A 72,089-nucleotide genomic window follows, 5' to 3' on the forward strand; every position below is an offset into this window, starting at 1 on the left:
GTATGTTCATGATATATGCGACCAGGTTTTCAATCTTTAAAAATGTGTTTGTACATGTGTATAAATTGCGATAAAATAAAGTAAAGCAGTAAAGATGCGATAATAAAATGAAATACAATAAACCTAAGCTAGATGATACAAGATACATGTTTCATGTTACAAGATGCTGGGGTCAAGGCTGGTTGTGAAAGTTATGCAAAGACGTGGAATGCGGTGGCAAGTCTTATGAACAGAATAGAAAGAGAAAGACAAATAATATACACAACGCAAGTTCTCAATTGCGTTGAAGCTACAAATGTTGTTCCGCTCTTATCTTGCGTACATCTTTCAGTGATCGGCCGCACTCCCACATATCTGTGGTGAAACAAAGACTAATGTAATGAACGCAAGATTGCTTCCATGTCTGGAAGTACTACTTGCTTTAGTTAACACATTCTTCTAACCTTCTCTCGATAGATCAGAATGGCATCTTCACTTCTGCTCTCACAGGTGAAGATGTCATCTAACATGCCTTAGCTAAACGCATTTTATATCTTTAACACATATTAAGTACTTGGTTAATTCATATTGCTTATCAGGGAATTAAGAAGATATCATAAAGAAAGTGATTGATGGGTGAACGGAAATAGACAGAAAATGATAAATGAAAGATATCGAAACATTTAATATCTCTATTAAGCATTTGATACATGGTGTGTGAATGAAAAGAGAATGAGAAAGTGAAATACAATGATGAAAGAGATAGAACAGATACAAACAAGTGCCAATGTCTTGGCACTGATTCGATGGAGATCTGCTTGCTGGGTAGGATGGATTTGATGGTAGGAAGAGCTTCCCTCTCAGGCTTGCTCTACTGATAGTAGGGATCTTTGCACAGAGCTTTCAGTTGGGTGTTTGGCAGATTAGTTCTGAGATTTACCTCTCGGTCTTATCTCGCTTCTTCCCGGATTTCTTCACTTAAGCACTCAGCTCAGCCTTTTCTCTCAACAGTTTTGCAGCATTTACCCCGTATCCCGTAGGCATTCTTTTTCTCTGAAATCTCTATGGTATTTTATAGTGTGCAGATCTTTTTTGACTTCGCGGCCCTTGTGGGTCCCACTATGATTGTCAATGGTTATTTGCTTTTTTTTTTTTTATGACAAGATGGAGGGATGATATATTCCTTCTTTTATGCAATCAGACCGTCAATTCTGCATAACCGTTAGTATGCACACAGTGTCTCAATCCTCTTGCTTTTGCGTTTTGCTCAGACTGCATCTTTCAATCATGGGAATTGCATAGCAGTGTTTTTTTATGGAACCGCATGCGGTTGCACACACAGCTCTTTCGCCTGGATCGAACTGTCGCGTTGCGCCGTCATTGCGGTAATCGTCTCTTCATTGTATGATTGACGGCGCCTAATGTGAAGAGATGCGTTGATCAGTTTCTGCGTGCAGCTTTGAGCGCTAAGCGATGAACTTGGTCTCCTGTACAAACAGAGTAAATGTTCAGCTTGTCTTCCATCTTTATGGTATTAATTGGTGTAAATTGCAAACATTTAGCTAATTATATTACATACTAGGCTGATTTTTCATACAATATGTGCATATTTACTATACTTTAGGTTGCATATATCTAGATAAGGTGGCAATAAATAACTTGTATTTTCAACAAGTTATTTCAAGAGGGATGCGATGGCCTCCATTGTTTGCGTCACTATAATTCTTAATCTTTTGATCGCTTTCCTGCCAAATCCTTGTGATGTTATTTAGAAAATGACGATCAAGTATACCTTTTGACCTCTCCTCATTGTTTTTGTCAAAGAACCCAACTGCTGTCGCATTGGCAGCGTTCTGCGAAGCAGGGTTTCAGACCTTGATAAAAAAATCTCGTCTGCAGCAATTTGGTGAAGCGATTATGTGACAGTCTCTTACTAGCCTCTTGAACCTCGCCCAAGCATCGCTGAGCGATTTCGTTTTGTTCAAAATTTGTTATTAATTTCCTTCTCCTAGTATTCTCGGTTGGTGCGAAAATACTTCTTCATAAACTTTTTCACCATTTGTTCCCACGAAGTTATTTCCCCCGGTTCGAGAGAATACGCCCATTTTCTCGCTTGATCGAATAAGGAAAATGGGAACAAAGTGAGTCGAACTTCCTCGGTGGAGATATTCGGAAACACAAAAGTGTTGCAGATTTTTATGAAGCTCCGGAGGTGGGCGTGCGGGTCCTCGCCACGCCTTCCTCCGAACTGTCCTACAGTCTGGATCATCTGCAGCATCACCAGTTTTATTTCGAATCAGGATCTATCAAGGGCAGGCCTCATGATTTTTGGAGAGAAATCGTAGAGGTTTGGCGATGCATAGTTCCGAATGGGCCTATTGCGATCATTTGCTAGTAGGATTGGATTCGCCATGACGTTGTTTTCGTTTGGTGCTCCGTTTCCAAGCTGCTCATTTATATCATCTTTATCTGGTTGTTGTTGGCGACTGTTTCTTAGTCTCTGTCTGAATGTCCTCTCAATCTCTGGGTTGTAATTCGCCAGAGATTGAGAGCTGAAAAGAAATCAGAAAAATTACCGTTAGCACACTGATTTATGAAGTCCCCAGCAACGACGCCAAAAACTTGATGCGTTATTTTCTGAAGTGAAATTATAGAATGAGATGCGGTGATAGAAATGCGTTGAGCAACAAGTTTTTTCAGCAGAATCCAAATATAAACCCCACTGAGTTTCTTAGTAAGTCCAGGGTCGAACTCAGGGACTAGGGAAAACAGTATGTGGTGATAATTTCTAAGAAGACCTTGCGGCAGCCAAATAATTCAAATAGTTGTTTGTGTTGTTGTTTGCGGTGTAAAAATAAATGTATGCGGCAGATTTGAGAAAAGTTCAATTATGCGGTAGATAAACTGAGTATGCGGAGGAACGGGTTGAGAAGGTCTTTCGCTAGCATTTCCCGGGAATGATCAAACTATGCGATCATGCTACACTCATACGACAACAGATCATTTTCCAATGCAAATGCGGTGCTCCTAATTCTAGGACGCATGTGTTGAATGCAACAATGCCCATAAAGCTTATTCCTAAGTCTCTACTCTTTTTCTATGCGATGATGCAAGATGCACACAACGACAAGGTGACTGCACACAATCATATCCTATCGTTAGGATACATGCGATGCGTTAACAGCAAACAATGCTTATTCCTAAGCTCCTATCTCTTGATTATGCATTCTAATCTGACTCTCCCTAGCCTAGATTCTAACCTAACTTTTTCAAGCCTAGATCCTATCCTTAGACTATCCTCCCGAGTATCTCTAATGGACGAATGAAGTATACATAATACAAGATAATCGCATAGAGTGAATATCCCCAGTTAAGCTAGCTAAGTACTTCTCAACCCATTCGACAGATTTAGCTACTCATGCATATTAAACAGAGAGTGAACAGATATAAAGAAGTAAATTCCATTTCTATAGATAAGATTGAGTACAAAATGATAATGGAAGATAATGATAGAGAGTCTGGTAGCAATCTCTTGCTTCCCAAGGCCTTTACACTGTCAACTCTATTCTATTCAAAACATAATCCTGCTTCCACAGGAGCTGACCCTCTCTCTGATCTCGACACTTCTAGCACTTTTCCAAGCTCACTGGAACGATCTATCGACACAATCTCGCTTCTCTCGCTTCCGTCTTAAAATAAAATAAAATCTAAGAACAAGACTATTCTAATTATGGAGAAAAATTATCTAAGTATCCGAACTATCCGAACTCGCTGAACCCCTTTTTCTGAAGATTGCCTTTGGTATTTATAGAGCTTCGAGGTGAAAGACAGCTTCTCTCTTATGATTGCATAGATGGGATGGCTTTAATTCTCTTACTGATGCGCCGAATATTTGTCACCGAAAAGCTGAATGTACTTGTTATCGTTAGCGACTTGTCAACTTAATTCGGATTCGACCGTCATCAGCTTTCTGTCCCATTGTGATTAATTATGCTTTTCACCCAGATACACCCACCAAGTTGTGTCGGCTCTATGCGGCAATCCTTCTTGAGCAGATATTTACGAGCATAAATCACCGCAAAGCCTTGCGGTAATGCTTCGCTCGACCATTGATTTCTTGTGATCGCGCTTTCTGCCTTATGTCAACGCATATTCTACATAAAAATATAAAATTTAACTATTCTTATGCGATGAACGCATGCGACCACAATGTTATGAACTTAATACTTTTTGGACGCAATCTAACATATTTTATCAACACAAACCTGCATTGTTTAATAACTTAGCACTGTAATAACATTCATTTATGCCCGTTATCAGCCACCCAGACTATCCAAAGCTAAAGGGACCAACCATAGAGGTAAGCAACTTCGCCTGACTGAGAAGGCTACAGTGATCGCATAAAAAGACGTTTCCAAATCGATTGAGGAGGATAGTCATAGTAGTACTGACGATCGTCATTGGAAGTGACCCTCTAAAAAGCACAGGGCATCGAATATCGATTTTCTTGAGAGGGTTCAAAATGATGCAATGGCTTCTAATGCTCTCAACCTACTGGTAGGTCGTCTTTTTTTTTTTAAAAAAAAAAAAGTTCTCTCATCTCATCTTTTTGACTATACAGTTTACATTTAGTCTTAACTTTCTGTAGTCACCCTTGAACCTTTCTCTTCAAGGACTCGAGGCATCGTGAAGTGAATAATCTTTAGTAGGCCCTTTTGTCGCTGACTCAACTGTTGAGGGAGTTGGTACTTCCGAAGCGCTGCCAGTGGATCCCATGCCAAGGTCCTATCAAGTGTGTGCTATCCCTGGTGACATCCCTCATGCCAAGGAGGTGGTGGTCGTTGGGAACATCGAGGCTTCAGATCCTATAACCAAGGAAACTAGTTCCCTCTTGGTGCCTGTAATAGGAAGGGTTCTCCAACTCAGAAAAGCGTATAGGGTCTTGGCAAGTTCAGATGATCATGAGCTCTCGAGGCGAGTAAATAGGGTAGCACCCCTAGCCGTTCTTGAGGTTTTCGAGTTTTGTGCTGCCAATGTGGTTTTCGACATTTGACACCACGTGGCATTAGCCATGTGGGAGACTATACACAAGAAGATCATGCGTACTCCTTTCGAGAAGGTTCTCTATCTAGAGAAAGAAACTCATGAGATATTTCGAGCTATTTCTGAAATTTGAGGCGCCAACCTCCCTCCTCTCAGAAAACTTGTAGATGAGTATTTTTTTAAACATGGAGAAGTATAATTAGTTTTAGCTATCCTTTTCCTCTCAATTAACTCAAACAGGTAAGAAGCAACATTTGGAGGAGGCTAAGTCTAATATGAAGAAAATATCTGTCTCTTATACACATCTAGATGTGTATAAGAGACAGCATCAGGGCCGAACGGGCCGAAATATCGCGGCTGATTTCTGAGAGCGAAGGCCTTTTGACTTGGCATAAGCTTGAGGCCTCGGAGATGCGAGGGGCGATAAACGAGATCGAGACCACCCTAATCCTTTCTGATATATATGTCAAGGCTTTGGATATCCTACGTTAGATGTTAGAAGCCATGCAGTAGGAGTTGAGGAACTATCATTGAGTACCTTGACTTGACGTCGTTTGTCTTATTGGATTAGGCGTACATCAATGGGCAGTGGCCTAGGAGTTTTTTTTCCTTGTATCTTTCTTTTAGTTACTAGATTTATCTATTGTAGTGTTGAAATCCCTTACATGGAAGTTTTTTTTTTATTTTTTTTTTATTTTTTTTATTTCCTCAGTGATGTTCTCTGGTGCCTTGTAGTCTTCTTTAAATTTCTGCTTCTTTTATTTATTTATTTATCTATTTATTTAATTTTTTTTACACTGGACTCATCAATATATATATATACACACACACACACACATATATATTTTTGACCACGTGACTGAACTTAAATTTCTTTAAGCTGCCTATGTACCCCTTAAAATGACGGGGAACAAGTCATAACGTAGTTCATACAAAGATTTTTTTTTCTTTTTTTCTTTTTCTTTACATTTGCTAAGCATTAATTGGGCCGATTCTTAGCCCGTCTTGATTAACTATCTTGTATGCTCTGTTTGTGTAAACTTCTTTGACGACGTAGAACCCATCCCTTTTAGGCATGAACTTATTTCCCATATGTCTTGTCGTGATAATTGGTCTTCTTACGATGAGCACTAGATCACAAACTTAAAAATATTGAGGCTTTGCAGTTTATCAAAGGCTTTAGACATTCGCGCTTGGTAACGTTCCAACGCTTATTGAGCTTCTAATCGTTTTCATCCAGTGCTTTCAACTCTTGGAGATGCAGTTTGGCATTGTCCTCTGTAGTCAACCCATCTTTTCATGCCAATCTCTTTTCGACTTGGAGACAATTTTCTTCACCAGGTTGCACAACGTCTGGTTGAATACCTCTGCCAACCCATTTGTGGCGGCGTTATACATGGACGACTTGTACTGCTTGAATTTGAATTCTTCACACAACCTGTTCATGAAGCTGTTGGAGAATTATCTCTTATTATCCATCATGATTCGATGAGGAATACCATACCAAGAAATGATATGAGTGCGGATAAAGTCCATCACATTTTCTTTCTTAGCTTCCCTTAGAGCGACAACCTCAGCCATCTTGAAAAGTAATCAGTGGCTGCGAGAATATAAGAGTGCCCTACTGATGACTTAGGTGTTATAGGGCCAACCAGATCAAGCCCCCATGCACTGAAAGGCCACGAGGCTATAGTCGGATGCAGAGGCTCTAGTGGTTGATGAATGAAATTCGCGTGATATTGACAAGCTTTGCACTTCTTTGCGTATTCCATTGAGTCTTGGATCATCCCCGGCCAATAGTAACCTATTCCTTTCAGTTGGAATTGTAGCTTTGATCCAGCTTGATGTATGCCGCATACGCCTGAGTGTGCTTCCTCCAAAGCCTTTGCTGACTTCTTTTTACTGAGGCATCGAAGGGAGAGTCCTTCAAGGGATCTATTATATAAGACCTCTTTGTAGTAAATGAAATACACGGCCCTCCTTTGAACCTCGATTTTATTGCAAGGGTCGTCTAGGAGCCTTCCATGCTCAAGGTAATCTATGATGGGCTGCCGTCAATCTTCCTCATCAGTTAGGTAGACTGATATCACATTCATTTTCTCACATGCAGTCCCGACCGGAGGTATAACCTATCTTCGACAAAATGATATATTACAGGGTACATTATCCATGACTGTTAAGGCCGTAGCTAGGTTTGCCAAGGCGTCCACTTTCTTATTTTCTGTCCTTGGGAAATACTTCAATGTCACACTTTCGAATTTTTCCATCAACTGGCGAGTGTAAATGAAGTAAGGTTTCAAGTCGTCATGCATCACATCATACTGACATAAGAGTTGATTGAGTATCAACTTTGAGTCACTAAAAATCTCTATGCAAGCCACCCCAATCTCCAAAGCCACTTAGAGACCAATTATCAAGGCTTGGTATTCAACGACATTGTTCGAGCATAACTCAGCAAGTGAGAAGCTATAGGGCAACATGTGCTTTTCTGTCGAAATGAGGATGATGCATGCCTCCGCACCACTTCTCCATGTCGCACCATCAAAGAACATGACCCACAACCCTGAGGTTTTTGTGAAGAGAACTTCATCGTCGGGCAAATCTTCACTCAACTTTCAGTCTGATGGAACTGGGTGATCTGCCAAGAAGTCGACCAATTCCTGCCCTTTGACTGCCTTTTGCAGTACATAAATGATGTCGTACTGTTGAAGCATGATTACCCACTCGGCTAAACGGCCCGAGATGATTAGCTTGGACAGAACATATTTGATGGGATCGGCTTTCATGATTAAGTGGACTGTGAAGGCTTGTATGTAGTGCCTCAAATTATCTATGGTGAAGAAGAGCACAAAACACGTCTTCTCAATAGAAGAATAGTTGAACTTAGCTCTGTCTAGGGTCCTACTTAAGTAGTAGAGTGCACGTTCTTTTCCCTTCTCTCTTTCTTATGCCAGCAGTGCCCCTAGCGATCTTTCTTGCGCTGCGATGTACAGTATCAATGACTTACGCGTTACTGGGGCTCCTAAGATAGGAGGACTGATAAGGTACCTCTTTATGCTATCGAAGGCATTTTGGCAGGCCTCATCCCATTCGAATTTTTTTCCCTTTCTCATCAGTCTCTAAAAGGGTTGACACTGCCCTGCCAGGTTAAAAAATAAACCTTCAGATGTTGGCCAGATGTCCTTGTAAGCTTCTTAACTCATGTAGATTCCTTGGCCTTGGCATCTTCTGGATGGCATCGATCTTGGATTGATCTATCTCTATCCCTAGGTGTCTCACAATGAAGCCCCGAAATTTTTTTGAAGTTACGCCAAACGTGCACTTGAGGGGGATCATCTTTAATTGGTATTTTCGCAGGCGATCGAACACGGCTCTTAGATCTTTCAAGTAGTCTTATCAGCACTTGGTCTTAACCACAAGGTCCTCCACATAGCATTCCACGTGTTTGTGCAATATATCATCAAACATCTTCAGCGTGGCACGTTAATAAGTAGCGTCGAAGTTCTTCAACCCGAAAGGCATCACCTTGTAGCAATATATCCCTTTTGGGGTTCGAAATGTCGTCATTTCATCGTCTGAAAGGGCCATTCGTATTTGGTTATACCTGGATGATCTGTCCATGTTAGCTATTCACGTTGGGTATTTGACTTCGCAGATGAATTTGACTTCAATCAGCTTATTGACTTCAACCTCAATCTAAAGGATAAGTTCCGGCTAGAAGTGTTGTTGAGCCTGCTTAACGAGTCTACACCTTTGTTTGATCGCGCGATGGTGGACTGCTACCTTTGGATCTAGTCTTAGCATCTCTTTGTATGACCAAGCGAAAACATCCCTATATTTAGTGAGCAAACTCATGTATTCGCCCTTCCCTTTTTGAAAGGGACACACTGATGAAAGTCGGACGCGGCTCCTCTGTTGTGCCCAGATTCACCTCTTTTAGCTAGCCACCGTGGATTGACCACCATCCTCTAGACCTTGTGGAGCGTCCTTCAGTTCCTCCTCGGTCATACCTTCTTCAGATTCTTTAGTGATGGTGATGTGGTGGCACGAAGTTTCGCCTTCCACCCGCTCTAAATTTACATTCTGAGGATTGGTGAAGACAACATCGCACCTCTTTACTTTGATTGAGCCCTCACTTATGTTTCAAGTAACGAAGGTCTTTTTCTTCATGCGTGAGAGGGGGGTACTACAGATTTCTCGATCATTTCTTTCCTCTCCTGATGGCTTCTTGTTCGATGGCCTTTCAGCGTCTTTAAGGTTGAGGCGTCACCAAATTGACGCTCGGGGTATCGGCCCCCTCTCTCTTATAGTCGTTTCAGGGGCGTCACTGCAGGTTTTTTCCTTCCCCTTTGTCTCATTAGAGACATATTCGTCGAGGGGATCTTCAACCCTCTCTGCTTCAAGCGATCAAAAATGGGAGTACGGGGTTTTCCTTCGCTTTCCTTTGGAACTGCACTTAGTCTCTCGAAGGCTGAAGATCGCGCCACCACCGACGACTCACAGATGATTTCCTCATTTCTTTCATTTGGCAAGTCAACCTTCGAAAGACTGAGCATCGAGTAGCTCCAGGAATCGTATGTGGACTTCCTCTCTCATAAACCTTCAAACTCTTGAACTCAATGTGAGTTGTGAAGTAATAACCTACCTTCGCCAACAATTTGTAAGCCTTGGGATTGAATTCGTCTTTAGTTCGCTTCTCGAGCAGATTTAACTATGTCACTTTCGCCTCCAACTTGTGGACTTCCTGCTTTGTTATTGGCGTGAGAGGTGTGACAAAACTCTCCTTTAGAATTTCTATGTCGTCGACCTACAAACCTTTTGAGCATTTCGTAAAAGGTGACCCCCCTTCTTCCATCTCGACAAAGGGACATAGCGTAGAATCGGAGGCTTTGAGGCTTTTTTGTCCATCATCACAGGTGTCTCTCCAACACTGGGGGATGTCCCACTCTCTTTTGGGCCGGAGGCTTGTATCTTGCTACTTGTCCCTTTCTCTGTGTCTATTGGCGACCTTGACCAGAATCCACTATTTTCTTTGTCAATGAGGTCTCTACGAGCATTATTTCACCAGAATTCTTGCTCTTTAGGTAAACTTTCGCAATTGCGAAGTGAGATTCAGCCTTAGAAAACGGATTAGAGTCTGCTTCAACTTTCTTAATCCCATCCTGGTAGAACTTGAAACATTGATGCAATGTTGATGTAATCACACCATTCCCGTGAATCTAAGGGTGCCCCAATAGCATCCTGTAGGTGGTCTTTGAGTCTATCACATGAAACAACGCATCATCCTTCAGATTGCCAATGAGGAGCTCTAAGCGTATCATGCCTACTGCCCTTTTGCTGCCTTGATTGAAACCCTGAATCACTAATTTGCGTTTGATAGCTCTTCCATGAGTATGCCCAGCTATTTCATAGTCGTCTTAGGTATTATATTGACAGCGGATCCGTTGTTGATGAGGATTTGACTCACTCTCTGTTATCGAATGTATCCAGAGACGTACAAAGGCCTATTATGTAATTTGGATCCCAACACCAGATCTTCGTCTGAGAAGCCTATGGATGTACAACATGAGGCATACGCACATGTTGTAGAGGTCGATGCAGATGCGTTGGATTCTAACAATGCCTCAATAAGGGTCGTCTTGGCTTTTTGTGGGAGTGAGAGCAAGTCGTCTATGCTGAATGACGATAAGCCCTTTGACTCTTCTGTCGATTTTAATGGGCTTGGGAGGGTATCTCCTTCTTCCGCGATACTGACAGCATCATATGTAGTAGCCTATGGAGTCTCTTCTGAACCTCAATCGCAGAAGTTCTTCGGGAGGAAATTTGCCAATGTCACCCATCGCCTGGGATGAAAAACGTCCTCGTCTCCCTCGTTAACAACCTTGGGACTCCAGGCCTTCTTTCTACCCTTCCTTTTTTGTGTCTTTCTCCCTCTTCTATAACTTCAATAAGAGTGTGACTCTTTTTGGGTAGAGTTCAATCTTTTCTTCTTACGACGTGTCATAAGGATACAACCTTCGTTATCGTCATTATCGACGCGCTCTCCTCTATTTTGAGGATCTGTGGCTTGGACCTCCCGCTGAAACCGCACAACCATAGGTTTGAAGGTCCCAAACTGGACCAAACTGTCACTTTCTTCATAACATATGATTAGTGCCAACATGCTTGGAGTTACCGTCACTGAGGCATGATTTTTTTGGACCATCTCGTCTAGATCCAGCTCTATTTTTCTCTCACGGGCCAGCTTAAGGATCAACTCCTTCAATACAAAACATTTTTCAACTAGGTGGCTAATGACCCTGTGATACTTATAGTAATTGGGATCGTTCACTTTGCCGGCTTGTTCCAGTCGTTTACATTCTAGTAGCTAGATAAGGTGGTTCTCCAGCAGTTGCTCAAGCATATCCACAACGTCGGAGTCGGGAAATGGATAGACTTTTTCCTGTCGCTTCTTTAGAGTTAGGTGACATCTTTCGCCTCATTCGTCTTTCTTTTCCATCTTCTTCTCTTTCCCTTTCGAAGAAAACTTCAATGGGATCGTATTAACGACCATTGATTCCTTCGTGGTGCCTTTCATAATCTTCTCGGTGCCCTTTGCTTTCTTCTTGTTCTTCGATTCGTGGATCAGGAAATCCTTTGTTCCCCTGTTGGCGATACTTAGCTCCATGTCGTGGGTGCGAGTCACCAATTCTTCAAAGGTATGGGCCTTTATTCCCTGCAGGATATACAAGAGTTCCCAGTGCATACCCTACGTGCATATTTCCACAGCGGATAATTCGGTGAGTCGGTCTTTGCAATCCAGACTCAGAGCCCTCCATCGGTTGACGTAGTCAATAACCGGGTCCCCTTCCCGTTTCTTGGCGTTTATCAGCTCCATCATGCTGACGGTGCGTCTAGTGCTGTAGAAGCGATTCAAGAATTCTCTTAGGTTCTAAGACTGTGTACTAGTCAAAAGCGTTTCCTTTAAGGGTTCCGACGAACTACTTGACTAGTAGATCTTCCCTTATTCCTGCATTCTTGCATGTTTCTACGAAGTGGGCGATGTGTTGCTTTAAGTTGCCTTTTCCGTCGAATTACTAGAACTTTGGGGGTTGATACCCTGTAGACATTCTCAAGTTGTCAATCCTTTGGGTGTATGGTTTGGAATACATGAAGGAAGTCTAAGTCGGGCCTCCATACTGAGCCTTTATAGAGGTCATGATCATGTCTTGTAGTTGTTGGACTGACAGAGAGGTCATCGAAGCTGACTGTTACAGCAGGTTTTCTTGCAGCACGATTTTTCCCTTGTCAATTGCTTTGATCGTGGGTGCTTGGCTTGATTCAGCAGCTTCTCGAGACTGCATCTGTTCTCTTAGGGCAGGAATCTCATGCTCTCGCTTCTCGACAACTTTCATCAGAAAGTTTATCTTCCTTTCCATTCCTGCCATGGCCGCTTCAACCGTTACATCTACCATCATGACATAAATCACTTCTGGCTGCGAACCCCTTTTCGGCTTGCTGGATGCGGAAGTAGAGTTGTCAAACAGGGGGTTCTCCTTGATGACAACCCTGCCTTGTGGGGACTCCATCATTTGCCTCAAGATGTTGTGCGCGATGAGGGAGCTTTGCTCTTGCTCCTACGTAACTTCCCTTGAGGACTGCGGGTGACAAGTCCCGTGTAAAAGTTGTTTATGGAGGAAGCTCTGGATACCATCTTCTTTGGTGCCATTTGTCTTGTTTGGATGTTAAGAGGGAGATGAGAGGTAGAGATCTCCCACTGAGCGTGCCAATTTATTCACACGAGGTTTTCGGAGAAACGTATTTTATGGAGTTGAACTTGAGTTGGTGTTGATGTTGATGTTGATTTGATGCGATGTGGTTCGATCTCTAGTACTTGATCCTCTGATTCTCTCTCGGTTGAGTGGATGTGCTTGACTTGAAGAAGACAGACACCGAACGTTCTTGAAGTAGAAGTCTTGGAAGAGTCTTTGTGTCTTTAAAGGTCTTCTGTCTTCTAGGAGTGCAGCTTCAGAAGTCTTGGGAATCTTCTACTTGTCGATGAATTCTCTTTGGGCTCTCTGAATGTAGAATTACTGCCTATGAAATGAGAAGAACTCCCCTATTTATAGGACTCTTTGAAGGGCTTTATGGGCTTGGGTTGGCTGGCACATGGGTTTAGTTGGCCCATAGATTTGGGCCTGATTGACCCATGGGTTTAGTGGACCCATGGATTTGGGCCCAGCCTTTGGGCCCAATTACTTGGATCTGGGCCTACTTTGGTATTTAGGCCTCATTAAGCCCATTTTTGGGCTTAACTGGACTTTAACCCAGATAATATATTAGATTGGGCTAAATTAATCTTACCCAATTTAATGGTCATGATGACACCATATGACGTCATCGAAATTTGTCTTCAACTTCAATTCGAAACATGTGTCAACTTCTAATTGGTCCTAAATTTAATGATTTGGAATTTCATTATTAATTTAGTAAATGATGTGGCAACTTGTGATTGGTCCAAAATTTCTCATTCAACAGATACAAACATAAAATAATATTAAATGTATTTTCTTTTGAAATTAATTTTCTTTTTAAACCAATCCAAAAATCAAAAGTCCACCATGTGTCACTTCTCCATTGCTCCAAGTGGCATAAATTGGTCTACTTTGATGAGAAAAATTATACCACGACATAAGCTCAGGATTTTTCCATTAAACTTGTTTCAGTCATATCTTATTCGTTTGAGGTTCGATATAGTTGATTCAAATTGTGTTGGGATTGTTGTTCCGAGCTCTACGCAATGACACTTCAAAAATATAAATCATTAATAAATAAAAGTAGGTTTATTATCATCAAAATATTAATTAATTAATTAATTAAAATTAATTAATTTGGGATTAAGGGCCAAAAAACCAACACTTCCGATAACAGATTCCATGACCAAATCGAACAATCACCTTCGTAGGCTCCAACAACTGCACCTACAACTACAAACTTCGACAATAAATCATCTTCAGTGATCACCTTTGAGCGAGCAACTTCGTTGACCAACTCCAGGCTTTAACAACCACCTCTGATAAAAAAACTCTGGCAATTCCTATACCACCTTCATGAAATCAACTTTAGGCTCCAACAACCACTTCTAGCTACAAACTCTGACAAAAATCATCTTCAATGATCAACTTCAACGACCATCTTTTCGTAACCAACTTCGACGATCAACTTTGAGCTCTGAAAACCACCTCCAGCGACCAACTCCAATACCACCTTCATGAGATCAACTTTAGGCTTCGACAACCATCTCCAACTATGAACTCTAGCAAAAATCATCTTTGATAATCACTTCGACTACCACTTTCGATTATTAGAAGACCAATGACTGTTAAAGTTAAAAGGATGAGCGAACATCTGCAACAGAAAGAGATTCCCAACTCAATTATTTTACAGAAACAGAAATTCAAAGGACGGAAATCATATGCATTCTAAAAAATACAGCATGTTATAAGACCAAAGAAGAATTTAGGGTTTAGAAAATATTATCCCTAGAAGTCACTACTCTTCACAGATTCCTCCCTTGGTCACGAACCTCCTTGATCTTTCATTTGGAACATGAACACACCAAAAGCAAGTAACCTAAATCCCAATTGATTGGACACCACTATGATGGAAGCCTCAATATTCTTTAATCTCTACAGAGTTGAGAACCGGAGCAATTTTTGTGGGCTTTTCTTAATTTTGGGAGAGGAAAGAGTAATTTTAATTTTCTTTTTTTTTAGAGGAAACAAAATGTAGAAAAAATGATACCTTGAAGATACAGAGATCTTCTCTATATCAACAATGAAGAAATAGTCATGCGCTAGCTCCCCTTTCCACGATTAAAAAGAGAGAATTAAGGGGAGGAGTTATTTTCGTAACTCCCTCCTTTAATTTAATTCAAAAAATAAATTAAAAACATAACTTTATATATATATAATAACTAACTTACAATAATATATATTATACTATATGTTATATCTAATATAAAACATAACCTATAGTTTATATTATATCAAATATAATATAACATGTAGTTTGACACTCTCTCATTTAACCTATAGTATTGAATATAAATCAAATTCATATTAAATTTAATCTATAGTTTGTGTATGAATCAAATTCATATAATTAATATTTGGATCATATTCAAGTATTTATTTCCTTTCAATAAAACTTTATATTATAATGTATCAAATACATTACATTAATTATACCACATATAATTAATTTATATTAATTATATCACATATAATTAATTCTTTCAATTAATTTGAACAATTCAAATCAATCCAAGATTAATTCGATTCTCAATAATCCTAGTTGAGCTACCAAGGAGACCTTGTGGACCTATAGGTTGAAGCTCCAGTGGTACTTGGTTAATTAAACTCTTTAATTAAATATCCAACTTTGTTCGTCGCTCCATTAAAGACCGACAGTTGCACTCTTCGCACTACAAATATATTTTTGTATCTATTGTATATAACCAATCAATAGCGTGTAGACCCTTCACAAATTACTCGCAAGTATAGTTAGACCAAAATTACCGTTTTGCCCCTATAGTTACATCTAATACAACGAATATGACTTTTTATAACATCTAAGTATAACATTGAGGTTATACATGGTCTCCCGTGACATCTTCCCTAAAAAATTTCACTTCCCTCTCTCTTGCAAGATTAGTTTTAGATTTTCCTTCCAAAATTTCAATTCCGCCACTCTCTCAAAGCTAATATAAGATCTCTCACCCAATTTTTCAGTTCTCTCAACTCTAACAAAATAATCGAAGAATAGCTCTCTCTCGGTGTCCTCGTCTCTGACATCTGCCCAGCCAAACAACCATCGTTGCAGCGTCATCGTCTTCGCCACAACGTGCCTAAGTTCGTTGCTTGTGAGTTCTTGGTCTTTTCTCGTTTCATTTCTCTGTTCATCTCTCTCTTTTAATCGATTCTCTCTGTTTTAGACGATTCGCCCTTACTTTATCTATTTCTTTTGCGCACAGGTTGCTGACTGTCGCACAGAATCTTAGGCTTCATTGGACGATGCTATAGTGGTCAGGTCTTCTTCCTTCATTCGATAATTTTCCTTGTCTAGCATGTGTTTCATTTGAAATTTTGAGTTTTTCCTATTTATTTTGGTTATATGGTGACCTTGATGATCTTGACAAGGGTCATACCTCTAAATATTTGTTTGTTTAATAGTCCTTTGAACCTTTCTTGATAGTATTTGGTCTATATCTGCTCTATCCGAAACCAAAAGAAGATTATTATCAATTAGGAAGGTTGTACCATATGAGGGTAGTCTCCCTACTTTTATTTATTTCACATCTGCAGGGCTCGTGCTTATAGAACTTAGAACCATACTTCGTTTGATTCTTTTATGTCTACAAGTGCACGTACGTCCTCTAATTGCTCCTTCATTCCAACCAAAGTTTTGTCAGAAACTTTAAACTTAGAATGAATACTTGACTGAGATATCTGTTTTCCCATGATGACATTAATATTATCTACTCCTTCAAGGCTGCATCCTCAAATTAAAGTGTGTTAATGTTAGTTCTAATTATTGGAACATGTAGAAGTTATGGAAAGAAAAGTAATCTATCTGTATCTATCCATAATATGATTCACCTATTCTCTCTCTTTTTTTTTTTTTTCTTTTTTTTTTTTTTTTTTTTAACATCAGAGACACTTTTAACTTCTGTGACAATCAGAGGATTTGATGGTGAAGATGTTGATTTGCTTAAATCTGAAAAATAAAATGGAACAAAAATTGAAAGTATGATTATTTTGCCTTTATGATCTTATACTTTTAAGTTTCAAGACAAAATTTATTGACCAAAATAATAATAATAAAGTAAAGATACAATTTTAGTCCTTGTACTTTGGATTTTGTTCAATTTTCGTCTCTCCACTTTCAAGTATCCTGTTTTAATTAGTATCATACATTTAATAAATTTTAGTTTCATCTCCCTTGCTAGTTAATTATTGATTTTTCAAAATAAAAAAATTAATATCTACTAACATTTACACTATAGTTATTATCAGTATTTAATAAATTTCGATCAAAATTCTTTGAGGGACTAAGTTTAAGATTTATTGAAAAACTAAGTAGACTCTAACCTGTAAGGACCAAAATGAAATTTTAATTTTTAACCGAATAAAAAGAACATTATATATTTACCTTGAACATTTTGTGAAATATGGTGCCGGGTCTTTTGTACTCTCACACATTGTAAACTGGTAGGAAACTTTGGTAATAGTTGTGGTTGAAGGTGAATGTAGTCATCCAAGTACAATACTTTTAAGTTAATAGGCTGAGTGAGACTATCTTTGAGCCTTACAAAAGAATTCTTGCTGAGATCAAGAATTTCCAATAAGGACAGACAATTAAGATCATCAGGAATATCTTCATCCTCAAGATTGCAATCACTTAGATTCAAATCTTTGAGAGGAAGAACATCATTCCCACATAAAGCAGTAAAAGAGTGCCAAATATTTCTAGATGATATCCTTTCACAATTTAACATTTCAAGATTCCTTAAAGAAATGATAGCATATGGTAGTTGGTCTATAAATGTTCCCCCAATATCAAGCATGGTAGGAGATTGTATTGTCTCCACTACAACAAATATGACTTTTTATAGCATCTAATTATAACATTGCGATTGCATGAATTTGCTTGTTTGCCGAGGTGTTCTTACTTTTGTTGGATTCAACCAAATGGTGTTCTCACTTCTTGCATGAATTTGCTTGTCTGCCGACATCAATGCCAAAGAGAAATGTATAACCTTATAAGCGAACACACATTACTCGTAGTTCTCACGAACCCTTTAAAGGTTTTATTTACATTCCTCTCCCATAGATCTCACAAAACATTTGAACATTTGAAATCTCTGGTAATTTTATAATTAGTGTATGAATTAAGGTTGGTAAGAATTTGTCTTATGGAAAGGAAAATGTCAATTATGTCTAGTATTGTTTACCAAAGTTTCAATTATTGTAGGACCTAATAACATTTCCTTTCCTATCTTGGTGCACATTTGGAGAAAGATTATTATCCAAATTGGAAATTTCTCATTGCATTCTTAATAACTGCACATTTTTTTGTTCTTGACTAACTACTCCATATAAGTAATTTGATGAAGTCTTTGTCTTGCAGATGATGGAGCTTTGTATTTCGAGAAAAAAGTTGTTGATGCATACAAACATCATGGACCTCTTGCAACCACATCTTTAGTCGTTCGAGGGTTGATAGAATTTGCTAGTGTTACTTCTGGAAGCTTAAATGTGCATGGAGACATAAATTTACATTTTGGTTCCTTAATTTATTAAATATGAATTTGGTTTTCATTTGTAGCTTACTGGCGATACAATGTTTGGTCTAACAAAATTCTTCCTTGGCATTAGAATTCCTGGTGATGCGAAAGACTTATTTCAACCAAATAGATTCCTTGGCTTGCTTGGAGACAAATAGACAAGTATTTTATTGTTAGTGATAGTGACAGTTGGACTTGGTTGGTCATATGATGATAATCTTTTATCACGAACTTAAGACTTGGAGTTCTTTATGGAACATTCTTTTTTAATAATTTTTGCTATTCTTGAATCATATTGTTGCTCTGAGGGCCGATTGCACTATTGGGCAAATGTTTGGTGTAACCTTTAGTTGGTTAGACTTGGGGATTTGGTTGTCTTCTAGAGTTTTCAGGAAATGCTAGGACTTTGAAGACCTATTAGTTTACTCCAAGATAAAATTCATTTTAGCTATTCTTTTTTGTCTATCGTTTTTAAGTGGCACACATTTGAATATTTGTTTCAATGTAAAATGGGCAAATTATTGCCTTGTAATTTCTATAACTTGATTACTTTTATCAAAGACTTATTTCTTTTTTGTAGTAAAAGCCTCTAATGAAATTCAATAAAAAAAAATAGCCAAAATGATCTTTTACAATAGGGTTGGGTTTCTTGTTTCGCCATTTGATGTATACTGTCTTCTTTGCATGATAAAATATAATGTTTCACATACCATCCTGGCTTGGATTTCTCATTTCAATTCTCTTTTCTTGCCACATGGTTTATATTCTATTGATTTTATCTCTTCCAGCAATTTTTCTTTCCTTGACAAGGAAGACCAACTGAAGGTTTTTTCTTTTACCAAATTGTCTTTCATTACCAGAGTATCTTCTAGAAGCATTTTTATAATTACTTGTTTGCTTTATTTGTTTTTTGAGCATTACTCAATTAGTATGAGAAAAATAGCTAATATCTCATTATCCCAACTCTTAATATATGTTTGATGGTTATTACTTTGTTGATGTATACCTTGTGCTAGTATTCTCGATTTCACTTTGGGTTGAGTTGGTAAGCTACAAAAATGCATAACTTTTAGTTTAATAACACATACTTTTGTTTGGCCTTTTAATCTTTGATTGTGTATCCTCATCCAACAATTACATTTGGCATTCTTGTAGCAATAATTTGAAGAAGAATGTTTGAAAAAGATTATCTTCATTTGAATAGGTAAGAGAATGTCAAATTAATATGGAATTAATTCCAGGTTAATATAGTTAGTTATATTAATTGGGAACTTGGATTTTTTTAATAGAGAAACCAATTAATATATGAGGGGAGCATGGAACTTCGTCAAACAAGTAGAGAACATGTTGGGTAGGATAGACAAAATTTTGTGTCCATGCAAGGCATGTAGGAACATGAATCATCAAACCTTTGATGTTGTCTATGAACATTTGGTTATCAAGGGTATGGATCCAACTTAAAGGATTTGGTACCATCATGGTGAAGAAGTACCTATAGAATGTATGTTTTGATGGTCAACCCTTTTGTAGTACTTCTTTCATGAGCGAAGAAAAAGTTGATGAACCATTTGTAAATAGTGATGTCAATCAAAAGGTTGTAGATGCGGACACTTCTTTGTGTCCTCACTGTACACAAAAATATTAGTTGCAGTATCCTTATATAAGATAAAGGTTACTAATGATGAACTGATAAAAGTTCCACAAGTCTTTTAGAGCTATTGCACGATATGCTACCCCCTGACAACGTTATCCCAAAATCTACTCATGAAGTAAAGAAGTTCTTACAAGTATTTGATTTAGGATATGAAAAGATCCATGCTTGTGCAAATGATTATTGCTTGTTTACGAAAGAGAATAAAGATTTAGAGAGTTGTCCAATTTGTGAGCATTCTCAATGGAAGGTAGATAAGCGTAACAAACGAATGAAACGGGGTGTTTCAACAAAAGTGTTGAGATATTTTCCATTGATTCCAAGATTGAAACGAATGTTCCAAATGCATGATGTAGTTGAATTATTAACATGGCATATGAACCACAAAAGTAGTGATGGGAAGATGCGTCATCCAGTCGATTGCGTTTCATGGGACTCAATTGATGCAAAGTGGTCAGACTTTTCAAATGATCCACGAAACTTAAGATTTGGTCTTGCAACTAATAGTTTCAACCCATTTTCTAACCTTAGTAGTAGGTATAGTTGTTGGTCAGTTATGCTTGTGACATACAACCTATCTCCTTGGTTATGCATGTCGAAAGAAAATATAATGCTAACATTACTGATTCTTGGTCCTAAACAGCCTAACAATTATATTGACATTTATTTGCAACCATTAATTGATGATCTGAAATTGTTATGTAATGGAGTGGAAGTTTATGATGTAGTAAGTAAATCAAACTTCAATTTGAGAGTTGTGTTTATGTGGACGATCAATGACTTTCCTGCTTATGGAAATCTTGCTAGTTGTACAACAAAGGACAAGATGACAAATCCAATTTGTGGGGAGCACACACATTCCTAATGGTCGTACCATAGTAAGAAATTAGTGTATATAGGTCATAAAGGTTTTTTGCCTTCATCTCATGTATATAAAAGAAAGAAGTCATGGTTTGATGACAAAGTTGAACAATGACAAGCTCTAAGATTGCAAATGGAAATGTAGTTGATACCCACCTGAAAGATTTCCAAAATTGTTTTGGAAAAATTGAGAAGAAAAAACGAAAGAGACAAAAAGAGTTGAATGGAATGTGGAAAAAACGATCAATCTTATTTGACTTACCATATTGAAAGGTACATACATCTTTTTCATGAATGTCGTTTAGTTGCTAGGCTTTGATGTATATTATGTTATGTACCGACAAGTTTTTACTCTATTGTAGGAACTTGTATTATACCACAACTTGAACATCATGCATGCTGAGAAAAATGTATGCGAGAGCATAATAGGCACATTGTTGGATATTAATGGAAAATCAAAAGATGGATACAATATTTGAAAAGATTTGTAAGATATGAATATACGACATGACTTACACCCAGAAGAACGTGGGAGTCGAGTATACCTTCCTTCAACTCTACATACTTTGTCCAAATCAGAGAAACAATTTTTTTGCAAGAGATTACATGAGTTGAAATTACTTGATGGTTATAGTTCAAATATTTCGAACTGTGTTTCAGTGGAGGAATGCAAGGTAATGGGATTAAAGTCTCCCGATATTACATGTTAATGCGACAACTTCTACTTGTTGTCATTAAAGAAATGCTTCCGAATGGTCCAAGACATTCAATAACACGAATTTGTGCATTTTTTAATAAAATTTGCCAACGTGTAATTGATCGAGAAAGTATGTTGGAAACTGAAAAATGAGGTAATTGATACGTTGTGCCTTTTTTAGAGGTATTTTTCTCATTCCTTCTTTGACATCACGACTCATTTGGTGATTCATTTGGGGCGTGAAGTTCGTTTATGTGGACTAGTTCAATTTCGCTAGATGTATCCATTTGAAAGATATCTTAGTATCATATCATATATTATGGTAGCAATTAGTTGAATATAATAAGTATCTTATAATTGTTATGAGATTATCCTTAGATACATAAAGACCTTAAAAGGGTATGTTAGGAATCAATCATGTCCAGAAGGGTGTATTATAGAGCATTATTTAGCTGAGGAATGTATTCTTTTTTTTTTTTTCTTATAAGAATTGTGTTAAAGATTCAACTAGACTTGATGTCAAACAACATCGGAATGAAGAATTTAATAATGGTATCATACTCGAAATTCGTTCTATATGTACTGGAATGGAATTACATTATCTGATGACATGCTCAACCTAGCACATCAATATGTCTTGTTTAACACAACTGCAGTGGAACCATATATAAAGTGAGTAATGTATCAATTGGACACTATTCATTTTATTTTGAAGATGGTATTAGAATTTTAATTAGTGATTTATCAAATATTTTAGAATGCATAGGAAGAAATTGATAATATCGAATAAAATACTTGAAAATGATGATTGTCTCCTAATGAAGGTTCATTTAGAACAATTTCCACTTTGATTGAAAGAGAAAGTAATGTTTTACTCACTTATGATAATGATTACAATCATGAATTCATCTAACATTACAGTTTTTTTTTTTTTTTTTTTTTTTTAAATGGAACAGATTTCATTAGATGCTAGTAACACAAAAGACTCAGATATATTGAAATAGCTTACAAATGGACCTCGCAAGATTGTATTGTCATATTCAGGATACATTATAAACGGTCAGCAATTCCATATAAAAAGCGTAGAATGGTCCAATTAAAATAGTGATGTTTTAATTGATGTAAGTATAGTATGTAGATCAAGTACTGAAGATGGATCTCCAAAAATTGATGTGATTACATATTATAGAGTCTTACTGAAATAATTTTATTAGATTACCATGTCCATCGACTTCCATTGTTTAAGTGTGATTGGGCTAAAATCCAAAATGGTAGTTGATGACGAATTTACACTTGTTCATTTGTATCAAAACTAAAGTCAATTCAAATGTGAGCCATACATTCTTGCATCACAAGCTAAATAGGTTTTTTATGCAAGAGAAAATGACAATTCTCCTTGGTATGTTTTATTGAAAGCACTCCCTAGAGGATTTCACGAATTAGACAAATATAATGAGAATGTGATACAAACTTTGTGGGTCCTTCGTAGCACTTGACTGATGGAATAAACAAGCATAAAGAGAAAGCAAACAAAATCTTTAAGCACTTTAACTACACTTAATTTGAGTTATATGCTTAAAACAGTTTTTATAAAAAGGAGGATTTCATATGTGTATACCTTTGTAGAAATACTCTTGATCCTAGCTGAACTCCATGAAATTGATCTGCAAATTTCCAGTAGACCACCAAGAGGAACTTTTCTATTAATCTTATCCTTGGATTGAGTGGTGAAAACTCTTAGAGGAATTCAATTGGGTTTTTTAGAGCTAGAGAGTAAGAAAATTTTTTTTCCAGAAATTTCATAAATTTCAGATTGCATGAGCTTCAAAATTCTAGAAAATGAAGTATTTAGCAAGTTGTAGCATGCAAGTACTCATACATTTAGCTAATTGACACCTCAATTAGCACTAAATGAGTGGACAATGTGTTAAAAAGTAGAAAAATCCACTAACATACTCAATTGTAAGATTTTTCCACTCAATTTCATTATTTTAATTTGATTCAATTCTTCCAATTTAATTAAATTTATGAAATTAAATTTCCTAAAATGAAATTGATTTAGTTTAAATAATTAATTAAACAAATTTAACTAATTAATTAAATAATAATTTAATATCAAATATTAAAATAATAAAACACATAATTTAGACATTTAATTATATCGAATATAATTATCCAAACCTTAAATTGAATTTGAAAATTTCAAATTCAAACCATATTTCGAATTTAAACATTTCAAATACGCTTAATATTCTAATCCTAGGTGTAATGTTTTACGAGCTAGTAGAGGGACCTTATGGATCTATAGATCATGAGCTCCAACAACTTGAGATTAATCAGTTAAATTCTTTAACCCAAGTCAATCATTATTCATTAACCACCGAGACATACCACTATAGTTCGATGATTGCACTCTCCCCACTATAGATATATTTCTATTCACTTGATTTAACAATAATCAGTAAGTCAATCCTTCATAGGTCGTTCGTATTTACAGCTACGTCAAAATTACCGTTTTACCCCTGTATATATCTTGCTCCTTAAGCTCCCACTGATCCTCTATTAAACAACTGATTTATAGTTCAACTAATAAACTATGTCCCTCTCGGCCATGAAAGGGCGGGGCCCCATTGTTCAAGATTAGGAATCAATACTTTAGAGAACAACCTATCTGTTAACCCTAAAATGGGTAAGAGTGAATTTCATTGTGCAGGACTATGTCTCCAGCTATCTATCCGGTCTTATCCCCAAAATGGGAGGCTTGTTGAGCAGTGTTGTTGAACTACTCTCATCTATGCAGATCAAAGGATAATCCCGAATAAACAGGAGTTCATAGTTAGCTCAGGATTAAGATCGAGTTATTCTAGGTCATTGAATTAAAATAGTCAGTTTTAACAGTAAATGGTTGTTATAAAGAAAAAGTGACTATTTCGTGGTCCAATCTTATGCAAAACTCTTTTTCATACGATGCCCCTACTCGCATATCTCCACATGAATGATTCCAACATCACGTCATTTGTATCATTATACAAAGTAGATCACATCTATAATGTCCCAGGACGAGTAACCTAATCTCATCCATATATTTATAGAACTTTTTGGCTATATACTATAACTTGATCCTCTTTTATGTCCCTACATAAAGTTATAGTATTCATATTATAGCCATGGATTGATTTATTAGATTTTTATAACATAATGCTATTTCAATAACACTTTTATTGAATAAATGCTTCAACAATATTTTTATTGATAAATAGAATATGTTTCCACGATTACGAACTGCGAGTTTTAGGACATTCTCAGCATTGACGATAGTGATGAAGAGTTTAAATGTCATAACAATGGACAAGACAATTGTGAAGGCATCTTATTATGATAATTTAGAACTTACGGTCATTTTGTGAATTTGCATTAACATAACTTGTGGCCATTTTGTAAATGGACACTAACACAGAATTAGTGACCATTTTGCACTCATAGTGCATACCTAGGGACAGTTAATATAATATTAGTTGGTCTTTTGTGAATATAATGATAGATGGTCACTTTGTAAATATGCACAATATATTGCCAGGTTATATGCATTGTGAACCATTTCAATTTGTTTTACATGTATATTCAATATATAAATATAAATATTCTCTTTATTCTCACTCTAACTATTGCTATGCAACTTAGTGTTCTTTTTTTCAGGTTGTGTGCATTGTGAACCATTTGGATCTAAGACCAACATTAGAATACAATGAAGTCAAATGTACATGTAGGTTGTCTTTAAATGTTTATTTAGATAGAAAAATATTATATATATAATATCATCTCAATGTTTTATGTCCTAGGATTTGGCTAAGCAAAAGATTGGACCAATCGTTGGTAAGAAATAAAAAAAAACCTCGTACTGCAACACAAACATTAAGCGACAACAATATGATCGCACCTTGTTGAAAATATCATGAAGATTTGCAAAGTCATTCAACATGGACTTAACTCAACCGGGTAGCAAGGCCGAGGAGGCCGAGAAAAAAGATCCTCATTCAACAAAGAGTGTAAGAAGAAAGATTATAGATGTTGGGCCTGCACACTTGAATTTCTTGAATAAAAGCCCAAATGATGAAGCTAGCCTTTAGCTAATCCAAACCTTGATCAAGCCTTGTTAATTTGCCCCAAATATTTTGGTAGGTAGATAACTTGGTCCTGGTTGCTCCACGATCTTCCAGCTGATGTGCAACACGTGGATAGATCCACTTACTTCTGCCTGATGAAAGTGATACCACTCTGCTCTGATGGGAAAAGAATTTTGCAAACAATTATTTTTCTTTCTTTCTCTCGTTCTCTCCTCTGTTTGCAGAAAACTCTTTCTAACCCTTTTTCTTTCTGATTGTTTGCGTGAGTTTGCTGTGTGAATGAAGAAGAAGAAAAAGAACATGCAATATGATAAAGAGAAAGAAGAGAAGAAGATCTGCACAGAGATATACGTGGTTCGGCAATACAGTACCTACATCCACGGGAAGGAGAAAAACCTTTATTTCAAGAGCTAAGTCACACTTTTCTTTACAGATCTGGTAGCTTTCTTGTAAGCTTATGAAAGATTGTACTACAAATTGTAAATGATGCATATTTAAACTTTCTTATATATCAATACGTGAATGTTTTTATTCTTTAGGCACAATATAATATTGATGAAGAATGACAGAAAAAATATTTATTTCAAAATATGGGTGAGATGTGGAGAGAAAATAAATCTTGCCTAGTGAGTAAAATTGGACAAACTTCAAATGAGGATGAACTAAATAAACTGAAGCCAGAAAATATTTCTTCAATATATGATTGGAATGACTTTATCAAAGACAAAACAAGTGCAAAATTTAGGGTATGTGATATAATTATTGAGTATATTTATTTATTTGATTCAAGGTATGAAAACAGGTTTAGTCTTTATACCTTTGTTGAATACTTTGTTTGAGTATGATTTTAGGCAAAAAGCAAGAAATTTAAGGAGATGGAAAAAAAAAAAAGCAACTTCTACACACGTGTAGTCGTGGAGGCTATGCTCGACTAGCCAAAGATTTGGTATAAATTTACTTAATACTAATAGCATTATTAGAATTAGCACTAGAGATATTATATAACTAAATATTTTATGTAGAAAAAATCTTCTTCTTCAACTCCAATTACCTGAGTAGATGTTTGGACAAAGGCACATGTGAAGAAAGATGGAAAACCCATTAACTCGTAAGTGGGCAAAACTCTGGTTAGATTATTTTTTGTATTTATTATTATTATTTTTTTTTATAGTTCTTGAGTTGTATAAATCTCTATTGTGGGCTTGCTGGTATTTGCTGGAGATTGAGTTATACGTGTAGTTTGTTTTAATCTTAGCACTTGTTGTGAATTTACATTGGTCATAAGGCATCATTCCCCTCACCCTCCTTTCTTAAATATATATATTTTTTTATATGTTCAATACTTTATTGGGTTGGTTTTATTTAAGTGATATGTCGCGGGCTTGTTGGCATTTGAATAGTGATTTAGTTGAAGTAAGAGCTTCTAAATGTTATGAATTTGTGTTAGTTATAAGGCAAAAAAACAATTGCTGATCTCTTGTTAGGTTGTTGGCATTTGAGTAGTGATTTAATTGAAGTAGGAGTTTTTAAATGTTGTGAATTCACATCGGTCATAAGGCATCCCCCTCCCTTATCCCTTCTCTCTCTTAAATGATCTTTTTTTTTAATGCTCAATATTTTATTGGGTTGATTTTATTTAAGTGATCTTTTGTTGGCTTGTTGACATTTGAGTAGTAATTTAGTTTAAGTAGAAGTTTGTAAATGTTGTGAATTCACATAGGTCATAAGGCATCCCCCTCCCCCCTCTCTTAAATGTTTTTTTTTTTTTTTATATGTAATGCTTTATTGGGTTGATTTTATTTAAGTGATATCTTGTTGGTTGGTTTTATTTAAGTGATCTCTTGTTGGCTTGTTGGCATTTGAATAGTGATTTATTTGAAATAGGAGTTTCTAAATGTCATGAATTCACATTGGTCAAAAGGCATCCCCCCTTCTCTCTTAAAGGATATATATATTCTATGTTCAATACTTTATTGCTTTGGTTTATTTAAGTGATCTCTTGTTGATATATTGGCATTTTAGTGGTGATTTAGTTCAAGTAGGAGTTTTTAAATGTTGTGAATTCACATTGGTCATAAGGCATTCCTCTCCACCCTTCTCCTATCTCTCTTAAATGATTTTTTTTAATTATTTTTATGTTTAATGCTTTATTGGGTTGGTTTTATTTAAGTGATCTTTTTTGGCTTGTTGACATTTGAGTAGTGATTTAGTTGAAGTAAGGGTTTCTAAATGTTGTGAATTTGTGTTGGTTATAAGCCACCCTCCCCCTTCCCACCCTCCCCAAAATGACTTATTGGCTTATTGGCATTTGAATGATTTTATGCATTCTTTTTTGTTAGAAGCGTATTGAAAAAAATCGTATGGGAACGTCTTGTACGAGTAGTATAATTGACGATGCAATTACTAGAGTTTTCGGTCTCGATCATAGCCATGTACGAGGATTAGAGTTTGGTTTGACTAGATCAAAGTTGTCAACATCAACTCAAAAAGATAAGACTATTGCATCTCTTGAAAGAAAATGCAACAACCTAACATCAGATGTAGATGAACTAAAAAGAGTGATAGCTTCCTTAATAAAAGACAAGGTAAATTTGTCCTGACTCTCCTTATCTATTTAAATTGTGTTTTATATAACTTTTTGAATATGTTGTTTCTATAGGAAAAATTGAGCGAAAGAAATTCTAATAATGCTGTTAGAGTATCAACATCGGCAGATATTCCAACTCCAATCCTAAATTCCCCACCGGTAAATTGATTTATAACTTTTTCTATTCATTTACTATTCAAAATATTATTGTTTGAACATTTTCTAACCATATTATTGGTGAAAAAGAGTGTTACTACCAACACTCCTTATAAGTGTTTGTTGCTAGATTGGGTCGGTTCAGGAGAAGTTGTTGTTGAAGATAGATGGTCTTTCAATGATCCATCAATCCTTGTCCATCATATACCTTTTGGCCCGAATTCAGTTTTTGTGTGGGTTGTTATGGTAAAAATATCAAATTCCTTCTTATGGAGACCTACATCTAACATTGTTATTATTGACGATGCTGTGGACATTACTGTTGCATGGCCAATGGATAAAGTCAAACTATGTAAGAAAATTTATTAGGACTTTGTGAATTAAGTATTTATTTAGTTCATTAGCTAATCAACTGTTAGAGTTAGATCATGATGATTTATGAAAGCTATTTTGTTTTATTTTTTGTTAGGTAATTGATATGAGGACAAACATCGGAGCTACATATTTTTTGTGGGAGAATTTTTGTATCGCTATAATCTAAACATCTCTGATTGTATCAACCTTTTGGGATTATATATGTAGTCATTTTATTTGGATTAAGATTTACAACTTGTTTTATTAGGTAAGAACTTTGTTGGAATATACTTTTGATGACTATATCAAACCTTTTAGATGGTTATAGTGTTTTATTTCTTTTGTGTGCTATAAATTTGAAGATTTTTGTTATAATTATGATTGTAGATTTAGATGAAATGTGAATTACATATTTCTTCATCTAGACAATAATATGGTCAAACGAATTTTATAAATATATGCCTATAATTAATTCTACAATAATATTTGCGAAACAAATTGTAAAATCTAAAAAAATGTTACTAACAAGGGATATTAAAGACCAATTATAGCATTGCTTTTAGTACTGCAAAATGCTATAGAATGTTCATTAACATTAAAATTCATGCTTGAAGATGGGGTAGTTATAGCTTTGTTTTTCCATTACGATGAAAAAATACTAATAAAAATAAGGGACTTTCAATAGTGTGTCTAAAATCGCTATAAAACGTCTTTTATAACATTTTTTTTATTGGTATGAAAATTTTGATGATATTTTTTTTTCAATAAAGGAAATGTTTCCATAACATTGATTAAAGCTATCATATGTCAACTTTCTAAAGCGATATTAATAGCTGTACAAAAACACTATGGAAAGTCGAAGATTTTTAATAACATTGACTACAACAACATTTATAAAACGTTATGAAAACTCTTTTATGGCATTCTTACAATGTTATTAAAACACTGTCGAAACATTTTTTATAGCGTTTTTATAGCATTCGGAAAGCGCTATCAAAACATTTCAATAACATTTTTTTCAGCGTTGAACAAGTGCTATTGAAATGTTTTGATGGCGTTTTTCTAATGCTATAAAAAATGATATAAAACATTTCAATAACGATTTTTTTACGCTATAAAAGTTTTTACAGCATCAAATATGCGCTTTCAAAACACACTTTTTATGCGTGTTTTATAGCATTGAAAAAATGCTATGAAAAGTCGTGGACTTTCAATAATATGAGCTACGACAGCATTTCAAAAACACTATGGAAAGTCTACGATAACGTTTTTTTATGCTATTGTTAGTGATATTTCTTGTAGTGATCTAACTCCTTAAGTACCACTTATCCTTCTTATGAACAATAAGTCATAGTCTAACTATGACCAAACCCCTCTCAAGCCAAGAGAGGGTGTGACGCTACATTGTTCAAGCCCTAGAATCAGCCCTTAATGGATAAATTTCTCTACTTACTCTAACTATAGAGAATGAGTGAATTCCTTATCGTGTAGTTGTGTTCCTAGCTCCCCAATCAGGTGAATCCCTAAAATGGTAGGCATATTAAGTCAACAGTACTGGCCACTCTCACCCATTTAGATCAAATTACCGTCTTCATAGACAGGAGTTTACAACTCACTCAGAATTCAGGTCGAGTCACCTATGGTTATCCTGGTGAAAGTCTCTTCTATCAATAATGTTATATAGTGAGACTATTCATTTCTTGGTCAGATTTTATACAAACTCTTTTATAGAATACTCTCACTCACATGTCTCTACATGAATGATCGGGATTAGATCATTTATAGCACTTTATAATAATTGTAAAAACTACAAAGCGAGTCGTGTTCGTAGTGTCACCAGGATAAGGTACCCAGACTTATCCATCTATTACAGACCGTTTAGGTTGTCACTTAAATAAAATTTGTCTGTATGTCTCCACATACATGTTTAAGTTATAGAAAATAACATTGGATCTTAATTGATTGGTTTTATGGGTTAATGCTACTAAATGTCAAATAAAATGCCTCATATTTTATTAGATAAATAAATTGTTTATACATTGCAATTACAAACTACAAGACCCATGGGATCTAGGGCATCAACCCCAACAAAAGTATATTGTAGGGTTGTTGATTATATAAATAATAGTATTTTGTCTACATTAAATGCAATATTTATACGAAAATTTGTAAAATGTATTTTTATTTAATTGAATTTACATATCAAATAAATGTTAATAATATTTGGAAAAGTATATATGTAGTTGAATAGTATGCAACTCATAATAGAAAAAGAACCATAAAATAGATATTTTTTCAAAACATTTTATGACAAGGAATAGTGAAAAATTAAGATTCGCTCTCTGATGATCCTCCAAATTTAGAGGAATTGAAAGTGAAATTGTTGAAGAAATGGGGTGGCCATCGACTGCTAAGATGATGTGAGGGATTCAATTAAAAAAAAATTCATGACAGAGTTAAAATACTGAGCAAAATAGGAAGAAGAAAAAGAAGAGATGGTGAAGAAACTCATGGAGAAAAATTAGGAATCAAAAGCTTTGATGTCTCTTTGATTTATCATTTTATTTAACTATATTTATGCAAGAAATGCAATGAGTTAATTGTTGTTTATTACCCAAGGAAAAAAGAAAAGAAAGAAAGAAAAACTTTAAAAATTAAAGAAAAAATTACAATCCGTATTTTATTCAAACACAAAGATAGGTAGAATTATTGAATAAAAAAATTTCATCATAAAAGTAGATTATTTAAGCCCCGTTTGGTTACAATTTGGGCCCCATCTGGTAAACCATTTAATCTTTTGTTTTTTTTTTTTTTTCTTTTTTTTTATTATTTTTTTTTTTTAATCAATGGTTTAAAAAACAAACAAAAATTTGGAAACTAAAAAAGTAGTTCCCATTTGGTAACCATTTTGTTTTTTATTTCTAGTTTTTAAAATTAAGCCTATAGATACTATTTCCACTTTCAAAATTCTTTCTTTGTTATCTATTTTTACCAATGGTTTAAAAAACCAAGCCAAATTTGGAGAACTAAAAAAAATATCTTTTGAAAAGGCGTTTTTGTTTTTTAAATTTGACTAAGAATTCAACCATTGTACTTAAGAAAGATGCAAATCATTGTAAGAAATATGGATGAAATAGTCTTAATTTTCAAAAATAAAAAATAAAAAACCAAATGGTCACCAAACAAGGCAGTAACTTTAAAAATTTTGTTTTTATTTTTAGAATTTGGCTAAGAATTCAACTATTGTACTTAAGAAAGATGCAAATCACCGTAAGAAATGTAGATGAAATAGACTTAACTTTAAAAAACAAAAACAAAAAAACCAAATGGTTACCAAACGGGGTTGTTGAAATGCTTTGAATCTGTTTGTTGGCGCTCGAACAACCAAGTATGAGGATCTTGATGTAATTTTTGAAAACGTTCTCTCAAATAATATTGTTCCCCTCTGCCCGTGGACGTAGCTAACACACTGTTAGTGAACCACGTATATCTGTGTGTCGATCTTCTCTATCTTTACATTTCTTTTTTGTGTTCTTTAATTTTTGTTTTCGTAACAAACTGGTATCAGAGCCTTGTTAGGGATTTTTCGAAATTTCGCATTTGTTTAACAATTGAAGATGTTTTGCGTGAACGTAAAGATCAACAATTTTACCAGGAGGAATAGTTTTGGTTTATGGCAGATCAAGATGCGATCCCTGCTAAAGCAGTGGAGTTGTGGGCACCGCTGACGGGTAAGTCAAAGAAGGCTATCGTGGATGACGAAGAGTGGCAGACTCTTGAGGAGAAGACTCATTCAACGATCATGCTATGTTTGGCTGATGATGTCATCATCGAGGTCGCAGATAAGAAACTGCCCCTGGTCTTTGTTTGAAGTTGGAAAGTCTTTACATGACCAAATCTTTAACCAAGAAGTTGTTTCTGAAGAAACGTCTGTATCATCTACGTATGCAGGAAGGTACGTCTCTTTGAGACCATCTTGATCAATTATATAAAATTATATTAGATCTACGTAATGTAGAGGTTAAGGTTGATGATGAGGATTTTGCCCTAATTCTGTTGATATTTTTGCCACTATCGTATAAGACTTTCGTTGACTCGTGTATTGGAGGGAAAGAAACTCTGAACTTAAAAGATACAAAGTCCACGTTGCTTATGAGAGAGGGTCGTCAGAATGTAAGAAGTTCAGTTACAGAAAATCAGGCATCTTGGTTAGCTGCTACAGGGAGTAAGGGACATAGGAATTCTAGTAAGTAGAAATCGAATCAGAATAAAAGGTTTTCGAAGTCAAAGGGTTCTAGGTCAGATGATATTTGTAACTACTGTAAAGAAAAGGGGCATTGGAAAACCGAATGTCCTAAGATAAAAAGGAATCAGGAAACGAAGGAAAAGAGTGACAAAAGGGAATCATCTACCTCTGTTGCACAAGTTGAGATTGATTCTGAAGAAGTCGAGATCAATTCTGAAGGAGATCTAGCTTTAGTTGTGACTGAACATTCACATTCTGATGATGTGTGAGTTCTTGATTCTGGGGCATCTTATCATATGTGCTCAAATAGAGAGTGGTTCTCAACCTATCAGCAAATAGATGGAGAGAATGTTAGCATGGCTAATGGTGTGTGTGCAAGATAGTTGGAATCGGCTCAGTCAAGATACGAATACATAATGGTGCCTTTTACACTTTAAAAGAGGTTAGGCATGTTCCACTAATGAAGAAGAGTTTGATATCCTTTAGTGTACTCGATAGCAAGGGTTACAGTTTTGAAGGTAAAGGTAGAGCAATGTATGTCTATAAGGATTCTGAGGTAGTTCTAAAAGGCATAAAGCGTGGAACACTGTATTTTCTATTAGTTTCCACAATAACAGGTTATGTTGTTGTTGCATCGTTGGTCATTCACAAGGATGATATGACTAAGTTATGGCATATGAGACTTGGTCATATAAGTGAAAAAGGGATGCAAATTCTATCAAAAAGAAATCTTCTTTGTAGGTATAAGGTGCAGGATTTTGAATTTTGTGAATATTGTGTATTTGGGAAGCTTCATCGAAGCAAGTTTCCAAGAGGTGTTCATCGTACAAAAGAGACACTTGATTATATTTATTCAGACTGTTAGAAATCTTCCAAAGTTGAATCTATTGGAGACAGTAGGTATTTTTTGTCTATAATTGATGATTACTCAAGAATGACTTGGGTTTTATGATGAAACATAAAAGTGAAGCCTTCAAGAATTTCAAGCAGTGGAAGATATTGATTGAAAATCAAATTGGGAAGAAGATCAAAAGGTTGCGAACTGATAATGGTCTGGAATTCTGTGGATTTGAATTTAATGAGTTCTGTAAAGCTGAGGGGATTGTTCGCCATCACACTATTAGGAATACTCCACAGCAAAATGGGGTTGCAGAATGCATGAATCAGACGTTGTTGGAGAGAGCAAGATACATGCTCTCTAATGCAGGGTTGGCTAGAAGGTTTTGGGCAGAAGCAGTAAATACATCATGTTATCTGATCAATCATGGACCTCACACAGCTATTGATTGTAAAACACCTTGCGAGGTGTGGTATGGTAAGCCTATAGATTATTCTTTATTAAAAGCTTTTGGTTGTACTGTCTACTATCATGTTAATGAGGGTAAATTAGAACCGAGACCTAAAAAGGGTATATTTGTGGGTTTTGGGGATAGAGTTAAGGGATATAGAGTCTGGTCACCTTCTGAGAATAGAGTCATACTTAGTAGGACTGTGATATTTGATGAAAATTCCATGCTTAACTCAACTGTAAAGTCTTTTGTGACGTCTACTGATGTGAGAGAAAGTAATAGTGCTGATAAACAGGTGAAGATGCAACTCACTTCAGCTGTGAATGAATTACAACATCAAGGTGGAGAAGATCAACACGTTACTACAGAAACTAATGTGCAACCAGAAATTAATGTGCCTAGAACGTCAGAAGTTACTTTGCCTGAGAATTCTAGATCACAAGTAGATCAATCGAGCATAGCTCGTGATAGAGCTAGAAGAGTTGATGTTGGACCTCCTGTGAGGTATGGTTTTGAAGATATGTTTACTTTTGTGTTACAAGTTGCTGAAGAGGTAGATCCTCATGAGCCATCCACCTATAAAGAAGCTGTGTCATGTGGTGAGTCTGCTAAATGGCTTGCTGCTATGGGGGATGAGATGGAATCTCTTGAGAAAAATTAGACTTGGGAATTAGTTAAACAACCTAAGGAGAGAGAAATTGTCACTCGTAAATGGGTCTTCAAGAAAAATGAGGGAATATTACCTTCAGAGGGCATTAAATATAAAGCTCGAGTTGTTGCTAGAGAATTCACACAAAGGGAATGAGTTGATTATAATGAGATCTTCTCACGAGTATTCAGACATACTTTTATCAGAGTGAAACTAGCTATAGTAGCACATCAGAATTTGGAACTTGAACAATTAGATGTGAAGATAACTTTCTTACATGGAAATTTGGAGGAAGAGATTTATCTGACCCAACCAGATGGGTTCTAGTGTCCAGGTAAAAAAGATTATGTTTGCAAGTTGAAAAAATCTTTGTATGGGTTAAAACAGTCTCCAAGACAGTGGTATAAACAATTTGACAGCTATATGATTGGACTTGGCTATAACAAAAGTCCGTATGATTATTGTGTATATATAAAAAAAAGTTGATGATGGTTCGATGATTTATCTACTTTTGTATGTAGATGATATGCTCATAGCTGCAAAGTCCAAGTTTGATATTCTGAAATTGAAGAATCTTCTCAGTGCTGAGTTTGATATGAAGGATTTAGGTGCTGCTCTGAAAATTCTGGGTATGGAGATTTATAGCGATAGAGACAAGAATAAGCTCTTGTTGAAAGGAAGGAAAAATTTAATTAGGGACGGATGGGGTTGACAAGAAATCATGTGTTAGACATGGCTTATGCGTTTGCGCTTATGCGTCTGAGGTCATGCATCGTAATGAAAATGCGTTAATCTAGTTTGCAATGACCAGGCATTCCTATCACAAGTTTTCTTGTGCTCGCACCAAGTATAACATGAACGAGTTTCTCGGGTAATCCAAGGTCAAACACAGGGACTTGTCACTCAATAATGCTTGTGAAGAAATGTGTTTGAGGCGATGAAAAGAAAAATAAAAAGAAGCTTAATGGATTTACACACTACTTCTACTCCTAACTAAACAGATTGAGCAAATAAGACTTGCGATGAGAATAGGTAGATACATAACAACCATTAACGCATAGTAATGTTTATTATTTTAAATCGCCCGAGTAATCCCAGCTCGTCACACTAGTGCATCGCACACCTCTCGGTGGTCAGCCACATGACTATATCTCTATAGTGCATGGTTGCATTGATCATAAGATTGTGTCTATCTCTAGGAACAATGCATACCTTACTTTAGTCTGTTCCATCTCTTACCTTCTCAGGCAGTTAGACGCAGTTATTTAACTTATAGACAAGCATTGCAACGTCCCATAGACAAGCGTTGTTACAGCCTTTCACCAAGCAAAGAGGATTAACTCACTATACTTGCACAACGCACACCTCTCGGTGGGTTGCTACATGCGTTCTATCTCTAGGCTACACGATTAAGTATGTGATCGCCTTCGATAAATAAATGTTGAAGATAAACAATGATAGAGATAAAGATGATGAAGACGACGCAATGAAGGAATCAAGAATTGCATTGATCATAAAATGTCTTAACATCTTAAGCTAAAATGTAATGCAATATAGAGGTTAGAAGAGAAATGGAGGACTCTGCGTCAAGGCTTCCAGTGGTGCCATGGATGAATGGTGGAGATGTCTCTCTCGAGCTCTATCTCCAACGAAAGCTCCGGTTGTCACTCGATCTAGTTTGTGGAGGTGAAGAATTCTCACTGAAAATCTTGTTCAAGCTCTCATCTATGATTGCAAACCTCTGCCTTGAGGCAGAAATTCGAATGTTTTAGAATGAAGGTCCAAAAGGCTATTTATAGAGTTTAAACGTTGACAACTATCATGATTGCGTTATGGCTCATTACTGCTTTTGTCGTGGTATGGGCAATGTCACATCGTCTTATCCTGTTGACACTCCCAAGGTATGTGTCCGAGCTTGATTCAACTAAGTATCAATGCGTTCTATCCATCTTGCGATCGTCTTTCTACTATGGTTGTCACTTCATGGCCGCAATTCCCAATTGATCACCGCAACTTTCATGCAATGGGCGCATTTGATCACTGCAACGTCCATGCGATGGACATATGCGATCCAACTTTCAGCGCATGCGTTTGTCTTTGCGATCGCGTGGCTTCAGCTCATGCGTTTGTCTGCGATTGCTTATTTCAAACGCATGCGTTTGATTCCTGTGATAGCTACAAAAATAGACACTTTGGCATGGAGTAGCGCATAATATTGGGGTCAGTGAGAATTTAGGTGCTAATCAACGCAAAACTCATTTTTTTTCGCAAATTCTAGGTATTATCACCGCATTTCCTACTTATTAGCCCTCATGATTCTAAATAAAAGGCTTATAATAATTGGCATTTCTGCAAGTTATCACACCCCCAAACTTAGAATGATGCTTGTCCTCAAGCATGCGTTATACTCAAGAAATTCTTAACTCACCTTTCGGCGTCTCTTTGTGATGACCAACTTCTCAGAGTATAATTTACTCGTGCCTCTAACTATGGACGCAATGCTCTCCTCCACTTCGGTTGCTTTTCTAAAGAAATCTTTTCTAATTTAAATTCGATAAGTTTTTGCTCAAAACTTTTTATTCATTCACCGCAACTTTGTTTCAGCTCTTGAGAATGCATTCATTCAAAACAATTCAAGATTATGCGATTACTTATTCAAATGTGGCATTGAACCTGGTTATGCTCTTCGTTTTGGCTTACCCCCACGTGTGTCATGCAGGCATCCAACTTCAGTTGTGTTCATATTCAACTTAACTCATGTCTTGCTTAATTTTGGCTTGCGCCAGACAGAGGAATTGCGCTTATGCGTTGATCCTGGCGATTTACCTTCGTTTTGGCTTGCCCCCACAGGTGTCATATGGACATCCAACTATGGGTAAATGCCTTTCACAACTTAACTCTTATCAATATGGTTTTCCCCATTGCGTTGATAGTGGAGTTGTTATTTTCAATTTTTTTTTAAGGGAATGATCGTAATTAATGAACGTAATTCTCCGAGACCGCTGCCACCCCCAAACTTAAAGGGTGGCAACGTTCTCACTGCAAGCTAAAAACAAACTCAACAGGAATGTGATAACAAATGTTTGAGAAAGGGTTTGCACACAATAAAACTATAGACTTTCACAATTTGAAGAAGCTATTAAAAGTATGGATACCCTTGTGATACTAGTTAGAGGAGGCGGTGAATTATTTGTACCATCATAGATGTATCGCAAAAGACCACAATCAGACAAGGAGAATTCCAAAAGGATAATGCATAAAAGATAACAAGAAAAAAAAAACCTTAAGTAGAAGAACATATGCAACAATATGTTGGAGTTCATGCGATTGAAGCCATGTGTTGAAGGATGTGGAGGATTCTTCCGTTGTAACTGCGCACCGAGGAGAGTTATTATCGCACCTACAAGGAGCAAACACACCACAACCAAGGAAGCAGCCGCATATCCAAAATAACAATAAAAATAATAAACTAAACCAAGAAAGCAACGTAAAGATAGAGTAGAAGACGTCCCTGGAGAAATTGGAGTATTGTCACCGCAAGGAGTCCCCATGTAGGAGATGGATCTCAACTGCTCGGGTCAAGGAGTCGCCCTAACCATTGGAACTTCCAGCAATTGTTGGACGCATGATGGTTGACACTTGTGACCTATAAGCACCTACATTCCAGCTCATGCGACAGATGGCCTTTCTATCTCGGGGTCAATATTTGACTTTCGACGCATCGCCTATACTTTAAATATTGTTTGCAGCTTAGGTTCGCACAATCTACAATACGCTTAAGATTGAAGGGTGCCTGCGAAAACACAAAAACTTCACAAAATATTAGCTGCCAAGTCCCCGACAACGGCGCCAAAAACTTTTGGAAGGAAGGAAAACTTAATTAGGAAGGATGGGATTGTACAGGAAATTATTGTTTGCACCCACTGTGTCTGAGGTCATGCATCGTAATGAAAATGCGTTAATCTAGTATGCAATGACCACGCACATTCCTATCACGATTTTCTTGCGTTCGTGCCAAGTATAACACGAACACAAGTTTCTTGGGTAATCCGAGGCTCGAACACAAGGACTTGTCACTCAATAATGCTTGTGAAGCAATGCGTTTGAGGCGATGAAAAGAAAAATAAAAAGAAGAAGTTTAATGGATTTAAACACTACTCCTACTCCTAACTAAACAGATTGAGCAAGAAAAGACTTGTGATGAGAATAGGTAGATACACAACAACCAATAACGCATAGTAATATTTATTATCTTAAATCGCCCGAGTAATCCCAGCTCGTCACACTAACGCATTGCACACCTCTCAGTGGTTAGCCACATGACTATATCTCTATAGTGCATGGTTGTGTCGATCATAAGATTGTGCCTATCTCTAGGAACAATGCATACTTTGTTTTAGTACGTTCCATCTCTTACCTTCTCAGGTACTTAGACGCGGCTATTTAACTTATAGACAAGTATTGCAACGTCCCATAGACAAGTGTTGCTATAGCCTTTCATCAAACAAAGAGGATTAACTCACTATACTTGCACAACGCACACCTCTTGGTGGGTTGCTACATGCGTCCTATCTCTAGGCTACACGATTAATTATGTGATGGCCTTCGATAAATAAACGCTGAAGATAAACAATGATAGAGATAAAGATGATGAAGACAACGACAATGAAGGAATTAAGATTTGCATTGATCACAAAATGTCTTAACATCTTAAGCTAAAATGTAATGCAATATAGAGGTTAGAAGAGAAATGAAGGACTCTGCGTCAAGGCTGCCGGTGGTGCCATGGATGAATGGTGGAGATGTCTCTCTCGAGCTCTATCTCTGGCGAAAGCTCCGGTCGTCACTCGATTTTGTTTGTGGAGGTGAAGAATTCTCACTGAAAATATTATTCAAGCTCTCATCTGTGATCGCAAACCTCCGCCTTGAGGCAGAAGTTCGAATGTTTTAGAATGAAGGTCCAAAAGGCTATTTATAGAGTTTAAACGCCAACAGCTATCATGATTGATTTATGGCTCACTATTGCTTTTGTCGCGGTATGGGCAATGTCACATCATTTTATCTTATTGACACTTCTAAGGTATGTATCCGAGCTTGATTCAGCTAAAGTATCAACGCATTCTACCCATCTTGCGATCGTCCTTCTATTATGGTTGTCACTCTGTGGCCGCAATTCCTAATTGATCACCGCAACTTTCATGCGATGGGTGCATTCGATCACCGCAACGTCCATGCGATGGACGCATGCGATCCAACTTTCAGCGCATGCATTTGTCTTTGCAATCGCCTGGCTTCAGCACATGCGTTTGTCTTTGCGATCGCCTGGCTTCAATGCATGCGTTTGTCTGCGATTGTTTATTTTAAATGCATGCGTTTGATTCTTGCGATAGCTACAAAAATAGACACTTTGACATGGAGTAACGCATAATATTGGGGTCAGTGAGGATTTAGGTGCTAATCGATGCAAAACTCAATTTTACGGAAATTCTAAATATTATCATCGCATTTTCTACTTATTAGCCCTCATGATTCTAAATAAAAGGCTTATAATAACTGGCATTTCTGCCAGTTATCAGCTCTTCTTGTCACAGAAATGATATATTCAAAAAATATTGTCCAGGTTTGGTATGTTATTAGCTAAGCCTATCGATACTCCTAGTGCTGTAAATGCTCGTTTGTCATCTGTGCTTTCACCACAGTCTGAAGCCGAGAAGGAGTACATGTCTCGAGTTCCTTATACTAGTGCAGTGGGAAGTTTGATGTATGCTATGGTCTGTACTAGGCCTGATCTTGCCCATTCTGTTAGTGTTATCAGCAGGTTCATGGGTCAACCTGGGAAGAAGCATTGCAAGCCATTAAAAGGATTTTTCGTTACCTTAGAGGTACATCTGATGTTGGTCTTGTTTATGGGAATTGCACAGAGTGTTTGGTGACTGGTTATTCTGATTCTGACTATGCTGGAGATGTTGACAGTAGGAGGTCTATGACTGGTTATGTGTTCACTCTGGGTGGTTCTGTTGTTAGTTGGAAGGTAACCTTACAGCCTACAGTTACTTTGTCTACTATTGAAGTATAGTACATGGCCTTGATAGAAGCTGCTAAAGAGGGAATATGGCTGAAGGGGTTAGTTGGTGATCATGGTTTGCATCATGACCAAGCTATTGTATATTGTGATAGTTTGAGTGCAATATGCCTAGCCAAGGATCAAGTTCATCATGAGAGAACTAAGCACATAGATGCAAGATATTACTTTTTATGAGGTGAGCAGAGAGTTAAAGTGATGAAAATTGGTACTGCTGATAACCCTGTTGATATGTTCACCAAACTGGTTCCACAAGGCAAGTTCCAACATTGTTTGGACTTGCTGAATGTTTTGAATTGTTAGAGCAATTACCAATTTAATCTTTATCAAAGCATCGTATTTATAGAGCAATTACCAATTCATGCAAAATTGAGTTGACCAAATTTTGACACTTTAAAATGCACTCAATTTAGTGGGATAAGTGACATTCAGTGGAATCAACACTTTTGCCAAATGATTACTCACTAATTCACTAAAAGTTGGATTTTTCCACTAAAAATCATTCTTAAATCTTTCCACTAAGTGAAGTCGACATTTTGAATTTTGGCTATTTTGAAGTCAACATTTGACTTTTGTCAAATTTTAATTAAATACAATTTTAATTCAAAACTAACTTTTGAATTTTCCACTTTGTGAAGTCGACTTTGACCTTTGACCTTCAAAGCATGGTGAAATCAACATTTGACTTTGATCAACTTTGATTAATTCCATTTAATTCAAATTCAAATAATTAATTTTAAACCAAATTAATATTAAATAATTCATTAAAAAATTTAATTAATTTAATTTAATATTCAATTATTAAATCCAACACTAACCTTGATGAATCCTTATTCATAGTTTTGATATTTAAATTTTATTTAAATATCTCCAATTCTCTCTTTATCATTTAATTCCTAATTGAATGATACTTTGTTAAATGTATCGTATATCTTTAACGCTTATTCTCTAATTCGAATATGAACACTTCATACTCACTCGTCACACTATTCTAAGGTTTAACCTGATATGAGCTAATAGGGGGATCTAATAGACCTACAAATCATGAGCTCCAACGATCCAAGATTAACTGGCTAAATTCGTTTAACCAGATTAACCAACATTCGTTAATTATGGGGACACTCCACTAAAGCCTAGTAGTTGCACGCTCCTCACTGTAGATATATTTCTGTCCACTTGATTTAACTATGATCAATTCGATCCTTCACAGGTTGTTTGTAACAGCTGAGTAAAAATGACCATTTTACCCCTAGAATACATCTTGTTCTTTGAGTCTCCACCAATATATTAATGAACAATTGGTTTATGGTCCTATCAATAGACCAAGTCCCTCTCAGTCATAGAGAGGGTGATGCCCCTTGTTCAAAACTAGGAGTTAATACTTAAGGAAACAAACTATTTGCTAACTATGAAATTGGGTAGGAGTGAATTCAATCTTGCAGAACTATGTCCCCAATTATCTACTCGGTCTTACCCCTAAAATGAGAGGCTTATTGAGCGGTGATGTTGAACCACTTTCACCCATGCAGATTAAAGGATAATCATGAATAAACAGGAGTTTATAGTTAGCTTAGGATTAAGATGGAATTACCTTAGGTCATCGGAATGAAACATTTAGTTTTAATAGTAAACGAGGTTATGAAGAAAAATGATTATTTCATGGTCTGGTCTTATACAAACATCTTTTGCATAAGATGCCCCCACTCGCATGTCTCTATATGAACGATTTAGGATCATATCCTTTGTCTTAAATACAAAGTGGGCCGCATTTATAATGTTTTCAGGATAAGGTACCCAACCCTATCCATATACTTATAGACCGTTTTGACTATATACTCAAACTTGATCCACTTTTGTGTTTTCACATAAAATTCAAGTATTTTGTTATAGTCAGGGGTTCATTAGTTTATTGGATTTAGGCTTTAACAAGTGCAATTTACATATTCACTTTATCAAATATACCTCAATAACATCTTTATTACAAAATAAAATATGTTTAATGTTTACAAACTACGAGTTTTAAGACATATAACGCAACAAAAACTACATTAGATAACCCAGACATATGAACTCAATTCTACACTCCAAATACAGACATATGAACTCAGACCAAATAACTTTGTACCCAAACATAAATATATGAACTCCATAGATATATGAACTTTACGGACATATGAACTCCAGATATTATATCTTAACTTATCGTTCCAAACAGTCCCTTAACATTTTTCAATTATACTATTTTTATTAGTTAATAGTTATAATAAATGATAAACTTTATTGTGAAATTGAGGTGAGAGACAAAACCACCTCAAAGAGATGTTTTTTTTAAATCTCTCTCTCAAATTTTCTTAAAATTTATTTGTAGGAAGTTTGATTTGTATTTTCTTAGATGGCTTAATTCATCTCAAAATTTGTACTAACTCACTAAATATATGTTAGTTTATCATCAATCTTATTTTAACACTATTCATTATTGATTAAAAAGGAAATGACAAACAACATAAATCACCCTTGAAGTAAAGTAGTTGTAAAAATTGCACCCTAAATTTTAATTGAAAAATTAAACCCTTAAACTTTAACCCATGATGTATGGTGATAGTTGTAAGTATACCATCAAACTTTCGATTATAAAGATTAAGCTTTCAAGCTCAATGATATACTTAATACACTAGCAAATAGATTACATCTCAACTAGATACAGTATACATTGTATATAATAATTAATATTTGAAATAAAATATAAGCTAGATGGTATAACAAGACTTATAAATCGAAATAACCCAGAAGTTACAAAAAACTGAAAAGCTTGTGTGGAGATTAAGAAGGTAGTCGAAGCACGATTGAGGACAATTATTCGCTCCATACGGGATGCAAGCAGGCTACAACAATCGCCTTAGGGGTACAATGACTAATTTCGGTATAACTGCAACTTCAAACTACTAGAATATGACAGAACTTTTGGATATTTGATATAAGCTCAACTCAAGATCGAAAGAATGAAATGAGGGAACTCTTCCATTTGTAATGATTTGCTACAAATGATAAAACAAATTGCTATTTTTAGTCTAATAACTTAGTAACTCTCTAAAATAAAAATAAAATCAAATAAATATAAAATTGAAAATATTTTTCAAATTTAGCTCAATTGAGTTGGTATTTGACCAAAATAAAATATAACTAATTCAGATTGAATAAACTACAAATTTACATTTTATATATGTTAAATTTGTACATTAAACATCATCTAATTTGATGATTTCAATCCAATTTGAAGTTTCTAACCATGAATTTAATCTACATAATTAAATCCATCTTTATGTGAATATTAAATAATATTTACTTTGTTTCACAAGATTATAAATATCCAATGCAAACTATGATAAATATAAAATTCAAACCCTCAGCCATTAATGTGAAAATTGAATCCATTTTACTTAATTTCTCTCTCATATTTCTCTTCTCTCTACCTTCAATTTCTCTCTTATATTACTTTTGTCATTTTCAAAGTGTATTTGCTATCAATTTCATCAAATATTTTCAAAATGTAACATTGTCTATGCATAAAATTAAATTTGATTAAAAAGTTGATTAAACTTGCCAAGAAAAATGAAAATATGATTTACGAGATGAATGAAGGAAAATTAAAATAATATACAAATTGTTTTTTTTATAAATATATATATATACAAATTGAATAAAATATACAAAAATAATAAGCAAAAAAATGCGCATCCGGGAAATCGAAGCCCGGTCAGTACCGTGGTTGGGTACTATGATATGCGCTGATATGACAACATGTGGTTATTAAATAAATAAATCCAATATCATTTATAAATAGAAATATAAAATTACGATATTATATTAATTGATCAACCTAATGTGTTGGAAATTTGAACCTTGATCCACTGGTGATAGTAATTTTGAACATAAAAAAACTCTTCTTTGCCAACATATCATTACTAGATTGACAAGTCATATATATTGTGGAAATTTATTTCCCCAATCAAAAAAAAAAAAAAAATTGTTGGAGAAAATGGTATATATAAATCTGAATACAGTAGAAAAGTGATTACATCTCAATTTTTAAAAACAATACACTCAATGTATAATATTCAAACTCAAGTTAGATGGTGTAATAAGATTTGGATATGAAAATAATCAAAAACTTGAAAGAATCTCAAATCCTTTGGAGACTCCAAAATATAGTCGAGACACGCTTCTGGTAAGCGCTATTTTGAAGAGAATTATTCGATCTACACGAGCTACAAGCAGACTACAACGGTCATCTCAGTAGAATAAACGACTAATTCCAATAGAACTGCAACCTCAAACTACTCGGATTTGGCATAACTCTTAAATATTCATTCTCAATTCAACTCAAGAACAAAAGAAAGAAAGAAAGATATAACTCTTCAATTTGGAATGAGATGCTACAAATAAAGAACCAAGTTGTTATTTATAGATTAGAAACTTAGTAACTCTATGAAATACAAAATAAAATCAAATAAACACAAAAATTGAAACATTTGTAAATTTTAACTCAATTAAATTGTTACTTGATAAGAATCAATAACTCATTCAAATTCAAGAAACTATAAATTTAACTTTCATACATGTTAAATTTGTACAAGAAACATCATTTTAGTTTGAAGTTTCAATCTAATTTGAAAATTTCTAAACAATAAATTTATATCTACACGATTAATCCAATTTTATGTTTCAATATTCAATTGTTTCACTATTCTTTCACTATATATATATCCAATTAAATTAAATTAAATTAAATTTATAGGTAAAAACTATAAACGTGTTTGGAATTACTTTGAAAAATATATATTTTTTTTTAAATAAAACCAATTTTTATGAAAATACCAATTGAGTTCTTTGAACTTTAGTTTGTAACAATTTGTATTTGCATTCCTCTTGGAATCATGTCAACTTCTTCATTCGATTAAAAAAAGTATATTTCAAATGTTCAATTATCATATATAAGTACTTGTAGGTAAATAAAATAATAGCTGCCTAATGGACTAAGGCTTAGTTTGAGTTTGCTGTAGTTTTTAAAATAATTATTGGTAGTTGTGCTTTTAGAAAAATCAGATGTGAGAATAAGTAAAATAGTGCTTGATAGAGTCTAATTTTTAATTCGAAAAAATTAGTTACAATGTTTAGTAAATTAGTACTAAATTTGTGTAAAATAGGTATATGAACAAAATAGATTATCATTTGAAGTTTTTTATATTATATTTAATTTATAATTTGGGGATTCTAAAAAATAGAAGGGAAACTATTTACAAAAAAAATAGAAGATTTTTAATCTTTTTTTATAGAGGCTAATAGAGACGGATAGAAGTCTATCAATGTCTATCAGTGATAGAAACTAATAGAAGTCTCTCACTGATAGACGTTGATAGAAGTCTATCATGACCCAACCTTCTAGGACTCAAGCTAGACCGTTACTAAATACATGCACGCATGAAGCTTAAAACGACACATTTTTACGGTGAAATAAATGCTAAATGAATAAGATAAGTTCAAAAGTTCTTTATTAAATTCAAATAATAAAAACAAAAATAGGGTACCCATAAATCATAAATGTTAATAAATAAGTCTGAAAACAATTCTTAATAGTAAGTTTCAAATATCAAAACTGAAAGTTAAGCAAAATATGAAAAGAAATATAAATCTCATGAGCGGAAGCATAAAACTGGTCCCAATGGCTCGATTACGAATTCCGCTTATTATTCGCCAGTGCGTCCCTACTCTTACCTGAAATATAAACATGAGAAAATGTGAGTATAAAATACTCAGTAAGTAACCCCACTACTGGGGTCAGGCTAGACATCTATGTCCTCTAGATGCGTACCTCTGGTGAAACATATAAACTGCTCTAGTCCTCATGGGACACATACATACATGAAAAATTGATTTCTATCCTACTGTAGTTAAGTATGTCCATTACCTCTAGTAAGTCCCGTAGGACCCACAACCTATGGTGAATCCCGAAGAAAACACAATCTCTTTCATACCCATGGTTATGCATACACCTCTTTCGTATACATATTACCCACTTAATGTGTACCTCTTTCGTACACATGGTTATGTATACACCTCTTTCGTATACACATAATCCACTGAATGTGTACCTCTTTCGTACACCTGGTTATGTATACAACTCTTTCGTATACACATAACCCACTGAGTGTGTACCTCTTTTGTATACCTGGTTATGTATATACCTCTTTCGTGTACACATAACCCATTAAGTGTGTACCTCTTTCATACACCTGGTTATGTATACACCTCTTTCATATACATATAACCCATTGAGTGTGTACCTCTTTCGTATACCTAGTTATATATACACCTCTTTCGTATACACATAACCCACTGAATGTGTACCTCTTTCGTACACCTAGTTATGTATACACCTCTTTTGTATACACATAATCCACTGAGTGTGTACCTTTTTCATATACTTGGTTATGTATACACCTCTTTCATATACACATAACCCATTGAGTGTGTACCTCTTTTGTATACCTAGTTATGTATACACCTCTTTCGTATACGCATAACCCACTGAATGTGTACCTCTTTCGTACACATAGTTATGTATACACCTCTTTCATATACACATAATCCACTGAGTGTGTACCTCTTTCGTACACCTCAGATCCTCTCTATGAATGTAGGGATGCATACCTCTTTCGTACACATGGTTATGTATACACCTCTTTCGTATATACATAATCCATGAAGCGTGCACCTCTTATGTACACCCCAGTACCCTCTAGGTATGTATCACTTTCATACACACCCGCCCTAGTACATCTCTTTCATGTACTAACGCCCTTGGACATGCATCACTTTCATGCAGTCACATAGTCTGGAAAGGAAAAAAGATTGCATCTAACTTCATATCACATATAACATTCACATAATCATGAGTCCTCTAAAATCTCCTCATTAAGGTCATGATAATTAACCTCAACGTACGTGTTTAATCTAGTTTTAATGGATCAACTCTAGTACATCAATTTCATGCACTAACTCATGTAAACAATCAAACATTCGAAATTTCATAATACATCATATAGCTTACACACTTTCATCATAAATCATATAAATATGTACATCAACAAATGTCCAACTTTCATCTAGCTTTAAGACATTCTAGTAGTAGTGTCGCTTAACTCATAATTTAGGGTCATGATCAATCGTACTTTTAATATGCCTCATAAAATTTTAAATCATGTTCATACATTAACATGCTTCAGACATATTATCACATGCTCATATATCTTTTCTAAACAGTCCATTAAATCTCAGAACAGTCAGAATTATCCTTGTAACTAGTCTTAAAATCCTCAAAAATAAATCATAAATTTATCGCCCGATACAAAGGCGGTTCCAGTAGTAAGATTACTTACCTCAATATGAAACTGAGATAATAATTCTTCACTCATGCAAACTCTTCAATCCAACTTCACAACCTTTAGTCCAATCATAGGGCATGAAGAAAATTCATTTTAGTCTCCAAGCTCGATTCCATACATAAAACAATTTTAGAAGTCAACAAAATTCTTACCCAACTAGCACTTTAATCTTAAATCACCTCCAAAACCCAAGTCAAAATCCAACTAAGAACTCCTAATTCAATCTTGTTAGTGTTGAATAGTGTGATCTCGACTTCAAACTCTGGTCTAAATTTTTAACACAATGGGCTACTATTAGATTAACTCAAAAGTCAAAACCCTACAACCCAAAGAGCCTTGGAAGGGGGAGTGTTGTCGCGTGAGAGGGAGAAGAAGGGGTATTTTCTTTTCTTTTCTTTTTAATTCTCCACCACACAAAAGTATAAATAATATATATATATATATATATATAATATTATTTTCTTTTATTCTTAAATTCCAAAATCCATATATATATTTTTTTCTTAAATTCCAAAACCCTTATATATATATATATTTCCTTTTCCTTTCCTTAATAAACATATCACATCAAACTCAAATCTTTCACCTCTTCTCCAATTAATTAAATAAACCTCAAAATAAATTCATCAACTTTAATTCACTTCTTTCCAAAAATCTTAAATCTCAAAATTAAATTATAACTTTCCAAATTAACTTAAATTCAAATTAAAATCTTTTTAGATACTTGATTTAATAAATTCCAAATAAACTAATCATCTTTTCCTAATTCTTTACTTAAATTTTGGATTCAAATTCTAAAATTAAGGAGGGTAAAATTTTAAAACTACAATTTCCTCTTTTTCCCATTCAAATTTCACAAAACTCAAAATTTCTTATCCAAAATAATTTAATTATCCCTTTCAATTAATTTAAAACTCTACTCAAAGAATCCATATAACCAATAAAATTTCTTCAACCATAACAATTTGATTCCAAATTCCAAAGATTAGGAAACTAAAATTCAACAATTTGAGATAATTAACTTAAATTTTTCTAAAAAAATGGGGATGTTACAGTCAGTGTTTATCCGTGTTCTTTTTACTATTTCTATAAATACTATATGTGAAAATTTCCCTTATAATTTGTTATAACATAATTATTTGAATGATAATTAATTTTGTTTAATCTAATTTTTTTTTATAAAAGATTATTTTTAAAAAATAGTTGTTATAAAAAATTAAACCAATTACAATTTTGAATAATTGTGAGAAATAAATTAGTGGAATGAAATTTTGAGATCGATAAGGAAGATACCAAATTTTTATGAAAGCTAAAATCTAAGAACTCCATAAAATAACTTTACAATGTTAGAACAAATTCAAGACTGATTATGTGTAGATTAATGAATTAGTTATTTTACCAAACAGTCTAAGTGGTTAAGATTCTCATATAATCATTTTTTAGGACGGCAAAAGCAACCTAACTTATATCACTAACCTTATTAGCACATTTGCAATTTTATTTATTATTTTCTCTTAATAATAAAGAACCATGTCTCTTATAAACGTAGCTAACATACTATTAGGAAACCATGTAAATATCTGCACTTTACATTTATTTTCTTACCTTCCTTATTGGATGATTTCATAACAATATCAACTCAAATCTCCCCTCTGAAGAAAAATAATAATAAATGAATAAAAACGCCAAGTTATCAATTTACAAAAAAGAAAAAAAAAGTAATTAAAAATTTTGAATTTGGGCGCCAAGATTGTTTCAACTTCCAATCTTGAAGCTCTTACAAACATTGTCCAACATTCCAAGAAAATCTCTCACAATCACAAAAATCCTCAGCGGATTCGTCTCTTCTTTGCTTACATTTCCATGGAAGTACTCTGTAATTTCTCTCACACTCGACATTACCCTTTCTTCATCCTTCCTCACTTCCTCCATCCTCTTCTTCACATAGCTCACAAACCCTTTCATGGCTTCCACAAAATTCCCACTCCTTTCATCCACACTCAACTCCTTCCCCACCAGTTTCTCCATTATCCCCATTCCCTCATTCAGATTCCCTCTTGAGCTCCCGACTACTTTCAGGTCGATTGTCGCTGCTCGCTTCACATTCTGCAGTTCCGTGCTCAGCCCCGACACCAGTTCTAATCCCATTCGTCGGTAATCGTTTTCCCTTTCTTCCACTGTTCTTGATTTGTTTTTTTGGTTGATTTTCCCCATTATGCTGCCTGATACTCTGATTCCTTCTGATCGGATTATTTCTTGTACCACGAAGTGGAGTAGGGATGTTTTGCCGTCGGTTCCTTTGACGTCGGAAAGTTTTAGGAGTGCGTCTAGTTTGAATGCTCTTGCGCCTCCTCGGCTTGTTCCAACGTTCATTCGGTTTCCTGTTTTTAGTACGGCTTCTAGTAGTTTTAGGAAGAGTCTACTGGATCTTAGTTCCTTGCAAGCCTCCTGATGGAATAGAAATTGAAATGGAATTACAATGAGTGGGTAAGTTTAATTTTGTAATGATTAATATCATTTTAGCATCTATCGTTATTGTTTTTGTTGTTATATAATAGAATCGAGATGAAAGAAGAATTAGAAAGAGTGGGGTTTAATTTCTTATGAGTAATCTCATTGTAGCATCCGTGGCTATTGTTTTTGTTGTTATGGAATAGAAATTGAAGTGGAATTAGAAAGAGTGATTAAATTCAATTTTGCAATGATTAATGCCATTTTAGCATTTTTGGTTATTGTTTTTATTGTTACAGAATAGAATAGAGATGAAAGAAGAATTAGAAAAAGTGGGTTTGATTTTCCTATGGGTAATCCCATTATAGCATCTTTTTGGTTATTATTTTTGTTGTTATGGAATAGAATTGGAAGTGGATTTATAAAGGTTAGTTTATTTATGTTATGATTGTTACCTCTAGTATGGAAAATGAATTCCGGAGATGATTCACTTCATCTTCAAAAGTTTCTCTGTAAAGCATGGCTTCTACTCGTTGGAAGGCAAATGGTATTCTCAAAATTGCTATGACAAACTTCTCTGTACAACCCAATTCACCGATGTCTCCTTCATAGCTTAACAATTTGGCTTCTTCTTCTTGGGTTGGTACCATCTTCACCAGTGCTTCAAGTTGTCTCAAACGCAACCCACTCCCTGATTTTCACATTTACAAACATTAGATTGTTGCAATAACAATTTTGAAGTATCTTTTTATTTAGATATAGTCATACCTTGTTCTATGGCTTCACAAACTTGTTCTGTAGAGAGATTCAGGGCTTTTAAGAGAATGGTTAGGTTCTGAAGTCTTTTAGCCTCTAGTATATGTTTGCTTGGAGAAGGGCTTTTGTTGCTAGCATCACCATTCTTCATTGAATCATGTTGGTTGTAGCCAAATAGTGACTCAATCATTTCTTCATCTAGCCTGTTTTTCATGAACTCCATCTTAACTTGTCCCAGTTAAGTAAAATTGAAATAATAGGAATAATCAAGAACAAAGAACTTACTCAAATGAACTCCATCTTAGCTTATCCCACACCATTGATTGATCAGGTGCAGCTCTTACTTTGTCCCAATGGAGAGGCTTAAGTTTCGGCCGCAAATTTCCCTCTTTTCCAAATGCCATGAATTGAGGGAGCTTGGAAGGAGGAGGAGGTGGAGTTTTGAAAGAGTAAGCGTTTGTTTTTAAACTTGGTGGTGGAGATGGGGGAGGAGGAATAGCAGATGACGGTAATGAAGGTTTAGCAGCAGTTTGAGGTGATTGCAGATCATTCCATGGTATTTGAGATAATGAAGAAGAATCTGACATTGCAGGAGATGAGGATCTTAACAGTGCAGAAGAGGAAGTAGATCCAGTTGAAAAGGGTGAAGAGAAGGAAAATGAACTGCGATCAGTGACCAGAGGAGGTGGCGGCGGTGGTGGCGGTGGTGGTGGAGGAGGAGGTGGAGATAAAGATGGGACATTCTTTTGGAAACCTATAGACTGGGGAACCATCTGCATTTTGGGTTCTGAATTACAAGGAGAAAGAGTAAGATGCGACCGGTCAGAAGTTAATAGTTTGTTAGATTCATCACATTGTGTTTCTAATTTACTTCCTAATTTCTCAGTTGGCACTGAACAAGTAGAATTTGTTATCACATTAGCAGAAGAAGATTCTGAAGCATTCGAAAGGCGAAGATTTGACAAATTGGAATCACCACAAGAATGGAATGATTCTTCATCATCAGACGAACAACATTTAACAGGAGTAACTCTATCCCCAGATGAAGAATGAGTTCCATCAGATACGCATTGTATTGATTTACTATCATCTTCTTCATGAACATACATCCTTTCCTTGGTTGAAGAAACACTTACATTATCAGATTCTGAATCCAACGTCTCTTGGTTCCTTTCCCCCTCTTTATGAACAGATAACTCCTTTTCACTTACAGAAGTATGGGTCTGTTCTTCAACATCCATTCCAAGCATACCGAGATCGAACAGATCAAGGCCAGATTTTGGTCTTGCTGTCTTCTCTTCTCTTTCACTCTTAACAGAAAGCTTCTCCATGGATTCATCTCTCTGACTTTTGAACTTCTTGCAGACCCAAAAGGCAATAATAGAGCATATCAAAATGGTGACTCCTGCAGACACAAAAACTGCAACAAGAATCTTTCTGACTCTTCCTTCTCTTGGATCTTCTTTTCTTTTTCGTTTGTATACTGGTCGGCTCTTATGCAAGCGAAGCTGATGAGGGTGGGAGTGCTCATGAATGTGCACTCGATGAGCTGCCATAGGAACAGGAGAAGGAGCAATGGCGGTTGGTGATGAAGATGGCGACGGCGTCGGTGAAGGCGAAAGATCTGATGGGCTTTGATTTCCCACTTGTGAGCTCTTGAGTCCAAGCAAAGCTCTGACTCTCTCCAGAATGAAGGGTTCATTTCCTCCACTCTCATCTTCCCCTGAAACTCTCTCTAGCTCTTTAACATCAAAGCTCTCTGCTGTATTCAACAGTGAGTTAGCAATCAAAATGTGGGAGTTCTGCGATGAAAAAGGCATCGAAATGAAGATAACAATCATGAAAATGCACTTCACAAGACAACCCATTTCTCTCTTCAATCAAGATTCATCAAAACCCAAGTAAGAATTTTCTTCCTAAGAAACTCTGTTCTTTTCACATCCTTGAACCTAATGTTGGGTAGTGCAGGAAGATTCGATTGCAGAGAAGAGGAGGAAGAAGAGAGTCTTTAATGCTACTCCAAGAAACCTCTCTGAACATGGCAGTTGTTTGTATTTGGGTATGTAAATTGACCTTCCTTACTTTTCTTTTGATTTACTCATTTTTTTTTTCAGTCATTACCTCATAATCCTCATCTGCAGAAGGACCATTAATTACACTGCTTCTGAAAATCTTTTCAAAAAAAGTCTCTCCACTCAACTCAAACTCCATTCTGTTTTCTTGTTTTGTTTCTTCTGCTTTGTGTTAGAAAAAAGTTAAGCATGCTTTTTCTCTGCTAGTTGATCCGTGATTCAAAACTTTTTGAAGGTAATGATATATCAGATTTGCTTTAAGGGATTAAAAAATTTGAGTTTGAAGTTAAAATGGTAGGATTTGGCAGATGAAACAGAGGGTTTTAGCAGATTAAAAAAAAAAAAAGAAAAAAGAGTACACAGAATCAAAACACTACAGAAAAAAAGTATCTCTTGTGGGACCTTTGTTTGTAATGGAGTTGCCAAACAGATGGAGGAAGACGGGAGCCATAAGTTTTCACCAACTTCATAATTAAGAGAGAGAAGAGGAGAGAGAAAGAAGTTAAGGTGGGGACAAATAGGAGGAGATGTAAATAGTCTTAAGAAATGAAGAATTTTAGTATGTTATAAGGAGGGAAAATATCCATTTATATTTCTACCCTAAATTTATAATGGTATCAATTTATTTTATATTATGTTTCATTTGGATAAACATTATATGAGATTTATATTTTCTTTTAAGGGATAGTTGCAAATATAACAATCATGTTTAAAGTATATGTAGATTTAGCACAATGTATAAGAAGTTATAAATATAACAAAATTTAGACATAGAGCTCGAAGTCTATCAATGATAGACCATATCACTAGTAGATCAATGATAGATTTTATTACGTTTGTAATTTTTTTAAAAAAATATTTTATATTTAATTATTATCCTGAAAAGTGTTACCTATTACAATTATTTTTTTTCCTTTTAATTTTGAAAATATGACATTGGTATTGAAAATATGGTTACAAAAATATAACAAAACAAAGAACACATCTCAAAACATTTGAAGATATTGTTATTTTAGTCGTTATGATTATTCTACCACTTAATATTCACTTATATAGTACTTATTCCATTTAATTTAGGCAGCTTCAAATATAGATTCTATTGGCATGTGACCTAAGAATATTTCATAAATTTACTAATTAAAAATTAACATTTTAAAAGTTATGAAAACAAAATAGAATAAATAAAAAAATAGTGCATAAATAATAAAGCATATTATAATAACATAGAGATGTGAAGGGATTAATAATGATAGAAGATAAAATAAATGGTCCATCCCTTTCTCATGTGAGGATTGGTTGATATGAAAGGGAGAAATGAAAGCAAAACGGGAAGGGAAGAGAGGGAAAAGAGAAGTTTGATGACTGAATAATGGGAAGCAAAGTGGCTTAAAAGGACCTCTCTTTCTTCCACTTTCTTATTGGTTTGTTCCATCTTCCCAAGTTTTTATGTGGGACATACTTCCAAATTCATTCCTTTTCTCTCTCTTCAACCCAACCCCTTTGAGGAGAGAGAATCTGAGAACCGACAAACAAAACAAGTATGAAAGTTTAAAACATTTTGGAAAAAATATCTTTTTGGTCTCAAGACTTTTCTTTTATTAGGTCTCTAACTCTCCAAGACAGTCCAGTTTTCATTCCGTTCTTCAATTTTAAAATCTATTTGCCCTATTGATTGGAGTTAGCAAATTTGTGTTTGAGTGTAGAGTTGTAAGATGGAGTTCTTTGATAAATATGAACAATAAAAAAAGAGAAAAAAAAAGTGTAATTACTCGATCAATGTGAAAAATAGAGATATGGAAAAATGAAGTTCTTCGATAAATGTAAAAATTAAAAAGAGGGGAAGATAGAGTTGATAAATATGCAAACTTTAATAATGTTTACTATTGAAGTTGAGTTGTTTACACCAATTTAAGAAATTGGTGGGTCAAATGCCTCTTTAGTTAAGTTTCGAGTTTGGCTTTTAAATAAGCCTATAAGTTTCAAAATGTTACTAGTTTATCTTTGAGAATTGAATTTTTATTTCTATTTGCACGAGGTTTATGGAGAAACTTATTTCGTAGAATTTGAATTTTGTATTTGTATTAATTTGGTAGAAATTGAGTACAATCTCTAATACATAATATTTTGATGCTTTCAAAATAAACTATAATCTTTAAGCTCGTTGATCTTCTTGAATGATCGCCTTTGGACTTGTTGATTTTCTTAGATGATCGACCTTTGGGCTTATTAATCTTATTGGATGATCGACCTTTGACTTAATGATCTTTTTGGATGATCGACCTTTAGCTTGATGATCTTCTTGGAGGATCGACCTTTGGATTTGTTGATTTTCTTGGACGATTGGCATTTAGGCTTGATGATCTTCTTGGACGATCGGTCTTTGGGCTTGATGATCTTTTTGGAGACCTTTGGACTTGTTGATCTTTTTGGATGATCGGCCTTTGGCTTAATGATCTTCTTGGATGATCGACATTTGGCTTGATGATCTTCTTGCAGGATCGACCTTTGGCTTGATGATTTTTTTGGAAGATCGACCTTTGAATCTTCTTGGACGATCGACCTTTGGGCTTAATGATCTTCTTAACGATCGGTCTTTGGGATTGTTGATCTTTTTGACGATCGATCTTTGGGCTTATTGATCTTCTTGGAGGGTTTGTTGATCTTCTTGGATGATTGACCTTTGAGCTTGTTCTCTTTGGACGATCGACATTTGTGCTTGTTAATCTTATTGGATGAACGACCTTATGATTAGTGCTCGTACAAGGCTTCTGGAGAAACTTGTTTCGTGGAGTTGAACTTGAGTTGGTGTTAATGTTGAAGTTGATTTGATGCGATGTTGCTCGATAGTCAAATGACGTTTGATTTGAGGAAGTGAAATATGTGATGTTCTTTGAGTTAGGGAGTCTTCTGTTTGTTGGGAGAATTCTCTAGTCTAGAATTTCTGACCCCTACAAATGAAGAGAGCTTCCCTATTCATAGAATTCTATAGTGGGCTTCATGGGCTTGGGCTTGGTTGGTCCATGGGTCTGCCCCTAGGTTCAATTGGTTGGACTTGGAACTATTTTGGCTTTTGGGCCAAATTAAGCCCATTTTTGGGCTCAATTAGACTTTTAATCAAAATAATAATATCAAATAAGGTCAAATTAATCTTATTTGATTCAACGGTCATGATTAAACTACGTGGCATCATCGAAATTTGTCTTCAACTTCAATTTGGGACACATTTCACCTCCTAGTTAGTTCCAAATTTGAAGATTTAGAATTTCGTCATTAATTTAGTGAATGACTTGACAGTTTATGATTGGTCTAAAATTTATGTACATATGTGGGTGGGTGAATCTTGTTCTTGAATTTGACTTCAATTGTTGTGTCAGAAATTTTAATTTTCTTTTCATATTAACGGACAATTTTCTTTTCATGTATGAAGGAACATGATTGTGAATCTTCTCGTCGTTGTTTTATTCATGAAATGATATTGCCTTCAATGTTTTCATCTTTCTTTTATTTTGATCACTTGTCATCTTGAGACGATCAAAAGCATATATTGAAGGTCGATCTTTTGTTTGATGTTGAGATCTTTAGCCTTTTGAAGGTTGAAGTTCGAGTAGAAGTAGACGTTGGACATTGGTCTCCTTATACTTAATCTTTGGAAGATTGAAGACCGAGCACTTGAAGGTTTAATACGATCGAAGACAGAAGTTCTTTGCTCCATTTCTTTTGAGTTGTCGACTTTTTAGCAGTTATATGATTGTTTTCGACTTCCACTATGCTGAAGTGTGACATATAATAACTTATAATACTTCCTTTGGATGATTATTGAGGAAGCTTCTTGGGAGAAATTCTACCAAAGTTACCAGTCGTTGAAGTTTAAGGAAGTTCTTATCTTCTTCTTTAGCAGACTTAGGCTTCCATGCCATCTTTTTGTCTTTCCTTTTATGAGTCTTGTTCCTTCTTCTATAACTTTGATAGGGGCGTAATTCTTTTTTGGGTGGAATTTGGTTGTCTTCTCTTTCAACAAGTCACGAGGATCCACCCTTTGTCGTTATCTTCAACAAGTTCATATTTTTTTTTAGAGTTGTCGTTTGAATCTCTTATTGGAATCGAAAAACTATAGGCTCAAAGGTTCCAAACTGAATCATGCTTTTTCTTTGTTCATAAGACGTAAACGGTGTTAAAACACTTGAAGTCGTCACTATTGTGGCGTGATTTGTTTGAGCTACTTCATCCAAATCTAACTCAATCTTCTTTTCACGAGCCAACTTCAGAATTGGCTCCTTCAACACGAAGCATTTTTCTACTGGGTGGCTAATGACTCGATGATACTTGCAGTAGTTAGGATCATTTTCTTTTTCTGCTTGTTCCAGTCGCTTGCATTCCGACAGTTGAATAAGTTTATTCTCTAACAGTTGTTCCAACATGTCCACAACATCAGAATTAGAGAATGGATAAACCTTATTCTGTTTTTCTTTAAGAGTTGGGTGATGCTTCTAGCTACCATCATGCTTTCTTTCAAACTTTGTTTCTTTTTCTTTGGAGGAAAATTTCAGTGGGGTCACATGAACAACCATAGATTTTTTGGTGGCACTACTCACAATCTTTTTAGTGCCCTTGATTTCTTCTTTTGATTGATCAGAAGCAGAGACAGAGTTGTCAAACAAGGAATTTTCTCTTATGATGATCTTGCCTTAAAAAGATTTCGTCAGTTGCTCTCAGATTTTCTCTACGAAGACAGAACTTATATAAGAGTTTCTTGCAATGATAACTTTGGGGATAACTTTCTTTGGTGTTATTTGTAGATTTATTGACTAGAATGACGAGAGAGAGATAAGAGGTAGAGAGGTCCCACTGGCATGCCAATTTGTTCGCACGAGATTTTGGGAGAAACTTATTTCGTGGAACTTGAATTTTGTATTTGTATTAATTTTGTAGAAAGTTAGTACAATCTCTAATACATAATATTTTGATGCTTTCAAAATAAACTATAATCTTTAATCTGGTTGATTTTCTTGAATGATCGATCTTTGAGCTTGTTGATCTTCTTGGATGATCGACCTTTGGGCTTGTTGATCTTCTTAGATGATTGATCTTTGGGCTTGTTGATCTTCTTGGATGATTGACCTTTAGGCTTGATGATCTTCTTGGAGGATCGACCTTTGGACTTGTTGATCTTCTTGGAGGATCGACCTTTGGACTTGTTGATCTTTTTGGATGATCGACCTTTGGGCTTGATGATCTTCTTGGACGATCGGCTTTTGGACTTGATCATTTTCTTGGATGATCGACCTTTGGGCTTGTTGATCTTCTTGTATGATCGATCTTTGGGCTTGTTGATTTTTTTAGATTATCGACCTTTGGGCTTGATGATCTTCTTAGACAATCGGCCTTTGGGCTTGTTGATCTTCTTGGATGATCGACCTTTGGGCTTGATGATCTTCTTGGACAATCGACCTTTGAGCTTGTTGATGTTGGGATTGGTGTCCTAATTCTTCCGGAGTCTTGTAGTTTGTAAACTGTACACATTGTTATGAATAAAATAAGAGTTATTTTATTTGGCATTTACTCATATCCAATAAACAAAGTTCCATGGTTATTGTATGAAAACTTAATCATGTATATGAGATATACAAGTGGATCATGTCTTAAGTGATAACATAAATAAGTCTGTAGTATAAGAATTAAGGAGAGATATCTGATCCTGGTGACACTACGGATACGATCCGCTTTGTAAAGGTTTGCAAGTGTTGTGAACTACTACAGATGGTAGATCCTGACCATTCATGTGGAGACATGCGAGCGGGGGTATCTTATACAAACACAAAGAGTTTGTATAAGACCAGACCACGAGATGACTAGTCTTTTTTATATAACATCGTTGATACTTAAGATTTACATCTCACCTAAATGACCATAGGTGACAACCTCAATCCTGAGTGTTTGGGAACTCCTGCCTTTAAGAGCGGTTATTTGATTAGTATGGGTGAAAATGGCTAGATTGTTAACTTAACATGCCTACCTTTTTTGGAGATTTGTTTGATTTGGGAGTTGGGAACTCAGTTATATAAGATGCAATTCACTCCTTCCCGGAAATAGGGATAAGTAGATAGATTGCTCCCTTTAGTGTTGATTTCGAGTCTTGAACATAGTGGCCACAATTTCTCTTTGGAAGAGAGAACTCAGTCATAGTACGACTATGACTTATGTTCATTAGAGGAATCAGTGATACTTAATGAGTTAGATGTAACTACAGGGGCATAACGGTTATTTGCCTAACTGTACTTACGAGCGATCCGTGAAGGGTTATACACTGTTGATTAGTTGATACGGACACAATATATACATAGTAAGGAGAGTACAACCGTCGGTCTTTAGTGGAGTGTGTGACAGTTAACGGATGGTGGATCACATGATTAAAATGTTTAGTCAGTTTTCACGTACCGTTGGGGCTTCAAGCTACAGGTCCACAAGGTCTCCTTGGTAGCTCAATGGATTCAAGTTGAGAATCAGTTTTGGAGTTTATTTGAAATGTTCAAATTGACAAGAGGTAATACGATTATATATGATATGATCGGTGTGATGTATGAGATACATCAAGTGAGGGATTAATGTAAATGAGATTTACATTAAGTACCATGAAATAGAAAAAGAGTTATGGTTTATATGTTTCATGAGATGAAATATTAAAAGTATAGGTTATAAATATATTATGGTAAGTTGGTTATCATATATTTATAATAATATTAATTATTGGATAATTATATCTTTTTCTCTAATAACTAATTCAGTGTGAGGATATTGGTAGTTTCATGGTATTTGTGAAATAAAAGGAAAAATGTTTTCATAATTTTAAGAAGTTGTTGCAAGAGTTTCCATGCTCGACAAGTACTCACAGAAACGCTGTTAAGTGAATAGGATTCACTAAACGATAGCTGAAGAGAGACTAAACGATCGTGGAGTGACACTACACGATAGTTCACTCAGCTGGCCATTAGCTAAACAATCGCGGAGCATTTGTTAAACGATTGGGCATTCGTCTATACGATAGACTTTTTTCATCTCCCACTTGCTCAATCGTTTACACGATTGTTATTCCTCTAATCAAGTCCACACAGAGCTCACACTTATGGATTCTCATATCGAGAATATCAAGGTAGCCATTGTGGTGGTGTCTTACTCTACTCGACTGAGGTCGAGGTTTTTGGAGGTTGTTTGCTGTGTTCGTCATCTTGGAGATCGCTGTGTTTGTTTGATCGTGCTGTGTTCGAGCATTCGTGTGTTGCAGTCTTGAAGATTGAACGAGCGTTCGTGATCGAGGGAGTTTGAAGATGAGTCTTCAAAGGTATGATAATCTTTCCTTTGATCTTATTGAAAGCATGCTGTAATTTCGTATTGTGCATGACCGGTTCGTTTTCATTTCTTGATTGTAATTGTGTATGTTCAAATACGAATGGAATTTTGAACGATCATTCTCCTGCTCATGGAAATCCTCATCCTGATTTCCTTCAGTTGATCCTTTTGGATGATTAGTGCTCGCACAAGACTTCTAGAGACACTTATTTTGTGGAGTTGAACTTGAGTTGGTGTTGATGCGATGTGGCTCGATCTCTAGTACTTGATCCTCTAGTTCTCTTTCAGTCGAATGCGTACGCTTGATTTGAGGAAGTGAAACATGTGATGTTTTTGGGGTTGAAGTCTTGGAAGAATGCTTGCATCTTCGAAGAGCTTTATTCTTCAAGTGTGGTCAGCTTTAGAAGTTGAAGAGTTTTCTGGTTATTGAGAGAATTCTCCCTAGATGTAGAATTTTTTACCCTTACAAATGAGAAGAGCTCCTCTATTTATTGAATTCTATACTGGACTTGGACGTGGTTAGTCCATGGGCCTTACCCCTAGGTCCAATTGGTTGAACTTGAACCTACTTTGGCTTTTGGGCTAAATTAAATCCATTTTTTTGGCTCAATTGGACTTTTAACCTAAATAATAATATCAAATTGGGTCAAATTAATCTTATCTAATTCAATCGTCATGATAAAATCACGTGGCGTCATTGAAATTTGTCTTTAACTTCAATTTGAGACACATGTCACTTCATAGTTGGTCCTAAATTTGATGATTTGGAATTTCGTCATTAATTTAGTGAATGACGTGGCAGTTTGTGATTGATTCAAAATGTTTCGTTCAAATTTGATCTTAGATTCTTTCGCGTTGATGTCTATTTATTAATTTAAAATAAAGGCTATTTTCAAATATATGAAACTAAACCAAAATATTTACAAATATAGTAAACTTTCACTGTTTATTTGTGATAGAACACGACAGACTCTGTGTCTACCTGTATCATGATAGATGATAGTAGTCTATCGTGATCTATCGCAACTAGGTTGTGATATTTTGCAATTATTGGTAAATATTTTCATCAATTTTTCATTTAAAATAATTATGAATTTAAAATTTAAAATCAATTTTAACTGTAGTGAAAAAATAGTGAAATTTTAATTAATTATGGTTCTCTTAATTTTTAAAAATTAATTAATTAACATTAATACTAAAGAGAGAAAACGAGTATTTAATGAAAAATTAAAGTTAAAATTGTAAATCTTAAAATCTAAAGGTCAAATTAAAATAAAAATTTAAATTTCAATGATAAAATTAAAATATTTTGAACATGGATGAAATTGAAATCTAATTCAAAACTTAAGGATTAAAAGTATAATGAACCCAAATTTTATCATAAATCTAAGGGATCTCATGACCAAATTTTGTCCTTTTCTAATCCTAATTCTATTAATAAAGAAATCATATACAATATAAAAACAATGGATCAGAAACTTTTAACAAAAATATTGTTTTTATTGATACAAGATTTTTTTTTTTTTTTTTTTTGGGTGTAAATCTTAACTAACCAAAACATGCAGAAGCTTTAAAAAGTCATATAGTAAAAATAAAATAGAATAAAAGCTAAAACGTCAAGCGTTCTCCTCAGCATCACCTTGGTCTACATATTCATTTTTAGAGCCTATGAAAATTTTCGTTTTTATCAGCACACATCGGTATTGATAAGTAGCTCATACCTAAAGAGTTATGATATTATAACATGCAATCATGGAATGATGCAAATACAAGAATAACGAAAAGAAGATGAGACCATGATTATCATATATACTCGTGCCATATCATACAAATGGACAAGATCGCTTCAACGAAATTTAGAGTTGATCTCCATTGACCTACGACAATGCATCAACAGATTCGCAACCTAGTCGACATCAATAACTATGATAATATCCATCCTATACTCACGCTTCAACATGATATTTAACCACATCAACAAACTAAGGTGATATCAATCCACATCCACGCACAATCATAACCAATCAAATAATACCCATAATCACATATAACTTGTTTCAATAAGCTATAGACAATATCACAGCCATCACTGCTTCCACAAGATATGGTCCTAATCTTCTACTTCACAACATGCATCAACATGCCAAGAAGATCATCACAGAATATAAGAAATCACAGACACCAAACCACAACAATACACAGATTAAACATTCACAATATTTACATATATAATCAAACAATATTCTCCCTAGGTAGAAATCTACTTACATGATCAGTTTAAACACAAAGATAATCTTCCAACTTCAAGGAGTGCTTGCTGGAAAATAGAATTTCTCTTCCCCAAACAACTTTACATTCACTGTTATGGCAAAAATTAAAAAAGAAAACAATCTTAAAGTTAGGGCGTGACTTAGGCTTAATAATCTAGATGAAAGAAGATTGCTATTTTAGACCCGATTTTAAAACTTCAAATTTTATTCCCTTCCCCCCGCATGAGCTAGCAATAAGACTCATGGACTTACATGTTCTAAACTCAAATGATCGAAAATTAATTAATTAAACTCTTTACTCAATCAATTTCCATTCATTAAATATAGATCACTTCAATATAAACCTAGTTGCACTCTTGTGTACTTTAAGTCGACCCTTCACGAGTTGTTCATAATTATAGTTGGATTAAATGTCCTTTTTACTCTTGTATTTATCTCTTGCGTCTTAAGTTCCCTTGATCCTATAATGAACATTTTTCCTATGATCAAACCATAAACTAAGTCCCCCATAAGCTAATGAGAATGTGAGGCATCATTGTTTAAATCACGAAATCAACATTTTATTATTTGAATATTATGGAGAGAGGGAGATCAACCCTCTGACTTCAACGTTGATATATATTCTCTATGCCAGTTGAGTCAATGACTCATATGCTTATCTTATATGAGAGTGAATTATATCTTGTGAAATTACATTTCCAACTCCCTATTCGGTCAAGTTCCTAAAATGTTAGACATAGTGAATCGACTACTAGGGTCACTTTCACTTATTCAAATCAAAGGGTAAGTTCTCATAAGCAGGAGTTCGTATAACTCAGGATTTAGATTGAGTCGCATGTGATCATACTGTGAAATATTAATCTTCTTAATATAATAAATTTATAAAGAGGGGTTAAGTATTTCATGGTTTAGTCTTTTAAAAATTCATTATATAAGATACTCTCACTCACATGTCTCCACAAGAACGATTTGGATCAAATTGTTTATAATAATTACAAAGTGGATTGTATCGGTAGTGTCACTAGGATAAGACACCCAACCTTGTCCATTGTTGGAGTTACCAAGCAATAAGCGGAAGCAAACATAATCATTAAGCACTCTAATACATCAATTTTAGCAACTAAGAAAGCATGCTCAAAAGAAAAAAAATTAGAGTTTGAAGATATACCTTTGAAGACCTTCTTCAATCCACGAATTCAACTCCTATCTTCACTCCAAAAGTATGTAGACTACCACTTAATCTTTTCTACTATTCTCTTGGACTTTAGATTGGATATTAGGATCCACAATGAGTTTTAATTTGAGGAATTTTGGATGAAAATGATGAGTTTTTCAGCTTCAAAGTTGAAGAATACTTCTTCAAAGAAAAACTAGAAAACAAATTCATTAGCATGCCTATTTCTCAGCCAACAACCACTGGTTTTGTTCAGGTTGATAGTGCAATCAAATTGCGTAGCAAATTGACACCAAATCCACATCTAGTGAGTGGATTAAAATGAAATTGTGAGTGTCATTTGTTGGAGAAACCCACTTATTTGAAATTTCCAAAATTTAAATTTTAAAAACAATTTTATTTTAAAAAAGATTTAAAATCAATTTACTGAATTTCTTATTAACATTTAGTTTTAATTTAATTTTCCAAAAGATAAATTAAAACAAAAATTGACTTTCTTAAAATTCAAAATTTCAAATTTTAAATAAAATTAATTGATTCAATTAATTAAAATGATTTACTATCCAATATTAAATTATTAAAAAACTAATTCCATAATCATGAATCCCTAATCATGTAATTAATATTTAAATCAAATTTAAATATTATACAATTCTCCAATTTCGTTTAATTTGATAATTAAACGTGTAATTATATCATATATAATTATCGATTCTCTCAATTTGAAATTGAACATTTCAAATTCTTTCATCACGCAGGTTTAATCCATTTGTGAGCTACTAGGGGGACCTAATGGACCTATAGATTATGGGTTCCAATGATCTGAGATTAACCAGTTAAACTCTTTAATCTAATTAACCAACATTCGTTAACTACCGGGTCACTCCACTAAAGTCCAATAGTTGCACTCCCCTTATTGTAGATATATTTGTATCCACTCGATATAAACATAATCAATAAGTCAACCATTCATAGGTTATTCATAATAACGGTTGGGTCAAAAGCTGTTTTACCCACGAGATTGCATCTTGTTCCTTAAGTCCCACCGATCCTCTAATGAACAATTGGTTTGTGATCCAATCACTAAATCGAGTCCCTCTCAGGCCAATGAGAGGGTGGGGCCTCTTGTTTAAGTCCCGGAGTCAACATTTAAGGGAACAACCTCTATACTATCCCTAAAAGCAGGTAGAAATGAATTCCATCTTGCATCCTATGTCCCCAGCTATCTACCCGATCTTACCCTTGAAATGGGAGCCTTATTGAGCCGGTACTATTGAGCCAACCCTCACTCACACAAATCTAAGGATGATGCCGAATAAATAGGAGTCCATAGTTTGCTTAGGATTAAGGTCAAGTTACCTAGGTAAGTGCTTTGAAATAGTAGTCTTAAACAGTAAACAATGTTATAAAGTAAGAGTGACTAATTTCTTGGTCTAATCTTATACAAACTCTTTGCATAGGACGCCCCCACTCACATGTCTCCACATGAACGAATTAGGACCACTTCGTTTGTAGCACTTTACAACTATTGTAACATCTACAAAGTACCTAGACTTATCCGTATACTATAGACTATTTTGGCAATTTACTCGAACTTAATCCACTCTTATGTCTGTATATAAAGTTCAAGTACTCATGTAATAGCCATGGATCTTAGTTTATTGGATTTAGATTATTTCTAAAACGAAATGAGCAATTCAAACATTCAATTATAACTTTACTGGATCAAATTTCAATATCATCTATATTGATTAACAAAATAAGTTTATTGTTTACAAACCACGAGTTTTAGGACGTAAAGCCCAACAAACTCCCACTTGGACTAAAACTCCAATGGTTACACACATTTATACACATAATGTTGAGTTTTTGAGTTTTTAGAAAGAAATATAATAAACTAGGACATCACATACCCATAGTTTGTCTTTACTAGGTATCATATACCTTGACTATCATCCACTTATGAGTTTCTCTCCCATTTACCCTAGATTATACAACCTGTAGTCCTACACTCACTAGGTGACCTTCACACACTTTAGCCGAAAGGACCCCTGTAAACATATCAGTATATAGTATACTTCTAATCAATAAATAGGGAATGCATCTTATATCCTCAACTTCTTGATTCTCAACGCCATCACCAAGTATTGGTGACTGGAGTTTCTACTAAACCCATGTTATGGCTATGCTGTCACACAACCCTCCCACTATATAGAGGCACTCTTAACTCTTTGAGAAAGATGCATCTAACTTATCTTAACAACTCTTGTTTCAGGGTTAACTTAATAAATAACTCTTGTTGATTTTCTATAACTACTATGGAAACTTGATATAATAATTTATGATTTCTCATGTATACTTCTCCAAGTAATGTAACATTTGTCGATACAAATACTTGATTTTCTTCTGGGTTGAAGAAGTATACTATTTTTTAGTAGCCTACGGATAGATATATTGTTTTGAACAATGTTTCAATTTCTTAAGGTTTGACACCAACACATGTGCCGATTTTTCCCAAATTCTAAAATATGTCAATATTCTTTACTTGTCATAAACTAATTCTCTTGTTTTTCTTTTTCTATTTTCTTTTCCGCAAGGTACTTGGGGCAGTTTCTCTTCCAGTGTCCATCTTCGTTGCAGTATTAATACTTTCTTTTGTCAGAAACTTTAGCCTTGCCTTTGTGGTTAGTAGAAGCCTTGCTCTTCCCCTTACTCTTTTTCATCTGAACACTTTTTTTGAAGAAGAAGAATCAAACTTTATCTTAGAGAATGGTCCTGTTTTATCTGTAGTGGCAACATTAATCTCTGTTTCCAATCCCTTAGTTTTCAAGAGGGATTGATAAGTCTGTAACCCATTGAGAAGAGTGGTCAAGTTATATTCTATCTTGTTCATCATCGCATTTGTGTGGAACTGTAAGAAGCTCTTTGGAAGAGATTCTAAAATAAAACAGACCTAATTTTTCTCATTTATAACAGCTCCATTTACTTCTGCCACATTGAAATGGACCATCATGTCCAGGATATGTTCTTTAACAGAGGCCCATTTTTTCATACGATAGTTATAAATGTACTTGATGATATCATGTCTAAGGGAGAAGACGGCTGCATAAACATCCCCAGCAAATATTCCATAATCTCTTTTGTAGTATGCATGCGATCGTGTTTCTTCATTAAAACATTAGATATTTGGCAAGAATATAGGCTCGGGCTTTTTTTTTTGCCCTTGTCCACTTGTCATATGCTTCCCGAAAAGTTTAGTTTGCATTTGAGCCGATGTTTGGTGGACATTCCTCAGTTAAAATGAACCTCAGATCATCTATTACTAGTATTGTATTCAAGTTTGATTTCTATGTATCGTAATTGTCCCCATTAAGTTTCTCAGAAGCCAGTAATTGTATTAATGAGTCAGTCATCTCTGAAAGTATAAACAAATCCAATCATGTTTTACTAAAGTAATAATGTACCCAAATGTTATATTTTATTTGCAACAATACTTTAGTGAGTCATAATAGATGCGACTGAGGGGCGGTCAAATACTCTTTCACTAAAGTAAGACATTCTTGACTGAATACTAATTCCAGAATAACTCATATTCCTATAGTCATTTAGTTACCGTTTTTTGGTCAATAACTTATTAACACTTAGTAATTCTCATAAGTGTAACCCTCTGTTTTTAGACCTCAGAGGTTAGCCCCAACAATGCTACCAAAACGGAGAGTCAAGGCTGAGAATCAACCTAAGAAGTCCTATCTATTTCTGGAGTTTGAGTTGTTTCGAATCTCGTGTTACAACCCTCCGAGGGGATAGCTGCCATGAAACGACCAGCGTAGGTGACATAAAGTCGACAAGTAGGCGCAACATAGGAATCTCATGATCCACACTAATGGATGAGACTGCAGGACACATTGACAATTCTTCACCCACTTACTATGAACTACTTCTCCTATTCACCTTGCTATTGACCTATGCAAACACTTTCCGAATGGAGGTCACTTCTAGGGTGACACAAGTCGAGCATGAATCTCACAGTGTGAACTCTTAGGGGCGCGAGAGCTAAGAACAACATATCATATATGTTATGAATCTCCCACTGAAGTGTTCTATTTGTTTTAGGTAAACATTTACTTAGGTATATTCCGATTAATAAAACAACCTAAGTCTAGGTGATTATCCAAGTGTAACGTTTATATTTATATTTAACCTACGATGTCTAGGTGATAAACCAGTTTTAAAACCTCAAATCACTCACGTATGCTCATAAAATAGGGTTAACAATGCTCAATTATTCAATTATAATCCCTAAGTAGGAGGTGTTCCGTAAATCGTCAACTTAAATTCATCCAACCTTAGATAGGATTATAGACCGATTGAGTTTATAACCAAATTTTACAAGATAACGACCTATTTTAACTATTAAAACAAGTTATTTGTTAACCTTAAGTGAGCATGCATCTTATTTTTGTTATGGATTTTAAATATCTAATTCGATTTTTATAACAATTATAAAACAATAGACATGCTAATCATCCATAACATTCATCAAGCATTACGAGATTTAATATAACACTTTATATTAAATACTTGAAACCCTAAACATGCATACTACGTGCACATATGGTGGGATTTTAAACCTACATGGCATACTATATGCACATACAAGATTTATTTAATTATAACGTACATTCACAATGCATAAATAATTAGACACATATTGATATGGATCAGTTTTGGCATGTCAAGTAAGCGAAAGACCTAAATTATTACAATAATAAACAAAAACTCCTTCAAAGAGCTTATGGTCTTCACGAACCAACTTGAACTGGACCCCAACAGGATCTTCAAAGCTTCAAAACAGGTTGAATCGACCAAAAAAGGGCTAAACTAGACCTCCTTGACCTGAACCGGCTGAACTAGTTCACTTGAACCGCCGGTCAGTATTGGGGTTGATGCCTTAAATCTCGTAGGGTCCTATAGTTTGTAAATGATCTGAACAAACTCATTGTTTATTTAATAAAATATATAATATTTTATTCCACATTTTGTTGCATTAACCACAAACCAATAAAGTAATATCCAAGGTTATCTTGTAGCTTAAACATGTATGTAGAGACATATGGGTGAATCATGTTTAAGTGATAATCTAAATTATCTGTAGTAGATGGTTATGGTTGGATACCTTATCCTGGTGACACTATGAGTATGGTTAGCTTTGTAGGTGTTACAATTATTGTAAAGTACTACAAATGATTTGATCCTGATCGTTCATGTATAGACATATGAGTGAGGATATTCTATACAAAGGAGTTTGTTATAAGACTGAACCACAAAATGTTGAGTCTCATTATATAACGCCATTCATAATAGAGACTTACATTTCACCAAGATGGCCATAGATAACATGACCTGAAAATTGAGTGAGTTGTGAACTCCTGCCTATGAAGGCAATGTTTTGATTCGTATGGGTGAGAGTGGCCAGATCACCGATTCAACAAGCCTACCATTTTGGGGTTTCGTCATATTGGGGAGTTGGGAACACAACTACACAAGAAAGAATTCACTCCTTCCCTGAGGTCAGGGTAAATAGATAAACTGCTCCCTTAAGGGCTGATTTCGGGGCTTGAACAATATGACATCACACCCTCTCCAGGCTCGAGAGGGTTTATTCATAGTTGGACTATGATCTGTTATTTATTAGAGGGATCAGTGGTACTTAAGAAGTTAGATGTAACTACAGGGGCAAAACGGTAATTTTGGTCCAGCTGTACTTACGAACAATTTGTGAAGGGTCATCGTATTATTGATTGGTTATATCCAATGGACATAGGAATATATCTGTAGTATTAAGAGTGCAGTTTTCGGTCTTTAGTGGAGTTCTTGACAGTTAACGGATGATGAATAATTTAATTAAAGAATTTGGTTAATTATTCATGTACCATTGGAGCTTCAAACTACAAGTCCATGAGGTCATCTTGGTAGCTCAATAGAATTAAATGAGAATTAGTGTTTTTTTTTTTATTAATTTGATTTGTTCAAATTAATTGAGGGATTTAATTATGTATGATATAATTAAGTTATTTTAATTATATGTGATATAATTATTATAATATATTTGATACATTATAGCTTTAGTGAGAGGAAAAATTATTTGATATGATTCAAATATTAAGTATATGAATTAGATTCATAATTGTTAAATTTAATATAAATGTGATTTATATTAAGTGTCATACGAGAGATAAAAGAATCTATATATTGTATATGATACAATATTAAAACTATAGATTATATGTTATATTTGATATAACATATAATTTAATATATATATAAATATATATATATATCATTTGTTACGTTAATTTAAATGAGGAAAGGAGTTACAACTCTCTCCCCCTCTACCCACGTAAGTGGATGGTTGTTGTATTTTAGCTTTTGAAAAGAAGAGAGTCTCCTTCTGAGTGAGACACACTGTGAAAAAAAAAAAAAAAAAAAAAACAGAAGTTTTTTTGTGAGTTGTGGGTTGTTAGTGAACAATCTCAACTTTTCATCCTCTCTACTCAAATCTATATTCCCTCATTCCAAAAAAGTCAGAGCCCACCACTCCTGGGTTCTCTGCCTGAGAATTCCGAGGATGCCATCGTGGTAGTGTTTGGATCTTGATCGAGGAATACTTGAAGAATGTCTTAAAAGGTAAGGGTTTCTAAAACCCTAAGTTTTATTTTAACTTAGCATGCGATAATTTATATAAATGCATATCTTGTTCTTTCTTTTCTATAAAAATTAATTTCTTTACAAAATGGTGTTTGGGACGATCCGCTTCCGCTCAAGGTTTCCTTCAGTTTGAGATCCTACAATCAGGTCGTGCACGTTCTTTCTGGATTGGGATGAGCAGCGTTATGATGCTTCATTCCAACGTTGCAATCCCACGGCAAATGAAGAACAGTGTTGCAACGCTATCTGGCAGAAGCTTCAAAGTTGAAAATCTGTAGTTGATCTCTCTTGTTTCTTTCTTCAATTACAACCTAATTACAACTTTATTGACTATAACAAACTTATATACTTTTAATCACACATTAAGGCCCATAAACAATAAGCCAATTACAACAATTAACTCTTAATTGAAGAGAATTTAAATGCCAAACTGAAAATTATCCATATCAGCAATCATTTCATACTACCTATGAAAATCACCGATCAAGCTAAAATTACCATGAATTGAGTGCTTAAATCATGCTCGGATCCCAATTATTGGATTTAGCAAGCAATAAGCGGAAGCAAATAGAATCATTAAATACTCTAATTCATCAATGTTAGCAACTAAGAAAGCATGTTGATAAGAAAAAATTAGGGTTTGAAGATATACCTTTGAAGACCTTCTTCAATCCATGAATTCAGCTCCTATCTGCACTCCAAAAGGATGTGGACCACTCTTGATCTTCTCTACTATTCTCTTGGACCTTAGATTGGATTGTGGGATCCAAAATGAGTTCTAATTTGAGGAATTTTGGAGGAAAAAGATTGGTTTTTCAACTTCAAAG

At 35.0% G+C, this 72,089-nt stretch overlaps 2 protein-coding genes and 2 long non-coding RNA genes across 4 annotated transcripts; 3 read left to right on the forward strand and 1 right to left on the reverse strand.

Annotated features, from left to right (window-relative positions):
* Nucleotides 1–15,681: 15,681 nt before the first annotated feature.
* On the forward strand, nt 15,682–18,622 carry LOC120071612. Its single transcript, XR_005480301.1, has 3 exons — nt 15,682–15,925; nt 16,037–16,087; nt 18,193–18,622. It is a non-coding gene; the product is annotated as an uncharacterized LOC120071612 (long non-coding RNA).
* Nucleotides 18,623–28,056: 9,434 nt separating this feature from the next.
* Nucleotides 28,057–28,635, forward strand: LOC120070897. Its single transcript, XR_005480061.1, has 3 exons — nt 28,057–28,267; nt 28,342–28,428; nt 28,516–28,635. It is a non-coding gene; the product is annotated as an uncharacterized LOC120070897 (long non-coding RNA).
* An 11,328-nt stretch (nt 28,636–39,963) lies between these two features.
* On the forward strand, nt 39,964–41,039 carry LOC120072174 (secreted RxLR effector protein 161-like). The gene is made up of 3 exons (XM_039024583.1): nt 39,964–40,043; nt 40,584–40,734; nt 40,782–41,039. The coding sequence occupies exons 1-3, from the start codon at nt 39,964–39,966 to the stop codon at nt 41,037–41,039; spliced, it is 489 nt and encodes a 162-aa protein (XP_038880511.1).
* Nucleotides 41,040–50,133: 9,094 nt separating this feature from the next.
* On the reverse strand, nt 50,134–53,691 carry LOC120070661 (formin-like protein 11). Its single transcript, XM_039022495.1, has 4 exons — nt 51,980–53,691; nt 51,707–51,897; nt 51,394–51,629; nt 50,134–50,935 (listed from the first exon to the last, which is right to left on the reverse strand). Exons 1-4 carry the CDS (start codon nt 53,560–53,562, stop codon nt 50,243–50,245), a joined length of 2,703 nt encoding a protein of 900 aa, XP_038878423.1. The 5' UTR covers nt 53,563–53,691; the 3' UTR covers nt 50,134–50,242.
* Between the last annotated feature and the right edge of the window lie 18,398 nt (nt 53,692–72,089).

Source organism: Benincasa hispida, chromosome 2, assembly GCF_009727055.1.
Source record: "Benincasa hispida cultivar B227 chromosome 2, ASM972705v1, whole genome shotgun sequence".
NCBI lineage: Eukaryota > Viridiplantae > Streptophyta > Magnoliopsida > Cucurbitales > Cucurbitaceae > Benincasa > Benincasa hispida.

Bases quoted from the DNA above. Each gene is read 5' to 3' on its own strand.
- LOC120072174 (XM_039024583.1), top strand. From the start codon at position 39,964: ATGATTGATTTATGGCTCACTATTGCTTTTGTCGCGGTATGGGCAATG. The intron at 40,044-40,583 runs GTATGTATCCGA...AATATTGTCCAG, and splicing joins ATCTTATTGACACTTCTAAG to GTTTGGTATGTTATTAGCTA. The intron at 40,735-40,781 runs GTCTGTACTAGG...TGTTATCAGCAG, and splicing joins GAAGTTTGATGTATGCTATG to GTTCATGGGTCAACCTGGGA.
- LOC120070661 (XM_039022495.1), bottom strand. From the start codon at position 53,562: ATGGGTTGTCTTGTGAAGTGCATTTTCATGATTGTTATCTTCATTTCG. The intron at 51,898-51,979 runs GTAAGTTCTTTG...CATGAAAAACAG, and splicing joins CTAAGATGGAGTTCATTTGA to GCTAGATGAAGAAATGATTG. The intron at 50,936-51,393 runs GTAACAATCATA...CTATTCCATCAG, and splicing joins ATTCATTTTCCATACTAGAG to GAGGCTTGCAAGGAACTAAG.